Source organism: Pavona decussata, unplaced genomic scaffold (genome assembly GCF_977016875.1).
Source record: "Pavona decussata unplaced genomic scaffold, jaPavDecu1.1 SCAFFOLD_58, whole genome shotgun sequence".
NCBI lineage: Eukaryota > Metazoa > Cnidaria > Anthozoa > Scleractinia > Agariciidae > Pavona > Pavona decussata.
Window position 1 is genome coordinate 6633232 of NW_028145480.1, and position 71118 is coordinate 6704349.

The window sequence follows — 71118 nt, forward strand, 5'->3', positions numbered from 1 at the left end:
GGACGTGCTTCATTGCTTGGACGCAAGACACCTCTAAAGGTATACGGTAACCTTAATGTTTCAAAATTTTTTTGGGACTATTGGCCCCAAACTATTCAAGGAGCTCAATCTCACTAAGGAAAATAGCTAAAACATTTAAGCAGTGTAGAATGAGATATAAATGAGGCTGCTTATTAAGCCTTTATGGCTTTCTTGCTAAATATGATTTATAGAGTTGTATTTCCATTCCTGGGCCAACCAAACACAGTGCAAACCTCTCAAGTCACATTTCATTCCTGCATGCCGTCCATAAATCCTTGAAGCACAGTTTGATGCGAGTACATCGTTACGGTTACCACTGTTCAGTTCTGCAGTCGTGAGTTGGCTACCAGTAGCCTTTGATCATATCCTACTCCCTGTGCCACAGGCCCATTGGTTTTACTTTCCTTCTCAGTCAAAGCATTTCTTTACCTTGACCATGATGTTGGATATATCGAAATGTTAATTTACATTACTTTTAATATTTCTTGCTAAATGGTTCAACAAAAACAGACCATTCTATTTAAGACGTATCTGCCAACTTTTTCTGATACAATGGCGTGACATTTTTATCCAAGGAGAAGACAACACAACTATAATCTGCAGACACCCGAGGATTTCCCAAGAGGTTCTTAATAACTCTGAAGTTCTCAAGAAAAATGATTATGCTTCATGCTGGCCTTCAAAAATCAGAAATTTCGGGGAAAGGTTCATCATTTAGTCATTTTACATGGACTTTTCATTTCTCGCATAGGTTTGAGTTTACATATTTTTGGAACTGTGTCAGTTAAGCCCACATTTTTAAACCAGGAATAAGAAATTGGTGACGGCAAGCGTGAGCTGGCGTGAAAGCTGGCAGGTATAGTTTGATAACAGCTCACAGCTGACTCCGAATCAAAATTGTCGCAAGGGTGGGGTGGAGGTTACATTATAAAGTTCAAGGTACTTGTTCGTGGTTTAAATCAAACATCATAAATCCACGAATTAACAAGTCAACACCAACCCTATAAGTGCAAGCTTCATTAAAGAATAAAAGACAGTAACTTAAGCTTCACAAAAACCTCGTGTAAGCTCGTGAGCGAAAATTTCACTGCACTTGTACGGAACATGTTTCAACAGAGCCGTTCGATATTAGTCGATGTCAAAGTACATGGGCAAGATGATGTTTCTTCTGCAGTAAACAGCCACTTTGCAAAGTAAAATTACAGAAACTAAGGGTTCGTGTATTTCAAAATATGCTCCACATAACGTCTTCCGTTAAAATTTAAGCTTAAGACTTAAGCTTAAATGAATATTTTACGACGTCGACGGAACGTGTGAAGAAAGCTCAATAGGCATAAGCTAGCTCACATATTCAGAAAGCTCTGAAAATGATTGAATATGTAGCTCACCTTCAAATCCACTATGAGCCTTACTGTGTTGGAAGTACCATCACTTCACCAGATTATGCTTGCGTAAACATCAGTAAACTTTCCCATTTTCAACGAAAGAAGGCGAAGTCTCGAGGAACGAAGAGGACAAAAGCGACAACAATTTCGAACCTAGTGACTTTGTTTACCGGCACAGCCCAACGGTCAATAAGAAGCGCGAGGGACTAGAGAAGAGGGTGGCTCGCTCCGCAAAAAAGAGCGATCCAGATATGAGTCCATTTTATGCCCGCAAATGGTGGCAAGCTCGTATTTTTGGCGATGACTCCTTTTTCTGTTGTCATTTTTTTTCTCAAAATCTTTAAACATAAAGAGGAAAATAGCTAAGTTAGAATAACGAGAAAAAAAAATTATTCGTCACCGTCCGCGTTTAGGAGAAAATAAATGTTTGTTTATGATTGGCTGGGCAGATCATATTTTCGAGCTGTGAGCGCAAATTTAAACGACACAAGTAATTATGCGCAATTCAATACAATGGAATCACCTTAATTAAACGATTTTCTGATCCTGGATGCGTTACTGTTAGGTAATTATCAATTCGAACCTTCAACATCCCCCGCGCCCGGAAAGCTGAGAATTTTGCTCTGAGGGTAATTTCAACCGGAATTATCTTTTAGTTTGACATGACGGAATACGCGAGTGAGATTTTTTTCCCGGTTTGTAATTGAGGAGTTTTTCAAGGACCGGATTTCGCCTTTGTGAGAGAATGGCTCACTCAAAGGGGTTCAAAATAGTTTTTGAAGGTGTGATTAAATTTTTCTGTCTGAAAAGCATAGACAGTTATTGATTGAAGCTGAAATTTTGTCTTCAAGGAAATTATCTGAGAGGCTACTCCAGGTGGTGGCCTCTGCAGGTAGGGTCCACCAGAAAAGGGTTCGTTTTTCACCCTCACAGCATGCGACAGGATAGCGAAATCTAAAATTTTGGTATTTTGAAACGGTCACAAAAACAGACTGTGAACTAAAAGAATAGCAATTAAATCCAAGTATTAGATCGGAAGGGGAAAGAAAATTTAGGGAAAAAAAATCATGCATGGTACTATGGCCGCTTGATGGAAGAAATTAAAACGGAAGATACGCTCGTAGCCTGAAAAATAAGACGGTACAGTTCGTTTTGCATTTTTGCTGTTTCTTAGCGCCTTTCAGTATAACAATTCTTGACATAAAGTAAGGGTAAATTATTTGTACGATAAAGGGGTACCATTTCCACAACAATTCTTATATGTGAAAGGGTAAGGGTTTGAATATCCAGGGAGAGTCTCCTAGTATGAAATTTTAATGTGCATGCCCTTCGATGGTCGTTATTTTCGGAATCCTTATTTATTTATTATATTTTATTCTTTATTTTCCATAAAACAGAATAATGTAATACAAAAGGAGCAATAAAGATATGACATCCTATGCTTAAAAAAACTGAAGACGAAGAAGAAGAAAAAAATAGATTTTACAGAAATGTTGATCTTGATTATAACGGCGGGAGAAGTTGAATTATGAAATTTTAATGTGCATCCCCTTCGATAGTCGTTATTTTCGGAATCCTTATTTATTTATTATAATTTATTCTTTATTTTCCATAAAACAGAATAATGTAATACAAAAGGAGCAATAAAGAAATGACATCCTATGCTTAAAAAAACTGAAGAAGAAAAAAATAGATTTTACCGAAATATTGATCTTGATTATAAGGGCGGGAGAAGTTGAATTATGAAATTTTAATGTGCATCCCCTTCGATAGTCGTTATTTTCGGAATCCTTATTTATTCATTATATTTTATTCTGTATTTTCCATAAAACAGAATAATGTAATACAAAAGGAGCAATAAAGATATGACATCCTATGCTTAAAAAAACTGAAGAAGACGAAGAAGAAGAAAAAAATAGATTTTACCGAAATATTGATCTTGATTATAAGGGCGGGAGAAGTTGAATTATGAAATTTTAATGTGCATCCCCTTCGATAGTCGTTATTTTCGGAATCCTTATTTATTCATTATATTTTATTCTGTATTTTCCATAAAACAGAATAATGTAATACAAAAGGAGCAATAAAGATATGACATCCTATGCTTAAAAAAACTGAAGAAGACGAAGAAGAAGAAAAAATAGATTTTACAGAAATGTTGATCTTGATTATAACGGCGGGAGAAGTTGAATTATTGTTTGTAATTACTGATTGGCGTAATTGTGCCTTGAGCTACCGGGCCCAGCTAATGGTTGTGTGCTTAGTGACCTGGACGTAAAATCGATCAAGCGCGGGTTAGAGTTGACTTTTACTTGTTTTGATGAAAACGTCACTACTTTTCCTATGAAAACAATGCTATTCGAATGTTAACTAGTTGCATTTCCATATGAAAATCAACTCCAGCCTCGCTTCCACTCAAAGGCTAGGTCACTAAGCACACAAGTGTAAAATGGGCTAGTCAGCTGATCGATGAGAAACGCGTGACTCAGTGACTTTGAACACATCTTGAAGTGTATTTATTTATTTATTTATTTATTTATTTTATTTATTTACACACGGCAAATCATCAGTTACAAGCATGCTACAAACTATTATAAAGAATTTACTTATATCAGCCAAACAACAACAACAACAACTGGCTTACATGATTGCCGTGTAGGACTCCAAAGAAGAGAAATGGGTTTTGATCTTCTTTTTGAAAACCCCCAGAGAGTCACATTGCCTAAGATCTGTTCTAGGCTTAAGCAATATAAAATTAAATGCAAGGCTGATCGGACCGCTAAACAATTTTATTGCCCAATATTTCGGTTAGATAATACTAACCTTCTTCAGGGGCGGCAAAAAGCTAAGTAAAAATTAGAAAAAAAAACGGTTACAATATTTAAAGACGATACAAATGAAAAGTTGAGATGTGATTGGTTGATAAATAAAGAAAGCTGAAACGTGTACAGTAGACAGATTAATTTTCATCGCGTCTGTTCATTCCATAGCAATATAAGCAATATAAGTTTGTTAACTGAGTTTCTTAGATCATAATTAGTTTTATATTTACAAAACATGTTGTGAAAATACATTGGAGTGAGATTATGTAAAGACTTGAAAGCCACGATGACCTTGTGCTTTCTCCGGTTAGAGATCAACTTTTCGCACCCAAGTGCGTCCAGAAGAGGAGAAGAACTAACTTCATAGCTAGATTTTGTTAGTACCCTAGTGCCTAGCGGTACGATTATGTATATAACATTAGCAAAATCAGCCAAAAGTTTGCAAACAATCTGACAATCCCTCACTCGCATCAGAGTCCCCGTGGTTTCCGGAGTGGGGAATTATGGGGTCTTTCTATAATTACGGAAACTGACAAATACACGGTAAACACTCGTTTCCATCTCTCAAACTGACCTTGGAAATTCACTTGAAACTACATGAATTGAAACTTATTTCAAAGTGGAGAGAAAAAGAAAGAAAAGTAATTGACCCTAGAAAGATCGGTGCTAAGCCCCAAAATGATGTTCCTTGCCTAGCTGGACCTCTAGGCACTCAATTCTCTGCCTGGGGCTCTGTTCCTTGTACAACAGCACTATGACGATAAGGAAAACGACATTGTGTAAACCACTTAAGGTGTCCAATGTCAGTTTGAGATATGAAAACACTGAAGTGTTAACCCTAAAAAAAGCGAAATCCTCACCATTTTAAACATTATTCAGGGGTACCTAACTGAAGAAATGAAGGAAATAGTTAAAAGTTGTTTCCTGTATTCTCATAGCACTTTATGGCTTTTTAAACAGCAAATAGTATATGCCATTTGAAAGTGCTTGTTTCGCACTTTCAAATGACACATTTTAACATCTCCTGAAACAAAAGGGGTTAGTTTTTCAGCGATGCGAGAGTTCAACGGTGCTAGTTTTCCTTCACAGTTTAACAGTTTTTCCTATCCTGAGTATCAGGTCTTTCTAAGGGGAGGGGGAGAGGGCAGATAATCGGACTGTCTTTTTCGCGGTCCGAAAAACAGGCAAAATTGGCGTCTTTTCATTTTATATTTATATTTTCACAGGTATTTACATCAGCGGCAAAGCTCAATGATGCCAGGGTTAAACGGTACTAGTTGTCTTTCACTGTTTAACAGTTTTTCCTAATTGAGTATCAGGTCTTTTTAAGTGGAAGGGGAGAGGGCAGATAATCGGTGTGTCTTCTTCGTGATCCGAAAAACAGGCAAAATTGGCGTCTTTCATTTTACAATTATATTTTGACAGGTATTTACAGCAGTGTGCAAAGCTCAATGAAAGACGGGTAGACAAGCTTTGAAAATAAAAAGAAGAACCCTTCCTCTTCAGAAAGCCATCACAGTTCACTAAAATTCTAAAATTATTCACTGTTACCAAATGCGCGAGGACACAACGGGAAGCGAATTTTTTTTTTTTTACGAAAGAGTAACCGCCCGTTTGAAACGTTCATCAGATTTTGATACTGCCGGGTGTGATAAAGATGTTCATGATGGGAAATTTTGTTCCCAGAACAATTAAAACGGCATATAATCGCGCAGATTATTCAGCCCCTTGGGACACGTCTCTCGATTGCCGACGTTTATGCCAGTGAATACATCTCTTTTTCCTGAAGATTTCCTTTTAATAGTTTAGTTGGTTCTTCGACGAAAATAGAAATATATTTAACGAGATTTTTCTGCTACGTAGTGATATTTCGACCTTAAACTGCAAGAAAAAGTATAGCTCAGACAAACTTGACAAAAGTATACCCTTAAAAAGGCTGCCCGAAAAGTAAGTAAAATGCGTCTGCCATTACGCACTCAAACCAGCAACTACTTGAGCCGACAGATTTTGTGCAGCGGCTTCCCTCTCGTGACGTCATCGTATCATCTAAAGGGCATCGAAAAAGCGAGAAAAAGTAGTCGAAATGCTCAAGATCTTCCTCTAATTCTATCGAATATGACTCTGATTTCAGTTCTAACTCGAGTGGTAATTTTGAAGACAATGGGGACGATTCTCAATGAAATAAAGGGATAACAGGACGTCACATTGTACTCTCTCCATCTCGCGGACATTTTTTGATTGAAAGTTAAGGCGGTAATACGAATGTGGAAACTACGCTTGAAGTAATCGAGCTTCCCATTGGAATTACAACTTAAAATTTGGCATGGCTAGTACTTTCCTCCTATACTTTCGAATGCTGAAGACAAAAGAAAAGATAAAAACTTTGGCCAAAGGAGCACTTTAAACTCTTAATGTGTTATCGCGTGGACAAAACGAAAAGAGAATTTTGCGCATTAAAAGAACAGAATCTACTGGTATTCGTATGATGTGAAAAGGTCCTTAGAATTCGCTCCAATAGAGTGTAGTAAAGATCTTTAGGACGACCATTTTTTCTCTTCAGGTAGATACAAGTATGTAATTGTGTAGACTATTTACACGTTACAGGTTAATTATTTTGTTCAGAGTCTGGCTTGCTGCGATTAGCTCTTCGCTATTTGCAAGCCAGCCTAGTTAAAGTTGTAAGTTGTGAATTAATAAAAATAAAAGTCAAAACTAAAACTGGTGATAAATTTTTCTAACACTTATGTTGAACCAAAATGTTTTCTAACGAACCAAAACTTGCCAGAAATCGCTCGAAGACAAGCCAACTCTGAGGTCATCACATTCCCATCTCGCTCCTTTAGTACCCAGAAGCCAGTGGTATCTATCCCATACAATGGCAACGTGATGGTAAAGTCGTCCGTCGCCATTATCCCCAAAGCGGTTAGAGCTCCATTTTCTTTCGTACCACTGATTACAACCATTTGCTAAGCTCGAGTTGTCATTCTCCATTCTCACAAAAGAGCCACATGAACCAGGCAAGACATTGGTCTGACCACTGAAGTACTGGACTACAGCTTCCCCAGCACTATTAGCGGCCGTGGCCACGTGGAATGTACGTCCCACCTGTTCCTTTCTGCAGTGGAATCTCAGTTGAGTGAAGGACAAGTGCTCTCGCAGCTCCTTCATAGCGCTATTTTTTACAACCATCTTGTTGCTTTGGTAACCGCTTATTCCACGGTATGACGTCTTTTTGGACAACTGAGGGGGAGTGGCTGAACTGTCAATCACCACATTCAAAACAAGAAGCCATCCACCTGAAATGAACAGGTTACAAAAAGTTAGAGAAAGAACAAAAAAAGTTGAATTTATTTTGGACCAGTTTGCCAAAATTTACCGACAAAACCGACAAGTGACACTGATCGTGTACGAGCATTCACATTCTCTCTCAGAGTAGAAAGAAAAGAGAATAATAAAATTAGCGTTGTCTACACAAGGATCTCATCGCTGCATCGTACTTTTACTGCCACTACGCACTCGCGTAATGTTGTACAATTGAACTTTCCAGAACCTACCTCCGTCAGTTGTCATTTCACAGAAAACTTTTAAAGGGTTTCCATTCCTTTCGGGGTCAATCCAGTACCCCCCGCTTTGGTTCGAGTTTCCAAAATCCCGGATGTGTTTGCAGGAATGAGCGGGGTGGTCTGGGCGTGTGCCAATGATCACTGAAAAACAAACAAACAAACAACTTTGAAACTTAGTAGTCTGAGTTTTAACAACAGTACCAAGGCATGATATTGTTATACTTGCGAAACAGCAACGATGCTGTGTTGAACGCTTCCGGATTCTTTCTACACGTCTTTGCAAATTCCTTTCCCTCGGAATAAAAGTTGTCGTGAAAAGTTTCACAAACTTTCTGTGATAGGTCACCATGCCGATCGATCCGCGAAGGAGCTACGATCCACTCAATTTGCCCCATACTATGCAATATTCGCTTCTAAAAATGAGTTTATTTGATCAGTAATTGCCATGTCTGGTGGTAACAGAAAAAACATAGATAAATCACAACTTAGAAAAACGTTATACATAGAATGTACGAAGCATAATCTACAACGCACTAGTAAGGGTGAATTTCTTGGCAGGGAAGCAAAATATGAAGCAATAGTTAAGAAATTTGCTGAATAAAGCCTTTTGACTTTGACTTCTAATGGTATCGACTCAAAACGTTTCTTGCTTGCGTTTTCTTGCATGCAAGATAGTGCAGTATCACTATGCCCGCAAGTCGCTTGGCAAGCTCATACAGAGTTCTGGCAATAACTCTTTTTTCTGTCGTTAATGTTTTTCTTAAAAGTTTTAGGCATAAAGAGGATAATAGCTAAGTTAAAATAACGAGATAAAAAAAGGGCGCCATGCTCGTCTAGGAGGAAATAGCCATTTAGTACTTGACTAGGCTCAGCATATAGGAAAACAGCAGAAGGGCTGAGCCTGAAACGTATGGATTTTTTCTTCAACCATTGTTCGGCACTTTGATTTTCCTATCACCTAGGGATACGTCTAAGTTTGTACAAGTGCCACACAGCACATGACCTTTTCGGAAAACAGACTAGGTTTTCAACGCGCGCGCGCTAATAACGCAAGAAGTTATGCGCAGTGAGAATGCGTAATGCAACACAATGGAATCACCATAACAGAAAAATAGTGTGTTTAGAGAGATTGTAACCATCTTGTAGGGTATATCGCTTTTTACATCGAGTTTTTCATGGCAGAAGTTCATGGCAGAAGTATCATTATTTTGACAAAAATCTACCAAATTTTTTTAAAATTAGTGATGTCTTGGTCCAAGAAAGTTCGGTTCAATTAACTAAAATAACCTTATAGCATAAAACCAAACTTCTCTCCAGTCTTTATTATTATTATTATCATTATTATTATTATTATTATTATCATTATTTATTCGTTCAAATCGCAATTTTGTAACAGGTTAAGGAAGATACAGCTGGCCATGGTTGCAAACACATTGAGCCCGCGTTGTCTTATCCGTTTCGCTGGGAAAAAGTAACGCGGGCTCTGAAAGCAACACGGAAATATAACACGATTTAATAAGGGCTGTAAGGAACTAGTTCTGTGCGGTTTATGGCTATTTGTGAAAAAAAAAAAGATCTTAGCAAAGGTCATTGGAATTTGGGGGTAATAACACATTTTTCAGATTAAATACTTTAATGTTTGGACGATTCCCTCCCCCCCCCCCCCACTTCAATTTTGTTTTGGCATTCCAATAACCCTTGTTCCCTTGTTATGGTATCCTTTCCTGCATGGCCATAAGTCCAGCAAAAATTCCTTTTTTAAGTAGGCACAGCCCGAAGAATGTATGCGAAGTAACAAAAGGAAGCACTTCCCTTAATTTATCTTTCACAGAGTTTGCACTGAAAACGCGAACTTAAATCGTTTAACATGAAGTAGGTAGCTAACTCACCGGTACAATGAATTCCTGCATATCCTGGCACACAAAGACACTCATATTTATCTTCTTCATACTTTGCCACGCAAATGCCTCTGTTTTTACATGGATTTTCCGAACAGGGAGTCTAGGAAATTAAAAAAAAATACAGTACCTTCAGTTTTCGCTGGTAGTGATATATATTTTTCTTGATGTTCTGGTTATTTCAGCCTCGTGAAAATATCTGGGTTCAAGCATAGTTTCGAGTACCTAGAGCCGCCGTTACACATTGAAATTTTTAGCTGAAACCTGTGTGTAATGGCGCTGCGAAACAAGTTTCGTGAAACTTTTTCGAACTTCCGTTGCGAGACAAGTTTCACGAAAAAGTAGAACCGCTTTCTACTTCTGCAACGGCTCGCGACGGTCGCAGTGGTGAAAAAACAAGAGTAACACCACTTCGTGAAACTTGTTTCGCAGCGCCGTTGCATACAAGTTTCAGCTAAAAGTTTCAACGTGTAACGGCGGCTTAAGTCCTTATGCTTTGCTTAAAACACCGTTACAACTGGTAAAACCCGTTTCCATGGAAATCAGCAGATGATACTTCCGTTGATTCCTTCACCCCTAGCTAGTGTCAAAATGGGTTTGTCCGAATTTAGTGCGGTAAAATTTCGCTATTTTTTGGGTAAAGAAGAGAGAAACTCCAAAGTATCTCCTCATAATTCTAACATTGAGCCAATTTTCAAAAAAAATTCAACGTAGAAAGCTCGTAAAAATAGCCTTACTTTTCAAGCGAAAGAAGAGAGATTCTACAGTATCTCCTCATAAAGTACAAAAAAAAATAAGTAAATAAAACGGTACATACTTTTGACCAATTTCTACAATTTCTATTGCAGTTGTTTATGTATAATTTTCCGTAAGATTTTTTTGGAGTACAAATACCAGCTACATCATAACATTGAGCCAATTTTCTAAAAACAATTCAGCGTGGAAAAACTTGTAAAAAACCCTTACTTTTCAGGCTAAAACTGGCCTTGTTTCGCGCGCCAGCATAATGTAAATTCACGTATCAGTTTAAAACTGCGCGCGCCCGCGTCATTTTAGTACACAGGCGCGGTGCGCCAAATAACTGTATGGAGTCACTTTAAGCACCATTTACCCTGGTGTGGTTTTTTTGAGTTCCTGAGTCTGGACTCTTCGTAACTTCAAGAGCATTACAACGGTTTCCAATAACACGCGACCTACGGCATTCAAAAGAGTCGGATAAAGTTGCGTTTTGGTGGACGTCAATCACAGAAAAGCCGTTGAAATTATTTTGAATTCTGACAAGATTCCAAGGTAACCCTGCAAGAAACTAAGAATTTTACGTCGCTAAGTGAAGGTAAACTTTGTTCAAATTGATTCTCTTGCAAGATTAAGCGCAAATAAAAGGTATTTTTGAATTAAAAGTTTCGATTTTCACTGCACGTGAAAATTTGCTCACTTGCACGCATCGCTGATTTAATTATCAGGTGTAGCGATGTTTAATAAAAAAATTACGACTTCGTCTAAACAAAATGCATTTTATAGGTAACCTGTCTTCAGTGGAAATCAACTTTCATAAAGTTAACCATCCGTCAGTGGATAAAACTGTCAATTTCTTCGTTCTGTTGCCTTGAAATGTTCGCAGAATTCAAAATAATTTCAACGGCTTTTCTTTGATTAATGTCCACCAAAACGTAACTTTATCGGAGTCGTTTGAAGGCGATAGGTCGCGTGTTATTGGTAACCACTGTAAAGCTGTGACAATGAATCTTGAAAGGTATATACAACGTTCAGAACGGTTTGCTATCAGGTCTGACGGACGATGACAACATATGACGTGAAAATTACGTCATTTGTTCTGCACAGCCTCCATCTTGGATCCGCCATATTAGGTTTCTCGATTTTTGCAAAAATCTTGCAAAACCATCCAAAATTGACCCCAAATAACCAAAATCAATAAATAAATTCTCCAATAGCATAATAATGTAACATTTCCAATGATGTAATTAAACTATACGTATCCACTTAACTCTTTTAAAGCCTTCGTAATCGTTAATGAAGTGTTAATTTCAATGCTTACATTTTTGACCTATCGCCCAAATTTCGATGTTGTATCACCCCTTAAGAAGAAAGCTCATGAACGGTTACTAAGAGCAACTGAACTTTGGGTGAAAATTCAAACCGGCGTACGACGTAAACGAAGGGGCACAATGATATAAATAAGCTAAATACTATAAATAATTGAACATTTTAGAAGCAAACAGAACGACAACAGACATTTTTCGTTCAAATTGTGTTTGATGATATTTAATCATCAGCCGGAGGATTCGATAGTAAATGTCCTTCAATGTTTTCTAGTATTAAAAAGAACATCATTGCACAGAAACGAATCAAGAACTTTTCTTAATTTTGACTTTCGTTGTGACACGCAGAACATCATGGCGATGGGCGAACAAACATTTTATAGACCCCTACATTTTACATCCAAGCGTGCAGGAAAACACAAAAATCTTGTAGTAACATTTTGTAAATAAAGTAGATAATTACAAAACAGCAACGATGAATGTTTACTCGTGAGAGACTCGGGACAGGTGCACGTGGAATCGAACATTCAAGACGCGCATCATATATAACTGATAAATTTGCATAAATGTGTTTACTTTGACAGCTCACAGAAGCGCAACAACCGAGTCACGGACAATGGGTTTTCTTCTTCCCCGCTTTAAGAGTTTGAAATACTAGGTATTCGTTATGTGGTAATTGAAACCACAAGTTTTCTCTTAATAGCGCCTGGAATCACAGGTTTTGGTTCAGAAACTGAAGCCGACTGAAGCATGCGAGGTGTCCTAGGATCCCAGACATTCTATGGACTGTGTGCGTGTAAACAAGGGGTGAAAAGAAATAATCTTTGTTTTCATCCAATTCCTTTTTTTAATTTCCTACTTTTCCTAAAGGAGTTGAATGGCTCACATTTTAGTATCTGGGTAACTTACCTTGGAAGTCAGATTCTAAGAACACTGAAAATATTTTTTTTTTCGAAAATTGGAATTAGTGAGTCGCGACTCAAGTTCATAAGCTAACGACGAGCGACTCGATTATTTTCTCGCTTGGGTTAATCTTTTATTACACGGAATGCCCGCAGGGCAGGCCGTGTCTAGGTTTGGGTCGGGTATCTTTTTTTACGCGGGATGCCCTGAAGGGGCATACCGTGTCTAAAAACGGGTCGATTTCTTGTTTTTTTTTCTTCCTCGTATCCACAAATGTGTACATTAATTTATTCATTAAACTCTCCCCTCTCCTACTCGGGATGTATTGTCCTGATTGTCTTCAACAAAAGCAGGCCAATCAAAATCCATTCTTGTCGCTTATATTGCGAGGGAGGGGACCCACTCACCCCTACCTGTGTGACGTCAAAGCATCATTTAATTAACACTGGATTAAACTTGTGTCGCCATATTGTTAACATTTTCTGGACTCAAGTGTGCCGTTTTCAAACGGAAATTTCACCATTTTGAAGCCGTAAATCGAAAGAAGAACTTCTAAGAAGAACTCGACATCTAAAACGGTGGAAATTGGAGAGTTCCTGGCGAAGGAATCGTCCTTTCTTTGACAGTCTTAGACCACGATTGCAGACAGAAAAGAGGTCATTGAGAAGCTTACGTTATCGCAATGGAATTCCCGCAATTTCCATTGAAACCCTGAGTAGCGTAACACAAGGGAAACAACGTAACGCGATCTTCGTGACTCAAACTATTCCATTAGCAAGGATAGTTTTATAAATCTGCGAAATATACAGTTGGAATAAATGAATCAGCCCCAGCATCACGCGTAATGCCAGTATAGCAGGCATCTTGTTTATTCATTTAAAGGCGCCGTTACACGTTGAAACTTTTAGCTGAAACTTGTGTGCAACGGCGCTGCGAAACAAGTTTCAGCAGGCGTTGCACCGTGTAACATGGTCGGTTTCGTGAAACTTTTTCGAACTTCCGTTGCGAGACAAGTTTCACGAAAAGTAGAACCGCTTTCTACTTCTGCAACGGCTCGCAACGGTCGTAGTGGTGAAAAAACAAGAGTTTCACCGTGTAACACTACTTCGTGAAACTGGTCTCGTTCGCCGTTGCACACAAGTTTCAGCTAAAAGTTTCAACGTGTAACGGCGGCTTAACTCTCCCCTCTCCTATTTGGGATGTATTGTTCTGATTGTCTTCAACAAAAGCAGGCCAATCAAAATCCATTCTTGTCGCTTATATCGCGAGGGAGGGGACCCACTCAGCCCTACCTGTGTGACGTCAACGCATCATTTGATATATTTATTAAAAACGGATTAAATTTGGCGCCATATTGTTAACATGTTGTGGACTCAATTGTGCCGTTTTCAAACGGAAATTTCACCATTTTGAAGCGGTGAATCAAAAGAATAACTCCTAAGAAGCACTCGACATCTAAAACGGTGGAAATTGAAGAGTTCCTGGCGAAGGAATCGTGCTTTGTTTGACAGTCCCGAACCACGATAGGAGACAGAAAAGAGGTCATCGAGAAGCTTACGTTATCGTAATGGAACTCCTGAAATTTCCGGTGAGATCCTCAGTAGCGTAACACAAGGGAAACAACATAACGCGATCTTCGTGACTCAATATATGCCATTAGCAATGATAGTTTTATCAATCGGCGAGGCATACAGTTGGAAAAAATGAATAAGCCACAGCATCTTCGAGAGTTCCTGGCAAAGGAATCGTGCTTTGTTTGACAGTCTTAGACCACGATGGCAGACTGAAAAGAGGTCACTTACATTATCGTAATGGAATTTGCGCAATTTCCCTTGAAACCCCGAGTAGCGTAACACAAGGGAAACAACGTAACGCGATCTTCGTTTCTCATACTATTCCATTAGCAAGGATAGTTTTATCAATCGGCGAAGCATACAGTTGGAATAAATGAATCAGCCCCAGCATCACGCGTAATGCCAGTATAGCAGGCATCTTGTTTTTTTCTTCGTCGTAGTAAAAAATCGCCACATTAATTTATGCATTAAAATATGTCCTCCCCTGGTAGGGATGTATTGTTCTGATTGTCTTCAACAAAAGCGGCCCAATCAAAACCTATTATTCGGGAACATATCACGAGAGAGGGGACCCACTCATCTCTTTCTGTGTGACGTCAAATTATCATTTGATTTATTCATTAAACCTACATTAAATTCTACCCTCTCCCAGAAGGGATTTATTGTTCTGATTGTCTTGAACAAAAACAGCCCAATCAAAATCTATTATCGGCGCGTATATGACGAGGGAGGGTACCCACTTATCTCTACCTGTGTGACGTCAAAGCAAGTCATCATTTCGAAAAGTTGTTTTTGTTCAATGGCGGCCACATGTATGAATTTAAGACTCTGATCTGCCACTTTCAGAGAGAAAACAAACCTTTTTCGAGCGGTAAATCGAAATAATAACTTCTAGGTAGTACTCGACAGTTGAAACGGTGGAAATTGGGAGAGTTCACAGCGAAGAAACTCGGCTTTCAAAAACAGATCGAATAATCAACGTAAAGGATTAGAGCTATAGGAGGCCAGACCAGTTCAGCGGGGTCATGAAGTTATTGCAGAGTTATTTCTGGTGTGATTCATAGTAACACAACGATAAGTATCACGCAATATATCTGAATAAATCCATTCAGACAATTATTTCAATTGCCAAGGGAGGATAGTTTTTAAATATCTGCGAAACATACAATGGGGAATAATTGGGGCTACATTAAGCATTCCGTGTAATGCCATTAGAGGGGCATCTTGTTACGCGGGATGCCCTGAGGGGGCACGGTGTCTAAAAACGGGTCGATTTCCTTTTTTTTTTACGCGGGATGCCCTGAAGGGGCATACCGTGTCCAAAAACGGGTCGATTTCTTTTTCTCCGTCGTAGCCACAAATCGGTACATTAATTTATTCATTAAACTCTCCCCTCTCCTACTCGGGATGTATTGTTCTGATTGTCTTCAACAAAAGCAGGCCAAACAAAATCCATTCTTGTCGCGTATATCGCGAGAGAGGGGATCCACTCACCCCTACTTTTGTGACGTCAAAGCATCATTTGATTTATTCATTAATCTTGGATTAAATTGGTGGCGCCATATTGTTAACATGTTGTGGACTCAAATGTGCCGTTTTAAAACGGAAAATAAACAATTAATTTTGAAACGGTAAATCGAAAGAATAACTTCTAAGAAGTATTCGACCTTTAAAACGGTGGAAATTGGAGAGTTCCTGGCGAGGGAATCGTGCTTTGTTTGACAGGCTTAGACCACGATGCGAGACTGAAAAGAGGTCATTGAGAAGCTTACGTTATCGCAATGGAATTTCAAAAATTTCCGGTGAAAGCTTGAGTCGCGTAACAGAAGGAAAACAACGTAACGCGATCGTCGTGACTCAAACTATTCCATTAGCAAGGATAGTTTTATAAATCTGCGAAGCACACAGTTGGAATAAATGCATCTCGCGTAAATGCCAGTATAGGCATCTTGTTTTTTTTTTTTACGCGGGATGCCCTGAGGGGGCTACATTGAGGATTCCGTGTTAATGCCATTAGCCGGGCATCTTGTTCGGTTAAGAAAGGCCTCTTTTCAGTCTGTCGTGAATTCGACGCTTGGTTTGTGGGCAGTGTTGGGTTTAATTTGGTTTGAGTCGCTTCACTCGTTTCCTTCAATCGTTTCGTCTCGGGTTTTCGCTTCTAACTGTAAATCGTTACCGCATTGTTTTCACCATCGGATGCGCTTTTTTCGTCATAACTCAGGTGGCCGTTAAGCAAACCGTTTAAGGTTACTTATAGGGAAGAAAGGTCGAATTTTTCTCAAATAAATTTTTTCCTCGCGAAGCGAGTGCCGAAGGCCCGAGCGAGCGAGGTTAATAAATTTGTCGGGCCGAGCCGGCCCGAGCGGAGCTAAGCCGCGCTAATTCGAGCGAAAAATATATTTATATACAGCTATTTCAATTAACGTTGTCGGTTGAAAGCATAAAGCTAAAAGACAAGACCGAAAGTTTACGTGGGATTTTTATGAATAAATTTATCAAAATCAGTCATGCCTGGAGAAAACAATAGGTTGTAATTAGCAGTACAATGACCTGCACGTGCAGGGATGATTTTGATGAAATTATTCATAAAAAAAATAATCCCACAAAACATTGCGGTCTTGTCTTTTAGCTTTATTTTGATCCGACAACGTTAATTGAAATAGTGTATATGTTTATATGTTTATATCTTTGAAGGGGTCCGCACTGTTGCCTAGCAACAGTGAAAAACAAAGTATGAATGACGTCAGACTGTCTGACGTCGTCTGGAGCAAAATTTGCATACATCGAAAAGAATATGCGTGCATGATCAAATTTCAACTGCAATGTTCATTAATATTCACTGGATTCAAAACCATCTCTCCAGAATCTTTTCCCTTTTTTTTAGAAATCTTTTTTGTGAGAGATTGCATTGAAGAAATTACACGTTTTGTGGCCGCAGTAAAATAATTTTCCGTGGCAAATAAATTCATCGAACACGACAGCGCTGCACGCCCGTTGTACATTACGTCGCGTCAGAAATAGATTTTCAACCGCAAACTAGCCCGTGGAACTACAAAAAGACCATGCTCATCAAAAAAAATCCTATGCACCTTTTAATCTCCTCATTTGATGCTACAATACGAGTAAAGGGGGCTTTCCACCAAGCCCCAGCTTCGCGAGGTTTTGCGAGTCACGTATTTCTAGTTTAGATAATTGTTGAAACAAGAAAGGGATGCAAAGTTTCCCGAAAACAGCCGTTAGAAATCTTAAAAAGAACGCGAGCTATCTGAAAAACAAAGTTTTGTAGGAAAAGCGGTGAGCGAGTGAAGGTGTCATAATCCAATTTATGCGGGACTGTGTTGATATATTACGCGGCAAAATTTACCTGCGATTTTGAATTAACGGCAAATTTTGAATATTTTTGTCTGCATCGTGTTCATCGCATGTCACGGCGTTGTATGTAAAATTTTACTGTGAAACAGCATTCCATTTCGGATTCAAGCATTGCGTAAAAGGTTGTTATGAAGAAAGCGAAACTAGGAAAGTCGCCTTGGGTGACAGTTAAGAAAAGACCGGGCCCAAAGATGGTCGAAAAATCATTTGACGATGCCAAAAAACTTCAGCTGGCGGAGAGCGACAAGGGTTCTTGGTACAACCAGTCAGATTTTCTATAACTGCCTCGGCAGCAGAGAAATTCGAGGACGAGAAATCGGATGGTGGAGAGTCGAACATCAGTTCGGAGTCCGAAATCGAAGATGCCGGCGACAATCCAGCCACTTTCGCCGTTGTTGACCGGCTGAAAATAAGCAGCGGACCGCAGCGCGCAGCCTCGTGTACTGATAGCGGTGAGAAGTGCGTGTCACATGTCAACTCCGCTGGGGCTGCCAGTTTCATGTTCTGCGTCTAACTGCCGTTTTCTTCTAAAGGGGATGTTTACATGTGAAAACTCGCACCGGTGCGAGTTTGATACCGGTATGACATTGTGATTTCATACCGTGTTTACATGAAGGGATGCTTTTTGTCGACCGACGTGATTTTGGCGCCATATTGAATTGAATATCGAAGATTGCTCATGCGCTATTCGTTCTAGACTCCCAGGAGAGTGATTTCATGCTGCAGCGAACGGCCGTGCCGCGTTGACATGACATCGAAAGGAGTTTTCGTACCGGAATGAAAATCTCGCCCCGGTGCGGTTACCGGGGTGAACTCGCACCGGTATGACTCGCTTCGGTACAAGATTTTGTGCTGGTATCATGTAAACGAATACAAAGCCAACAGAGGGAACTGGAGTGAACTCGTACCGGAATGAAATTCGCGCCGGTGTCATGTAAACACCCCCTTTGTTTTGGTTTCGCCGGTGGCTTTCTCGCGCCAGGCTTAACTTTTCCCATAAAAGAAATCGCTTTAAAATATTACAGAACTCCCCAGGGAATGCTTCTTTGTGTTTGATTGGCCGGCGGCGTGAGCGCGTTGACAAGTTTTTTACAGCGGTTACCAATAACACGCGACCCAGGCGGTGTGCGTCACGAAATTCGACCAATCAGAATGCGTTATTTGATCAGTAGTCTTCGCGCCCAAGAACATCAGTCTGGAGAGTTCAGCCTGTTGAAATTTCGTCATTAACGAAGCCTGTGACATTTTTTCCCGGTTGAAAGTCGTTTCAAAATTAGAGGAACAAATTGGCTTAATGCTGGTTAGGTTACTTTTTAAGCCGAAGCATTTGTTCGCGTTTGTAGCCATTTCAAAGGTGACGACCTTGCGCCTGCCGCCATGTTGTTTTGGTCGTTGATTTACTGCATTTCTTGAGGCTAAAGCTTCTTACTCTTGCTGAGTATGGGCAATACTTTTGCATGTTAAGCTAGCTTACCCTTTCTACTTCAGAATTTTCGGGGTCTACCCGGGTCTACCCCTTATGGTTTTCCCGTTAGAAGCCGTTGAACTAATAAAGAATCTATGGAGAGATCATGTAAACAAAGTAGCTCAACTCCCGGGAAACCGACCGGGAAAAGCCAACGGGCGAATGCTTTTTCTCTCCAACAAATCCAGGAAGGAAATGTAGATCTCTTTCACCCAGAGATAAAAAAGCAAACTAAAAATGAGCGAAAGCAATGAAAAATACACTGCGAGCAGTCGTGCTTTTTCCTTAGGTCACGCTCTCAAACTGACAGTAAAATTATGCAAATTACAAAATTGTGACTCGCGGCCTCACCGCTCGCTAATTCCATCGCGTGCCGCAGAACTTAGGGGAAAGAGACCACTCGACCGCTCGCGGTCTAAATATATATAAGAAAAGCGTCTATAAGCAGACGTGACGGCACAAAATACTAGTATAAAGGATAAACCTGAATAAACATAAAAAATTCTCGCCTTGATTGTCTCCGAACCGGGAATACTAACGAAATCGCCTTGTGTGTCCAACAAGAAGCATCAACGGCTGCCACCAGACCGTTACAATTTGTCAAATTGCTGTCTTTAGTGATAGTTTTTGGAAAAGGAAGCAAAGTTTGAATGCCCAGTTTCAGTGCGAGTGTAAGTCGACCTAAGTCTTACGTTCGGGAGATGTTTACTCGATTGTGACCAGAGGCAAATGAGCCATTTCCATATTTTTACCCAGCACCCTTTGTGGGTCGTGATGCACACCGCCTGCACGCGACCTATCGCCCTCAAAAGACTCCGATAAAGTTGCGTTTTGGTGGACGTCAATCATAGAAAAGCCGTTGAAATTATTTTGAACTCTGAGTCAACAATTCAAGGCAACAGAACCAATAAATTGACAGTTTTATCTACTGGCAGATGGTAAACTTTATGAAATTTGATTTCCAAGCCAGTTTATCTGAAAGAATGGGCATTGTTCAGACGAAGCCTGTATGACCCTGTATTTTTTATGAAACATTTTAAATCGCTGGACGTAATAATTTTGCAAAATCAGCGGGGATGCGTGCAAGAGAGCAAATTATCACGTGCAGTGAACATTAAAATTTTTAATTCAAAATACCTTTTATTTTCGCTTGATCTAGCTGGGAAATCAATTTAAATAAAGTTTACCTTCTCTTAGCGAGGAAAAATTTTTCACTTTCTTGCCGGTTACCTTGGAATCTCGTCAGAGTTGAAAATAACTTCAACGGCTTTTCTTTGATTGACGTCCACCAAAACGCAACTTTATCGGAGTCTTTTGAAAAGGATAGGTCGCGTGTTATTGGTAACCGCTGTAAAAAGAACATCATTGCACAGAAACTCTGAAAAGAGAATGGGTAACGAATCAAGAACTTTTCTTAATTTTGACTTTCGTTGTGACGCGCAGAACATCATGGCGATGGGAAAACAAACATTTTATAGAACCCTACGTTTTACATCCAAGCGTGCAGGAAAACACAAAAATCTTATGTCCTAATAATGCCCGATATGTATTTACCTTTATGCTAAAATGATGGAAGTCTGGATTAGCATTAAACTTGTCAGATTTTGTTGTAGATATCAGTGGGCAGTAGTTCACACGCCAGCCTGTCTTGCACGTCAGTTGCTGAAGCCAAGTTGAACGAGAAGCATTTTGTGTTGTGGGCGCAGAGTTGAGCACATTCTTGTCGGCTTTCCAAGGTTGTCCTTGTTATTGGAGACACATCTAAGCAATGGTGTTGGTGTCTTTTAAAGTTGGCATAAAATATTCCCCTTTCGGGATTTCTTCTTAAACTTTTCGCCTTTTGAAAATAAATTATTTGCTGCGCTGATACAGCTGCTAAGATTATTGTTAAGACAAATGTACTTTCTTTCATTTTGAGAAATTAACCACCTTCGGTAAAATTCATAGAGAGGGTGACCTCTTTCGCAAAGGTAATTGATAGAGACGTGCTCAGAAAGCAAAGTTATTAATGTTATAATTACAGACTCTTAAATAATCTTATGAAAACATACCATATATGGTAACATTTACTTGGCAGCTTGTTGTGCAGGAGACATAATATGCAATATTTTTAACCCTATATTCAGCGCTTCAGTTAAAAGGCATTTGGTTTTATTCCCTTTGAATGTTCACTGAAACGTAAAATTTAATCAAGTGGCAGCATTTAGCCGCGACTGAATGAAATTAAACGTCTAAAATTTTGAGCTGTACACATACGTAGACACACAGCGTAGGTGTATTCTCATATTTAGCCAAGCATTGCAGGTAAATATGATTGACGCTCTGGCTCTGGCTCAAACAAGCAATTCTGGCGAAATAAGGACGTGTTCATTATAGCTCCATCTCATTTTTTTTTATCACTTATTCATTGTCTGTCGTGTATTTAAAGGGGAAGTATCATGAGAGATATCATGATTTTGGGCCAAAATTCAGTAAATTGAAACTTTGAACACTGTGTTAATTTCTAAATCGCCAATTTAAAGAAATATTAATAGTGATTCTACTGAGACGAAAGGTTGAATCAAAATATAGTACAACCGATTTTTAGTGTGTAACGACAGCGAAAATTGAAAACGCTGGCCCAACGTTTTCAAATTTGAACCCATTTTTATTTTGGTCAACTGCTGGAGAAAATATCCGTGGATAGTTTCTTTGCATTCTGATAGTCTTTTAATGGAATTTTGGTCATTATATCTTGGTCGCTATCAACGGAATTGCATGTTTTTGATTTTAAATGTGTTACTTAAAATAGCGTGATACTGTCCCTTTAGGCAGAGTCAAATCCTTCCTTATGACTTCTCAATAAACAACCCTTTACACCCCAATAGTGACGAGTATCTACAGCTGCTGTAATTTCTCCTTCCAAATCACTACTTCATCAAACAAACACATTTCAACTGAAGATAACAATAATGACTGAAATGATCAATTAAGATAAAAATTAATGTCTTGATATTCAAACAAATTCTCTCAACTACTACCATGTGAAAAGTACAGGGCACGGTAAAGAGAATATCACTGCCACTCGACCTTGTAAAACGTCTTCTGTCTTTCTTCTCCTCTATTTATAATTAGTTTTCCGTTTTCTTGTTTTTATCTTAACAAATATTGTATCGTAATTTTAAAGGGCATACAATTAGTTAACTATATTATTCCCTTCTCCACTCATTTCTTACACACTGTAACCTTATGTAATATGATCATGTGGAGTAAATAAAAAATAGAAATACGAAAATAGAAAATATGCATTTTAATACTAGGGCTAATAAAGGCTTATAATCATGATCATCTTGAGCATTACAATAACTATTATCACTTTCCTCTACTCAAAACACAAACATTTGGAGTTATAAAAAATTCACTTTTTTGGACCCCCACTTCCCGTATGACTACATTTTTTACAGATTAGGACAAGTAATCACAGATTGAAAAGTGCGGTCGACATGCCAATATGAAAGACTGCATGTCTTCACGTGAAAATGAGGCCAGATACTTGATCAAAACGCGATAAATTTCCACTACAGAGAAACAAAATGGCCGCCAACCTCGATTTGTTCCGCATGCATTTGCACGGGCAGCCCTGATTCGCACTTAGTGTAAGACTTGCTCATTAGTTTTTGGCGCGAAAGCAAACGCACGAAAGTTCTCAAACCTATGTTATGCAAATAAGGCTCAACTACTTAAACACTAGCGCGCCGCTTAGTCAAGCGCGTCTGCCTAAAGCCATGATGTGTCAAGAGTGTGGTTAAGCCTACAGAATTGTAAGTCATACATTTCCAGCGATCGTTTGCTAGTTCTTTATGACAAGTTTAGTTTTTCAAACAATATTGTTCTTTTCCTTTCAGTTTGACTATTGCTGTTAAATAGATGCAACTAGTGCAAGAATAAAACGCTCCACATTTCAATGACGCCCAGTAGCCTTCACATCAAGTAACGCTTCGCAACGAAAGCGCGAAACAGTCAAAAATTCTAAGAATCGAAGGTTACACAATCGACTTCAAGATCCGGAAGGACAACTTCGTAAACAAAGGGACCTTTCTCCAAGAGCAACCGACAGCAAAGCAAGCGACCGACCGATCTTGGATTCAGTTAATCCCTCGAAAGAATCATACCGTTTTCCAGAACAACCGACTGCCAGAAAGCGAGCGACTGACCGTTCTAGAAAATATTTCAATTTACACCTTCGGTAAAAGCGCAGCAACTTAATTATTCAAATTCACTTCGCAATGCCACCAAAAGTTGATGCCAAAACCCTCACGGGGAAAATGAACAATGCCGTTGGAATTCTTAACGAATTAATGGAAGAATTAGAAACAGTCTTCTCGGTAAAATCAGGACTTGAAAGACTTGAAACAGTGTTTAATTTAGTGGAATCAAAGTACAGATTTGTCAAGAAGCAGCAAGAGACTATTTTAGACAAATTAATTGAAGAAGGCGCTTCACCAGAAGACGAATTGGTGTTAACAAACCAAAAAGTCGGAGAAAAAGTTAAGGCAGATTTCCTCCAAATCGCGTTAAAACACGCCGCATATCAAAGCGAAAATAGTCTTCCGAAAGTTTCGGACCACACAGAAACCTTGAAAACGATGACCTCTGCAGTTGAGAAAATGGCTACAGTTTTAGGATCGAAACCCAGCAGCCTAGAGCGATTGACAGTTCCGAACTGGGACGGAAGCCGAAGAACGTATCAAACCTGGAAAAGGGAGTTTAGACACTGTATGTCAAAATATGCACAAGACAAAGATGAGCAACTTCAAAGGTTCCGCAAAGCGATGCCCAAAGGTTTCTTCTGGACAGATCAAGTCAAGACCTGTAAGGACATCAACCAAGCCTGGGAAATTCTTGAAAATGAATTCGCAAATGAGCGAAAACTTATGGACGAACTGTTAGCCGAAATTAACAATCTCAAACAAGTTAAAAGAGACACTAAGTCACTTGCGCGTTACGCAACAACGATTTCCGTATATGTAAATGATATGGAAAAGAACGGTTGCTCCGTGTCAGAAGCATCAGAGGCTCCGTTCTTCATGTCACAATTGTTATCCAAGCTTGATCCAAGAGACAACACAAATTTCGGAAGAGAGATGCAAAGAGCGGGGAAGGAAGAAAACGTGTCAAACCTCATAACCTGGTTACATCAAGAAGCTACCCTGCGCTCCAGAGGCAAACGAGAACCAGACAACGCTGAGGATAAAGAACGTACCCACAGAGGAACAACATCTAGAAGGACAGACAGCCACGCTGCTAACAATACAGGAATCTCGGATGACGAAGTGTGTCCACTTGGGTGTACGTCGAAGCACCTGTTAGCTGCCTGCCCATTGTATCAAAGTTCAACTGTAAGTCAAAGATGGGACGTAGTCAAACAAGGCAAGAGATGCCGAAAATGTCTCAGACAACATCACACGAACGACTGTAAGAAGCCAGACGGTACGACATGTGATAAATGCAGACGAAACCACCATCGTTCTCTTCATAACGAAACAATTACTTCGAATTTAAACCCGAACGTAACACCTTTCCGTATGCAAGATGTTCCTGTAGAAGGCAACACGAGCTGTACCGCTGACCACAAAAAAGATTTCAAGTTCATCACTGGTTTGTGTCCCGTTCAAAAGGTTAAGGTTATGGGCTCAGGTGGAACCCTTATCGAAATGCTTGCCATGTTAGATTCTGGTTCAAATACAAGTCTGCTATCTAAGAATGCAGCTCAACGACTGGGAATAACTGGGACAGCTACCCATCTTACGATGAATCTCGCAGGTGGAGAGAAGAAGTCTGAAGCATCAGAAATTATCGAGATTACAGTTGCCTCTACTTCAGAAGAGAATATCAGGAAAACGTTTGAGGTATTCACTATTAAGAAACCTTGTAGTGCCGCGAAGGAAGCTATTGAACACTTCCCTAATCTCAAATCAGTGGTGGACAAGCTGCATCTATGTGGTGGAACAATAGATCTTCTAATTGGTACAGATTTCGCCGATGCGTTCGTCGACATACATACCTTGGCTGGGGAGGCAGGAGAGCCGATTGCCAAACGTAACTGCTTTGGTTGGTACGTTTTGGGACAGTTGAACAGTTCCAGAATACAGTCCGTGGAAGTCGGAACAGTGAGCATTGAAGACGACATTAAGAAACTGCTTCATCAGGACACCCTAGGAGTTAAACCTACAGAACTGTGTACATGTAGAGAAAACGTGCTACGTGAAAACAAGTTCGTTAAGTCACTGACTGATTCAACTACACTGGTAAACGGAAGAATCCAAGTTAGAATGCCTTGGAATGAGAATGGACCCCCTAAGCGCAGTAATTATGAAATTGCACTCAAAAGAATGCAGTCTGCTGAGAGATCGTTTCAGAGAAAAGAATGTTTCAACATCGTAGATGATGAGGTCCAGAAGTTGTTGGAACAAGGCTTCGTAATTAAAGTTCCTTTGGAAGAAGTTGATCACACTCAACCCGAATGGTATATGCCTTTACAAGCAGTCTTCACACCAGAGAGAACCACTAAAGTCCGCCTGGTATTTGATTCGTCATCAAAGGGCCACGATGGTCTGTCTCTGAACGATCACCTCGAGAAAGGACCTAATGTAATCTTCCCAATGTTCTTATGGCCTGGCGTTGGAATGAAGTGGCTTACTCGGGTGATATCCGAAAAATGTTTAATCAAGTCTTAGTGGACCCTGATGACCAAGTCTTTCATAGGTTCTTGTGGAGAAGCGACAGAAGTGAAACGCCCTCAGTCTTTCAGTGGCTCAGATTAAATTTTGGGGACAAGCCAGCACCAGACATTGCCACGAACGCCATTAACTATTTAGCTAAAGTCTCACAAGTTGAATTTCCAGAGGCAGCCCAGGAATTACGAGATCACGCGTACGTGGACGATATCGCGGGCTCAAGAAACAACTCGACAGAAGCTAAGAAAATAACGAAAGAAATTGATTCCATCCTTGGAAAAGGCCAGTTTCAAATTAAGGCGTGGCATTCCAACTGCTCGGAGATTGACCAGTCTAACTGTGAACGATTTACAGACCTGCTTGGCCACAAATGGGATAAAGAAGAAGACAAGTTTTCCTTCAAGAAAGAAAACATAGTTGGCCAATTAGAGGGTTTGTCCAAGAGAAGCTGCCTGAAATTTCTCGCTCAACTCTGGGATCCTCTCGGACTTGTCTCACCTGTTACCATCAAGTTCAGAATCGACTTGCAAGAATTGTGGGGTTCAGGTTTCAGCTGGGATGAGATCCTTCCAGAGCGTATTCAGCAAACATGGTTAGAGAATATCCAGTCCTTAAATCATCTCTTGTCATTTCAATTTGACCGCAAGCTTAAACCAAGCAGCGCAGTGGGCGTGCCCCAAATACATGGATTCTCCGATGGTGGTGAACTGGGTTATGGTGCAGTCATCTTCCTCCGGTGGAAACTTGCAAGTGGAAACTACTACTGTGTTCCAGTCATGACAAAGGCTTTCGTCGCACCTCTCAAGAAGAAAAGCATCCCGAGATTAGAACTGTTAGGCTGTTTGGCACTTGCACGGATGTACGATACATGCGTAAAGGCATTGGACTTCGCAAACGCCGCGGGCTGGGAAAGATTCTTCTGGGTCGATTCAACAACCGTTTTGTCCTGGATCAGAACGCCTCCACGGGAATTCAGGCCCTTCGTGTCTGCCAGAGTGGCTGAAATTCAAGAGACAACTGGGACAGAACAAATTCGCTACATCAAGTCAAACAACAACCCTGCTGATGCCCTAACGAGGGGACTTGATCTTAATTATCTTATGAAGTGGTCTAAAGGACCATCCCTCCTGGAGTTGCCGGAAGCAGAGTGGCCCAGCTTTGAAGACCACACCCAAGATACTACCCATGAGGACGACCCTACAGCTTCAAAAGAGAAGAAAACGTTTCGGAAAGAGAAGAAAGCTGGCAAACATCACACTGCCTCTGCAGACGTTTATCCTGAACATTACCAACCTGGATGTGAAGAAAATCCTATTCTTTTGCATTTGCTGAAAACGTGTTCAACGTACTCCAAGATACGGAAAACCCTCGCGTACGTCCGACGTTTTATTCATAACGCGCGGAAACTGAACCCGAAGTCAGGGCCCATTTCAGTCCAGGAACTGAAGGCTGCTGAGACCCATCTTCTAAAGTGGAGTCAATTTCACGTCCACGAAGAAAGTTTGGACAAGAAACTGATGGTGAAGAAGGGTGAAGATGGCCTTTTTCGTGCGCATGGACGACTCGAAGATGTTAGATATCTCCCGGAAGAGCTGAGAAGGCCTATTATCTTACCACGAGATCACCCTTTTGTAAACTTGCTTCTGCGTGACCTCCACGAACGGCGTGGACATTGTGGCTATAAGAGCCTAATCCACGAGGCCAGGAAGAGATTTTGGATCATTGGACTCCGCAGAATGGCTAAGACCGTCACCTCAAAGTGTGTCACGTGCAGAAAGCTACGGAAAAGGCCCCTGAACCAGCTCATGGGACAGATCCCAAATCTAAGAGTAGCAGCAGGCTTCCCGGCATTTTCAAACACTGCTATGGACATGTTCGGGCCAGTACAGATTAAGCTCGGTCGCAAAACTCTCAAAGAGGCACAGGTAATCATCTTCGCTTGTATGACAACACGTGCAGTACATCTAGAGATGGTCACCGATAAAACCTCAGACGCGTTCTTAATGGCCTTTCGGAGATTTGCCTGCCTACGTGGATATCCCAATGTTTGTTGGTCAGACCATGGAACGAACTTCGTTGGTGCCCAAGGATATCTACAGGAAATCGTGCAGAACTGGGATTTTCCCAAGGTGAAGAGTGTCCTCTCTGATGACTTTGCCTGCGAGTTCAGTTGGGAGTGGAATACACCACATGCGAGTCACCAGAACGGAGTTGTTGAGACCCTAATTAAGTCGGTCAGACAAGCACTTAACTCCACTTGCAAGAACGACGCATACACCGAGGAGCAATGGCGAACGTTCCTGTCAGAAATTACGTACATGGTCAACAGCCGACCGCTGTACCCCAGTTCCGACGAAATCTGGGAAGCCCCGCCAATCACTCCGAACGACCTTCTTATCGGCCCTCACAATCCACCACCGCAACCAGAAGCCGAGGAAAGAACCAATCCACGACAATTACTCAGAAGCACGCAAAACAGGCTTGCAGATTTCTGGAGAAGTTGGATGAAGTATTTTGCCCCAAACTTATTACCAAGAAATAAGTGGTTTCGCGTACGTGATAATATCCAGACCGGAGATCTCGTATTGGAACTGGACCCCAAACACAAAAGATGTGCGTGGAAAATGGCGCTTATTATAGGTACCTTTCCGGGAAACGACGGCCTTGTCCGAAAAGTGAGAATCAAGACAAGAGACGGAGAGTACGACAGACCGATCCACAAACTGTGTTTAATTGCGACCAAGGAAGAGCTCAATGCAGGACTACTTTAGTTTAAGAGCAATTCAAGAACAATGAACACTTGATGACAAATCGTTGCTCAATTAGAACTAAGTTCTCAATTTCCACACTCGGGCGGAGTGATTCGCACTTAGTGTAAGACTTGCTCATTAGTTTTTGGCGCGAAAGCAAACGCACGAAAGTTCTCAAACCTATGTTATGCAAATAAGGCTCAACTACTTAAACACTAGCGCGCCGCTTAGTCAAGCGCGCCATGATGTGTCAAGAGTGTGGTTAAGCCTACAGAATTGTAAGTCATACATTTCCAGCGATCGTTTGCTAGTTCTTTATGACAAGTTTAGTTTTTCAAACAATATTGTTCTTTTCCTTTCAGTTTGACTATTGCTGTTAAATAGATGCAACTAGTGCAAGAATAAAACGCTCCACATTTCAATGACGCCCAGTAGCCTTCACATCAAGTAACGCTTCGCAACGAAAGCGCGAAACAAGCCCAATGCAATTACAAAATTAGACTTGCGGTCTCCCATTGTCGACCGCGGTAAGGGGGTTAGCTTCCAAAGAAATGAATGTTTGGTTTTATTAATGGGGAGTTGGTAAGGTAATCTGGCCTTCCTAAAGAGACTTGAGAGCTGACATTTCAAGTATTAGCCCTTTATTAGAGTGAATTCATTTGCTGAATGCGCGAGAAGAGTTTTGATCTTCTTTTTGAAAACCCCCAGAGAGTCACATTGCCTTAGATCTGTTCTAGGCTTAAGCAATATAAAATTCAATGCAAGGCTGATCGGGCAGCTAAAACAATTTTATTGTCCAATATTTCGGTTAGACAATACTAACCTTCTTCAGGGGCGGCAAAAAGCTAAGTAAAAATTGGAAATAAACGGTTACAATAAAAAAAGACGATACAAATGAAAAGTTGAGGTGTGATTGGTTGATAAATAAAGAAAGCTGAGACGTGTACAGTAGACAGATTAATTTTCATCGCGTCTGTTCATTCCATATTAATACAGTCGAACCTGTATATAACCGGCCACCCTCGGGACTTGAGGAACTGGCCGCTTAATACAGGATCACTAAAAATACTCACTGGGCGTCGTCTAATGTCAATTTTAATGACGTATCATACAAAACACTTCATGCAAGGAAACAATAGAACAATTAACACTCTTTTAAGTGATCAATACTTTAAACAAAGTTCAGTGCCAACATGTAACTTAATGGTATAATATACGTAACATTGTGTAAAAGTACTATGCAATAAATATAAATTGTCCTCTACTCTTCTACGGTATACAGTGCTCTATTTCTATGACTTATATACAGTTCACAACAAAATATCTCATTCCGTCATTTCACTGAGTTGTTACGCTCAATGTTCAATATCACATGGCTGAAGAACAAGCTAATTAAAGATGAGGTTCTTGCTAGAGAGTGAAGCATATTCAAAACAAACTTTTTTTTAGCGTTCGTGATATGGTACTGTACTTCAGCACAGTGCGGACACCCGAAATGCGTTCACGATATTAAACGGCCGAGTATCAGCTTACAGTAGCTTTGTTCTTGTTACTTATTTATAGTGATGCTGAATTGCATTTTAAACACAATAAAATACCGCATAAAATGACAAATGGCTTAGTTTTCATTCAAGGGTGGCCGCTTAATACAGGTAAAAATAACAAAGAAAGACAAACATAGGACTGCTACAGGGTGGCCGCGGCCGCTTAATAGAGGTGGCCGCCTAATACAGGTAACAAATGCAGCGTTTGTATGAGCGAAAAATCGGGACTTTAAAAACTGGCCGCTTAATAGAGGGTGGCCGCTTAATACAGGGCCGTTATATACAGGTTCGACTGTATAAGCAATATAAGTTTGTTAACTGAGTTTCTTAGACCATAATTAGTTTTATATTTACATGTTGTGAAAATACATTGGAGTGAGATTATGTAAAGTTTTGAAAACCATGATGACCTTGTGCTTTCTCCGGTTAGAGATCAACTTTTTCGCATCCAAGTGCGTCCAGAAGAGGAGAAGAACTAACTTCATAGCTAGATTTTGTTAGTACCCTAGCGCCTAGCGGTACGATTATGTATATAACATTAGCAAAAATCAGCCAAAAATTTGTAAACAATCCCACAATACCTCACTCGCATCAGAGTCCCCGTGGCTTCCGGAGTGGGGAATTATGGGATCTTTCTATAATTACGGAAACTGACAAATACACGGTAAACACTCGTTTCCATCTCTCAAACTGACTTTGGAAATTCACTTGAAACTACATGAAACTTATTCCAAAGTGGAGAGGAAAAGAAAGAAAAGTGATTGACCCTAAAAAGATCGGTGCTAAGACCCAAAATGATGTTCCTTGCCTAGCTGGAGCTTTAGGCACCCAATTCTCTGCCTTATAAATGGGGCTCTGTTCGTTGAACAACAGCGCTATGAAGATAAGGAAGACGACATTGTGTAAACCACTTAAGGTGTCCAGTGTCAGTTTGAGATATGAAAACACTGAAGTGTTAACCCTGAAACAAGCGGAATCATCACCGTTTTGAACATTATTCAGTGGCACCTAGCACCTAACTAGAAAATTGAAGGGAAATAATTAAAAGTTGTTTCCTGGATTCTCATATTATTTTATGGCCATTTAAACGGCAAATTGGTGCAAGCAAATAAGCTGTCAGTTTGATCTGTTCGATTTTCTCAGCTGGAAATTTAAATTGCCAAAATTTAGGAAATTAGGGAATCTATAAATCCTCGTTTTTACGAGCAACTAATCCCTTTTGTTTCAAGGGCTTGTTCCGCACTTTCAAATGACATTTTTACATCTCCTGAAACAAAAGGGGTTAGTTTTTCAGCGATGCGAGAGTTTAACGGTGCTAGTTTTCCTTCACAGTTTAACAGGTTTTCCTATCCTGAGTATCAGGTGTTTCTAAGGGGAGGGGGAGATGACAGATAATCGGGCTGTCTTTTTCGCGGTCCGAAAAAAAGAGGAAAATTGGCGTCTTTTCATTTTATATTTATATTTTCACAGGTATTTACAGCAGTGTGCAAAGCACAATGAAAGAGGAATAAACAAGCTTTGGAAATAAAAAGAATATTCCTCTCCAGAAAGCTATTACAGTTCACTTAAATTGTTCACTGCTACCAAATGTGCGTGGACACAGCGGGAAACTTCGATTTTATGATTTACGAAAGCGTATCCGTCTGTTTGAAACGTTCATCAGATTTTGATCCTGCCGGGTGTGATAAAGATGTTCATGATGGGAAATTTTGTTCCCAGAACAATTAAAACGGCATATAATCGCACTGATTATTCAGCACCTTGGCACACGTCTCTCGGTTTCCGACGTTTCTGAAATACTGAAAATTTCCTTTTTAATAGTTTAGTTGCAACGTCGTCGCAAACCTGACAAAAGTATACCCTTAAAAGGGCTGCCCGAAAAGTAAGTGAAATGCGTCCGCCATTACGCACTCAAACAGCAACTACTTGAGCCGACAGATTTTGTGCAGCGGCTTCCCTCTCGTGACGTCATCGTATCATCTAGAGGGCATCGAAAAGCGAGAAAAAGTAGTCGAAATGCTCAAGATCTTCCTCTAATTCTATCGAATATGACTCTGATTTCAGTTCTAACTCGATTGGTAATTTTGAAGACAATGGGAATGGTTCTCAGTGAAGTGGAGGGATAACATGACGTCACATTGTACTCGCTCCATCTTGCGGACATTTTTTAATTGAGTAGACGGTAAAACGAATGTGGAAATTACGCTTGAAATAATCGAGCTCCCCTTTGGAATTACAACTTAAAATTTGGCATGGGTAGTACTTTCCTCCTATACTTTCGAATGTTGAAGATAAAAGAAAAGATAAAAACTATGGCCAAAGGAGCACTTTAAACTCTTGGTGTGTTATCGCGTGGACAAAACGAAAAGAGAATTTTGCGCATTAAAAGAACAGAATCTACTGGTATTCGTATGATGTGAAAAGGTCCTTAGAATTCGCTCCGATAGAGTGTAGTAAAGATCTTTAGGACGACCATTTTTTCTCTTCAGGGAGACACAAGTAAGTAATTGTGTAGACTATTTACACGTTACAGGTTAATTATTTTGTTTAGAGTCTGGCTTGCCGCGATTAGCTCTTCGCTTTTTGCAAGCCAGCCTAGTTAAAGTTGTAAGTTGTGAATTAATAAAAATAAAAGTCAAAACTAAAACTGGTGATAAATTTTTTCTAACACTTATGTTGAACCAAAATGTTTTCTAACGAACCAAAACTTGCCAGAAATCGCTCGAAGACAAGCCAACTCTGAGGTCATCACATTCCCATCTCGCTTTGTATGTACCAAGAAGCCAGTGGTATTTACCCCCTACAATGGCAACGTGATGGTAAAGTCGTCCGTCGCCATTATCTCCAAAAGTTTTAGAGCTCCATTTTCTTTCGTACCACTGATTACAACTATTTGCTAACATCGAATTGTCATTCTCCATTCTCACAAAGGAGCCACATGAACCAGGCAAGACATTGGTCTGACCGCTGAAGTACTGGACGACAGCTTCTCCTGGGCTGTTAGTGGCTGTGGTCACATGGAATGTACGTCCCACCTTTTGCTTTCTGCAGTGGAATCTTAGTTGAGTGAAAGACAAGTGCTCTCGCAGCTCCCTCATAGCACTATTTTCTACAACCATCTTGTTGCTTTGGTAACCGCTTATTCCACGGTATGACACCTTTTTGGACAACTGAGGTGCGGTGGCTGAACTGTCAATAACCACATTCAAAACAAGAAGCCATCCACCTGAAATAAACAGGTTACAAAAAATTAAAGAAAAAATAAAAAAAAGTTGAATTTATATTGGACCAGTGTGTCAAAATTTACCGACAAAACTGATCCTGTACGAGCATTCATATTCTCTCTCAGAGTAGAAAGAAAATAGGACGATAAAATTGGCGTTGTCTTTACAAGGATCTCATCGCTGCATTCTACTTTTACTGGCCTCTATGCACTTACACAATGTTGTACAATTGAACTTTCCAGAACCTACCTCCGTCAGTTGTCATGTCACAGAAAACTTTTAAAGGGTTTCCATTCCTTTCGGGGTCGATCCAGTACTCCCCGCTTTGGTTCGAGTTTCCAAAATTCCGGATGTCTTTGCAGGAATGAGCTGGGTGGTCTGGGCGTGTGCCAATGATCACTGAAAAACGAACAAACAAACAGCTTTAAAACTTAGTAGTCTGAGTTGTAACAACAGTACCACGGCATGATATTGTTATACTTGCGAAACAGCAACGATGCTACACGTCTTTGCAAATTCGTTTTCCTCGAAATAAAAGTTGTCGTGAAATTTTTCACAAAATTTCTATGATAGTTTACTTCTATGAACTATTTAGAGAAATGAAATAAAAAAAGATGGATCAACTTGTCGATCGATCCGAAGAAGCTGCGATCCACTCAATTGCCCCAAAATGGCTTGCAATATTCGCTTCCAAAAATGAGTTTATTTGATCAGTACTTGCCTTCACAGTACGATTTAACGATCTTCCCAAAATGTAATTATCCTTTACAAATTTATGCTTGGTGTTTTAAGCCCGTAGAGTGCCAGACTCATAAAAGTTCGAGCTTTGAGCCACAGCAAATAACCTCAATACGCCCTTTAATAAAGAACAATTTCAAAGGGACTTGTCCGTTGCACTTCTATTGCAGTGCGTCGCTTCAATTATCTAGGACAGATCGAAGCGACTTTACACACGTCGCTGCTCAATCGAATCATCGCCTATTGCCCTTTCGAAATCCCTAGTACAAGAAAGAAACACAATTTATTTTGAAGCCCCATTTTTTAAGTTAAACTTATAACGCAAAATGTCTTCATTCATACAGATTGACGGAGGACAAGAAGGAGAGAAGCAAGACAACAAGAGGTTCAAATCATGAAAATGTTTATGCAATAAACAAACATCTTTGATGTAAGTACATTTTCTTGGGATTGTTGTTTCTTTTTGATCGGTTGTCGCTCATGAATTCTGTGATTCAGATGAAGCCAAAGCCAAGGTTTCCTCGGTGCATCACGACGCTAGGAGGCTTTCGATCACATCAAAATGAGCTTTGTCAGTTAATTATGCACAAAGATTGTTCCGTATTTTCCTGAAGTCAGGCCAAAATTCCTATTCTAAACCTTTCCTTGTGTACAATTCACTGTGCGACCGAAATCGAATGTTGAATAAGAATCCCATCAAAATGTTTTCATATTAAAATGGCCACCATATTGAAAGAAGATGGTTGCTATGTAACATGTCACGTGAGCTTTAACTTGTGGGTTGATTGGCTAATAATTTGTTTTGGTCCCGGTTATCAAATTTGATAACTGTTCCGGACTGGTGGTAATGGTAATGATAATGCATTTATATACTGCATTTTCTATTTATATTTTTACAATAACTGTCCAAATTCCCGCGCGCTGATTGGCTCGTAACTATTGTCTATAAGAGTACAGACAATAAAAATGACGTCAGATGTAACGCGCGCGCTTTCTCAACGAAAAAAAAAAAGCCAATTCCGCTCGCACTTTTTCCATGTTATTGTAAAAAACAAATCGACGGCAGTTTGCTATGGTCTATACTCTTATAGACCATAAAATGACGCCATAAAATGTCCAAAACTTGGCAGTGAAACCACTCGCCTGCGGCTCGTGGTTCCACTTGAGTTTTGAACATTTTTTGACGTCATTTTATGGTCTATAAGAGTATAGACCATAGAAAACTGCCGTCGATTTGTTAAATATTCAAATGCGGTTTACATCAGCATATGTCCATTCGCGACCTCATCCTACCCTCCCAACCCATGAAATCATAAAAACAGCACAAAGACCAGACCAGCACATCGGGAACTCCATGCCCTACTCTTTGCGATTAGTGTGTGGGTTCTTTAACGTCCCACAGGGTTATGAACATTGAAGTGTTGTGAGACGGGGCCTACGGTTTATCGTCCTTATCCGAGAAGACTAGAAAGTCTAACCATTTGCAGATGTCATTACAAAGGCAACACTTTCTCCTCAGTTATTTAAAGACCCTGAGTGTTGGTCCGGCCGGTATTTGAACCCAAGACCTCCCGCTCGGTAGTCCGATGCTAAATCAACTGAGTTAACCGGTCGGCGGCACATAGATAAATCACAACTTAGAAAAACGTTAAACATAAAAATGTTTGAAACATAACCGGCAACAATAGGTTAATTTCGCGGCAGGGAAGCAAAATATGAAGTAATAGTTAAGAAATTTGCTGAATAAAGCCTTTTGACTTTTGACTTTTGACACTATCGACCCAAAACGTTTCTTGTGTGCAAGGTCTCAGTATCAGTATGCCCGCAAGTCGCTGGGGGCAAGCTCGTACAGAGTTCAGGCAATAATTCGTTTTTCTCTCGTTAATTTTTTTTCTTAAACTTTTTAGACATAAGATAAGGTAAAATAAGCTCAGATAAAATAACGAAATAAAAAAGATAGGTCGCCATGCTCGTCTAGGAGGAAATAGCCATTTAGCAATTGACTAGGCTCAGCATATAGGAAAACAGAAGAAGGGCTGAGCCTGAAACATATGGATTTTTTCTTCAACCATTATTTGACACCTTGATTTTCCTATCACCTAGGGATATGTCATCGCAATTTTATAACAGGTTAAGGAAGACACAGCTGGCCATGGCCATGGTGGAGCCCGCGTTGTCTTATCCGTTGCGCTGGGAAAAGGTAACGCGGGCCCTGGGAGCAACACGGAAATATAACACGTTTTAATAAGGGCCGTAAGGAGCTAGTTCTGTGCGGTTTATGGCTATTTGTGAAAAAAAAAAAAAAGATCCTAGCAAAGGTCATTGTAATTTGGGGGTAACAACACATTTTTCAGATAAAAGGCTCTAATTTATGGACGGTTCCCCCCTCCCCCATCAATTTTGTTTTAGGTTTCCAATAACTCTTGTTATGGTATCCTTTCGCGCATGGCAATAAGTCGAGCAAAAATTCCTTTTTTAAGTAGGCACAGCCCGAAGAATGTATGCGAAGTAACAAAAGGAAGCACTGCCCTTAATTTATCTTTCACAGAGTTAAATCGTTTAACATGAAGTAGGTAGCTAACTCACCGGTACAGTGAATTCCCGCATATCCTGGCACACAAAGACACTCATATTTATCTTCTTCATACTTTGCCACGCAAATGCCTCTGTTTTTACATGGATTTCCGGAACAGGGAGTCTAGGAAGTTAAAAAAAAAATAAATAACAAAAAACAATACCTTAAGGTGGCTCTATACCATTTTTTCAGTTTTCGCTGGTAGTGATATATATTTTTCTTGATGTTCTGGTTCTTTCAGCCCTGTGAAAATATCTGGGTTCAAACATAGTTTCGAGTACCTAAGTCCTTATGCTTTGCTTAAAACACCGTTACAACTGGTAAAACCCGTTTCCATGGCAGCCAGCAGATGATACTTCCGTTGATTCCTTTACTCCTAGCTAGTTTCAAAACGGGTTTGTCCGAATTTGGCGCGGCATAATTTCGCTATTTTTTGGGTAAAGAAGAGAGAAACTCCAGAGTATCTCCTCATAATCCTAACATTGAGCCAATTTTCAGAACAAATTCAGCGTGGAAAACTCGTAAAAATAGCCTTACCTTTCAGGCAAAAGAAGAGAGAAACTCCAGAGTATCTCCTCATAAAGTAAAAAAAAAATTCTGTACATACTTTTGACCAATTTCTGCAATTTTCGCTTTTACCATTTATTGCAGTTGTCCATGTATAATTCTCCCTAAGATTTTTTTGAGTACAAATACCAGCTACATCGTAACATTGAGCCAATTAAAGAAAAATTCAGCGTGGAAAACTCGTAAAAAAAGCCTTACTTTTCAGGCTAAAACTGGCCTTGTTTTGCGCGCCTGCAGCATAATGTAAATTCACGTATCAGTTTAAAACTGCGCGCGCTCGCGTCATTTTAGTAACCACTCGCCTTGCGCCAAATAACTGTATGGAGTCACTTTAAGCACCATTTACCCTGGTGTGGTTTTTTTGAGTTCCTGAGTCTGGACTCTTCGTAACTTCAAGAGCATTAAAGCTGTGAGTTAATTTAAATGCTTACATTTTTTACCTTTCGTAAAAGTCTCGATGTTTTATCACCCCTTTAAAAGACAGCTCATAAACAGTTACTAAGAGCAACTGAACTTTGGGTGAAAATTCAAACGTACGACGTAAACGAAGGGGCACAATGATATGAATAAGTTAAATGCTATAAATAATTTAGCATTTTAGAACCAGACAGAGCGACAACAGACATTTTTCGTTCAAATTGTGTTCGATGATATTAAATCAACAGCCAGAGGCTTTGAAAGTAAATGTCCTTCAATGTTTCCTAGTATTAAAAAGAACATCATTGCACAGAAACTCTGAAAAGAGAATGGGTAACGAATCAAGAACTTTTCTTAATTTTGACTTTCGTTGTGACACGCAGAACATCATGGCGATGGGCGAACAAACATTTTATAGAACCCTACGTTTTACATCCAAGCGTGCAGGAAAACACAAGAATCTTATACTGGTTACCTTTATGTCCTAATAATGCCCGATATGTATTTACCTTTATGCTAAAATGATGGAAGTCTGGATTAGCATTAAACTTGTCAGATTTGTTGTAGATATCAGTGGGCAGTAGTTCACACGCCAGCCTGTCTTGCACGACAGTTGCTGAAGCCAAGTTGAACGAGAAGCATTTTGTGTTGTGGGCGCAGAGTTGAGCACATTCTTGTCGGCTTTCCAAGGTTGTCCTTGTTATTGGAGACACATCTAAGCAATGGTGTTGGTGTCTTTTAAAGTTGGCATAAAATATTCCCCTTTCGGGATTTCTTCTTAAACTTTTCGCCTTTTGAAAATAAATTATTTGCTGCGCTGATACAGCTGCTAAGATTATTGTTAAGACAAATGTACTTTCTTTCATTTCGAGAAATTACCCACCTTCGGTAAAATTCATAGAGAGGGTGACCTCTTTCGCAAAGGTAATTGATAGAGACGTGCTCAGAAAGCAAAGTTATTAATGTTATAATTACAGACTCTTAAATAATCTTATGAAAACATACCATATATGGTAACATTTACTTGGCAGCTTGTTGTGCAGGATACATAACAAGCAATTTTTTTACTTCCATCACGTAACGTGGTTTTCAGAACGGTCCAATAAAGACTAAATATACAAAAGGTTAAAAAATACAATATATAAGACAGAATTACAAACTGATAAAAACAACAATTTAAACTAGAAGCTGAAACTACAAAGATATCATCGATGAGGCTAAAAACTTTAGATAGATAAAAAATGATCAAAGCAAAGAAGCTAAAACTTCAAAAATTCTTACCAAAAGAGTTAATTAAAAAATCTGGCAAACACGTTTCGCTTAAAAGTAGCAATATTCGGTGCATTTCTGGTCTCTCTCTCTAATTCATACATTATAAATGCCACTATTCGTTAGTAAATTCATAGAGTGGTCAATAAGTCCATTAATGCACTTGTAAATATATATACAACGATGGTAAGATCTACGTTGTTTTAGGTTCAGTTACTTTAAAGTTACCAGGGCATCAGCGCTTCAGTTAGAAGGCATTTGGTTTTATTCCCTTTGAATGTTCACTGAAACGTAAAACTGAATCGAGTGGCAGCATTTAGCCGCGACTGAATGAAATTAAACGTCTAAAATTTGAGTTCATCTTCACCCACGCAAAGAACAATTCTCAAACATTAATTATACATGGCAAAGCATTGTCAAGTGGTCACCTATAATCAAAACAACAAGAATGCTTCATGGCTCATCACGGCGCTTTTAAATCCCTTCTTTGCGGTATGTGGGTGGAGAAATTAACCTGCGCTGACTTTCAAATTTTAATTTTAAGCCAAACTTTGTGACTTTTCCTGAACGTTTTCTGACAACCATTTGGTATGAGATTAGACTGTTCACGTGACTTGATGTTTCCATGTCAACAAAAATTTTGACAGGAAGGGTTTTTCGAAGTTTTGATTTTTTTAAATTTTACGTAGATTTTGGTATCTCTTTGTAGAGTTTGACTTTTTGAAACAATTTGAATGGTCAGGGCCCAGTGTTTCAAAGCTCGATTAAGCTATTTCTGGGTTAACATGAACTTTGATTCAAATTCAATTGCTAACCAGTAAAAGATTCTCCCAAAAGAGTTAGTCCTTTAAATTTGACTTCTCCTTACCATAAACTTAAAATTAGCGTTTGAAAAACATTTTAAACAAGCGAGTTGAAAACCCCGGTTACGTTTTAATCAGGGATTAGGGTTAATCGGCGTTTTAACAACCGGGCCCAGGGTTTTAGAGGAATCGAGAAAAGGAATATAGCGGTTCCAAAACTGATTCAAACCATAATGGGTATTGTAAGTTTCATTTCGTATTTGCTACATGAAGTTGTCGTTACCGCTGACTAAAAATGTGTAGGCGCATTTCTTCTCGTCATCAATCTCATACCCAGAGTCCTCAGCCTTTTTGGTCACCGGATGGGCGCCAGGAGAGACTCTGGGGACATCGAAAAAAAATAAAATTTTTTGATTGGCTGTTCGGTAACGGTTTCCATTGTTTTAGCGCGGAAATCCTGCGTTAATAAAATTCGATGTCCCCAGAGTCTCTCCTGGCGACTAACCGCCAAAGAGCCAGAGGATTCAGGGTACGAGACTGTCTCGCCACGTAAGCGTACGGATTTCTAGGTTTGTACCGCGATCGTCGGAGTGTAGGCACAATAACTTGCAAGTATGGCTTTCGCTCGGTTGTTTTGCTTGTATTTCTGTATTGTGCGCAAAGTTTGTAAGCTAGCATGTCGCTCAGACGTACCGATGCTCTGATGTTTCAGTTTCCAGCGTAAATTAAATGTGAGTTTACCTGAATGAATACGAGTTATTGGCCTGGCCCAGCGCAGTTAGCCGCTACAGACATCCTTTTCTTGTAAAGAAGTCTGTCCTTAGCGCTCATGGATTTGTGACTATTGAAATACAGCGAGATGAGTGTGAAAAGGACAGGGGATGTTGTTTTGACCACACAGTTGAAGGGGTGGCTTGGTGCTTCCATGGTCGTCCGAGGGATAATTTAACGCAAAGTCTTCACATCCATTAAGTTATCGTTATCTATTGCAGGATGTAGTCCGGCCTTGCCAAACCCTAAGTTACCCTGCCCTACTCATACCCTTGTTGGTAGTGTGCATCTTTCCTTATTGAAAGCTGGATGATTGGATAATGGCATTCCAGAGTTTTGATAAGCTTGGCGGCCATTGGATTTTGGCCATTAGACCATGCCCGGCCAAAGTGACCATTAAAACAACTTCTAATTTTTCTGACACCCAATGAAATAAGCAAGATCTAGTAACATTTCTTGTTTGTTTGTATATCTAGATTAAGTTTGCTTTGAAATTATTAAAACTCAATTATGTGATATAATTCAAGTAGAATACGAGGACTATAAAACAATATATAACAAATGATTTTTTTTCGCTCGGCAGTGTTTATAGCACAAGTGCTAGTAAGGCCGAACATTAAACTTCACAAACCACAATAACATGAATAGACCCATTTGGCTAAAAAGTCACGTGATTTGAATTGGGTGTTTACATCATATTCAAGATGGCGGCCGCATGCGTTTGTTGTCGCAGCCATGTTCAGTGTTGTTCGTGTTTTTATTATGAGACTAGAAATTGGTCAAAAACTTTGACAAATTTCCCGAAAATTAGTCTTTTGACTTGTTCTGACTGGCTTGGTCAGGGAGGAAAGAAAAACGCAGGAGAAAAAAGCTACAAGTTCTTTCGTGAAGGATATGTCTATGATATCTACACGTGTGAGGGATCTGGTGTATTTTACGTAAAAGCTCGCTGCTATCGATCGCTTCGAAAGAGTGAAGACCCGCACTATTTAGTATTGATGTTAAAGGAGCAAGATAATAGGGCTGCAGTTTGCCGAGCTCATTGTTCTTGTAAGGGAGGGAGCGGTGGACACTGTAACCACATATTGGCATTGTTGTATCAGTTGAATGATTATTGTTGCTTAGAAGTTAAAGATATATCAAGCGATGTTAGTTGCACCAGTCGACCTCAGTCTTGGCATATCCCAAGAGCTACTTCCATCTGTCCTTTACCTGTGATGGCGACTCACTATGCACGTGCTGAAACCGATCGGGAAGAAGAACGGAAAAGAGCCCCTGTCAGATGTAAGTTGTATGATGCAAGAGGTCCCGCTCTAAGAAAAGGACTTCCAATGCACCATTTGATGGACCAAGTTAGCTTTTTAAAAGGAAAGGAAACACCTCCTCCGTTTTCTTATCTATTAAGCGATCAAGAACCAGGTTTATTAATGAATACAATATTTGGGAATGTTCCCCTTGGTGCTTGTCTGACATACCAATTACAAGACTTTGGTCGACCAAACACAACCTTTGTTTGTAACCACACAAGGGAAAATTGTATCACAGACAGTACTTCAGTACAGTGTTCTGAATTTCCTGCTCTTCCCCCTGGCATTGATCACAATAATGTGTTTGATTTGTCTGACCTGGATGTGCTGAATCAACCTGAACTGTCTGCTTTTTTTGTTGACAATTTAATCATAAATGAAAGGGAATCTCATGCCTTAGAGAGGGGAACAGTCCTTCAAGGAGAATCATCTGAATGGCTGAATCAGCATAAGACCAGGCTCACTGCATCGAATTTTGGGAAAGTATATTCAAGAATCCACAGGCCCTCAGATTCAATGTTGAAAAGTATTTTTTGTGCGAAAGATTTGTCAAATGTGAGGGCTATTGCACATGGCAAGGGAAAGGAGAGGATTGCACGAACAATATATTCCAAAAACATGCAACAAAAAGTGCCAGGTTTTGCAGTATTTGATGCTGGGATTTCTGTACATCCAAAATTTCCTTTCCTTGGTGCCACCCCAGATGGGAAAGTGTTTGATCCATCATCAAACAGTAAATATGGATTGCTGGAGGTCAAGTGTCCTTTTTCCAAACGAGGAGATACTATTGATCAAGCAGCAGAAGACCCAGCCTTTTATATTGAAAAAATTGGGGCTAATTTTTACCTTAAGAAAAGTCATTCATATTTTGCCCAAGTACAAGGACAGTTGGCCCTTACTGGTTTACCTTGGTGTGACTTTTGTGTTTACTTGTCTGACTCGAATGAAATGTGTGTAGACAGAATCCAGTTTGATCCTGACTACTGGGAAAACAAGCTTCTTCCTAAATTGAAGAATTTCTTTTTCAATTATGCCCTTCCTTTTATTGTTGTGCAAGCAAAGACTGTTGAAAGCTGTTCACGAAACAATGAACCATTAGTTTTTGTAGTTAACCACACCTGACACTTAAGTACACTTTGATTTTAATGTAAGAAGTAAATAGTAACAGTCATTTGCTGAAAGTGGTTATAACTCACAAAACTAGTAATTATTACAAGAACGGTTTCTCTGTTGGTAAGGAACTGGTCATTACTTTTGAACAGGGGAAAGGAGGTTCCCTTTTTTGGAAGGTAAAAAACTGCAAGCCCAAGTCCCATGGCAGAGCCGAAAAAAGATGACCCCCCATTTCTTTATTAGAATAATAGGGTCCCTACTCTAACCATTCTTCTAAAAATACTTTTGCCCACTTGTCTTTTTTCCCTCCCTCCTCTACATGAATAATGACTAGTGTCTAAAAAAAGGTAGTCAATTACACACTAGTGAAAATGTGTTAAATAGAAAAGGAGTGCTGTCTTTATTTTCTGCACCTTAAGAAAAAGGAGTTTTAAAATTGAACTGCAATTGTTGTGTTATCAAGCAAGAACCGGGTTCTGAAAATTTGAAAGTAAGCAAGCCACAGTCCATATTTGGTTAATGCATCCAAACATAGAGACAGGAATGACTGAGTGAAATATTCGAAATCTACGGACCTTACATATCGCCCTCTCCACATGTATGCGATGCCTTGCAATTGTTTGAGTCTTGACAACATCATCTTCTTCAAATCCAACTTTATCTTTAAGAAAGGGGGGAATGTTCAACTGCAAGTCAAGCTTTTTTAATTCATCCTGGATATCAAAACCTTTGTCAGCCATTAAAGAATCCCCCTTCTTTATTTCACTAACTGTTAGTTTCTTACGAAGAATATCTAAGAAACCAGACCTCTCGACTATTTGTTTATCACTGATGGATCCCTCATAAAGTTGAGATACAAACATGATTCCACCTTTGGGATCAACACCAAGAAGGCATTTCAATGTTGTGTGAGATTTGTATGTACTGTAACTTTCACTGTGCTTCTGAAGTGCACTCGGAACTTCAATCTTAAGTTCAGTTGCATCAATAATGCAAATGTTATTCGGATACTTTTCCAAGAATTCCACAGGTGCGTTTTGCAAAATAATATCCCTGTGTGGCCATATTTTGAGGCTTCCAAGTGTCACATATAGGTAGTTAATCCAGGTAAGGAATATATTATTAACCGTACTATCACTGATACCAAATCTTTCTCCTAGATCAATGATGGTCAAACCCATTCGAAGTCTCATTAAAACAAGAAGGTACTCATCCTCGACTGTCAGTTTATGTGCTGTAGGACGCGTGAAAGTAGACTCATTTTGTTCTTCTTGATCGTTCATATCATCTGGGTCATCAAGATCACCATCAAACAATCTTTCTGTATCAATGACACTGTTTTTTCTAGCCTCACTATCCCAGTAGATTAACAGTTTTCTATCTAGGTTCGGTAGTACAAACCGCAGCGTGTTCATAAACTCACCATGAGAACAGAATCCAGTAAAGTGAGTAAACAATTTTTCCTCTATCTTAGGTGTGATGCACTTTGAAAGCAAATGAGCTGCAGAAAACTTATGTGAGCAGGGAATTCGCTCATAGTCGTCAGAGGTAGTGCAGATGTCATCCTCAAACGTCTGTGTTTTTCTGGAAACTAAAATTATGTCACTGTTTGTGTTTGTGACAACGTCTCCTTCTCCTTCGGATGCAGTGTCGGTTTCTTCCTCTTCCTCGGCCCTGATTGCCTCCAGCTTTTCCGTAACAGAACGCCGTTTTTGAACAACCTTATCTTTGTTCCATGCAAAGATAGAAGGCACTACACCATCTTTAAGTCGCTTTTTTACAGAGTATGGATTCACGAAGTCTTCAGTCACAAAGTGTTCGCCACATATCTTAGTATGCCGATTTACCTTGAAATATCGAGGATCGCGTCTCATTTTCGTAATCCAAACAGATAGCATGGTCGGTGAATCAAGTGGTAAATTATGCCAGGAAATATCCTTTCGATCGGAACTATTATAGCACCCTCCAGCGCAACAGTAGTGAGGCATGGCGATTAATTTCTTCATCAACACGTGGAGGTTGTTTACATGTTATACCCAATTCAGGTCACGTGACAAATTACCGCGCGTTAGCCGAATTTGTCTATTACAGGTTCAAACTATTTAAAACGACTGTTAGTGAGAAAGATAAGGAAATCTATGCTAAATATAAGGGAATCAGAAATGAAATCACAAGCAAGTTAAGGATCCTAAAGACTCGTTACTTCGGTAAGGTTCGCGGCGGCTTACTGGAATCCTATCACGGAAGCTACTAACCTAATAGACGAAACCGAATTGGTCTTTTAAAGCGTGAAGACGGTGGCCTTGCAGTCTCCGACAAAGAAAAAGCAAATCTAATGAGCGAGCGTTTTGCAACTATTGGAGACAGGCTCGAGGAACGGACCTCACAACAACATCCAGGGAAACGATAATGAAGAAAGGTTAGTCCCCCCAGTCTCGGAAATCAATGTGTGCGAAGACTTTATTTGCAAGACATTAAAGACACTCAAGCCAAGTAAAGCCACTGGTCCTGATGACAAACTATTGAAGTTAGCTGAACCATACATAACCGCACCTCTTACTTGCCTATTTACATTCAGTGCTCACCTCGGAGAACCTTTTCCGAATGGAAAAAAGCTCGGCTGGTTCCAGTTCGCAAGTAAGACGGTGAAACAGACATTAATAAGTACAGGCCTATTTCGCTCCTAAGTGTCTCAGGCAAAATAATGTCATCATGTGTAGCGGAAAACTATTGTGAAGCACGTTGTTGAAAATAATTTGGGTATTAATTACTATTGTGACTAGAGGGAGGGGTACTCCGCTGAACTATTACTGGTTCACCTCAAAGAAACCTGGTGAAAAGCCATCGATATCATAATAATCAAGTGGTTGCTGTGGCCTTATTTGACATCAGACTTCGTTGACGTTCGACTTTATCTCTGACGAGATCGTATTAGATAAGCTTAAGTCTCAGTTTAAAATTAAAGGAACGGTATAAAGAGGATATTACATGGCCGCGCGAAGATACGAAATTTCTCTTCAAGTGTTGAAAAATATTTCACGAGTGAGCGCAGCGAACGAGTAAAATATTTTTCAACATGAGAAGAGAAATTTCGTATCTCCAAGCGACCATGCAATTTTCTTTTTATTACATAAAATCCTCACAATACAACAACATATGCTTTGTTCTTTATTTCAAAAACTAAGGTTTGAAATTGAGTACATAAGCTTACAGTCAGTTGTTTATTTGTATCAATCGCAAACCAGGCCGAGTTATGTCAATACAAAGTAAGACAAGCGAAAAGGCCACAAATAAAATCTATATAAATAGAAAACGTATAAACAGATAGGTCCCTGGTATAAACTAATCGCATATTAAATATGGTTAGAAATTTGGCTCACAATAACTAGTAAATCTGAACATACTGTTCTATTAAGCTTACTACTTTCATCGTTGCTTTCAACTACCCTCACACAACTCGACGTCGTGCGCAGTTTTCCTCTTTGTATTAGGATTTTCTTGTTCTTCTACGAATTCGATCAGTTTCTTATCGGCTGTGATCTCGAAAAATCTGCTTGTGCTTGTCTCCATTTTAGAATTAACTTAACTTCGACTCGCGAAAAGACCAACTCAAAAACTCCCAAAAGACCAAACGACAGCCAAACGGCGGAAAACCCTTCGGAAAACCACAAGTGCTTGACAGCGCGCGAAAATACTGCAAGCTGATTGGTCAAAACTGATATCACACATGTGTGGATAAAAATGATCTCGCCACTGGCGGGATAGCGTTTTTATCGATTTTCTACCACTCGGTATACCACTACATTTTATATAATAAACTGTCTTAGATGAACGACTCTCTAAGGGATAGATCTCAATATTCCGTCTGTTCATGTCCAGCGCCGTCACCAGTGTTAAATGTCACTAGAGGGGTTCCTGAAGGTTCAGTATTACGCCCCACACTATTCGCCATGTATACTAATGATTTGCCGACTTCCATTTTTCCGGCACCGTATTTATGTACGGAGACGATACTCCCGTTTATTGTATCTGCAACACGGTTGATAACGTAAGCACCTCTCTAAATGACGCGCTCTCTGAATTTAATAACTAGTGCTTGGAGAACTCTTTAACACCTAACTTGGCAAAGTGCGAAGCAATGTTACTTCAGAGAAAACAATTCATCGGATTACGTAATTCTGTAGTTGGCGAGGAACGGATCGAGTGGGTTAATTACATTCGCCTTCTAGAGGTAACTATTGACTATTGACAACAGACTCTCCTGGTCAAAACTGACACCGTATCAGTGTAAAGAAGAGTTTTATTAACAAGTTGAACCAACTCATTCTTGAACAGAGCAGCCCTGTTAGATTTGTATTTTAAAGTCATCCTCCCTTCAGTCTTATATGGCCTCGTCGTATGGGGAGGTTGTAATAATTTAGAACATCTAAATTATTTAGAGCTACTCCATCATAGAGCCGCCAGAGTGATCTACAACCTACCCCAACACACGCCAACTGATGACGTATACCGACACTGCAACTGGAATACAATCAGTTACGAATACAAATTACGTTTAATTAAACTAATCTATAAAGTGCTCAATGGCGAAGCCCCACGATATATATAATACGATTACTGTAAAAAGATTTAAAAAAAAATTCTATTAGCCATAAAGGCGCTATTTTATGGAACGCCATCTTAAAGTACAATGGATTTACTTTTAAGGTTTTTTACAATAAGGTGAAAGAGGATAAAGTATTTAAAGAACTTGATTTTAACGTCCAGTCTGTGCAATCACTCCCCAGACATTGCACCGTAATGTTATTATGTTTTAATATTCAATACACAACCTTGTTTATTTTCTCTTATTATTCTCTTACTCCTAAAAACCACTATTACTGTACCATTTCAAATTCATTTTAAATTCTTTTATCTTGTAGGTTTTACCTTTCACGACCCCACAAGCATTTTTATGCTTAAAACTTAATTGTGTTTAAATAAAGAATGTGTTGTTGATGTTGTTGCCATCATTGTCTAATTGAGTTGTGCTTTGTTTTCTTGATCCACAGTCTAACTGGGCTTCGTGGTGCTGACGCATGACATATCCTACAAACGAAGGGGATCGTGAATGGTCACACTTTTGGGATTTCATCCTTCGACTCAAATGCTAGAATCCTGATCTTTTACAGCACAATATATAAAACAGTGACAGGAAAGTACTGCTTATTAGATTTCATCCACAGACTGAAAACTTAGAACCACGCCATACAGTACTTGCATAAGAAGCAACATCGCAGAATCGGGCTACTTTACATATGACATTTTCATCTGAATGGTCACACTTTAGGATTTCATGTAGAGACTAAAACGTTAGAATCACTTTTTACAGTATAATAAACAGCACCACAGGAAAGTACTGCGCAGTAGCTTTCCCCAGTTTGAATCAGTCACACTTTAGGATTTCATCCCGAGACTCAAGCGTTACAATCACCTTGTACACGGCATAATAGAAAGCACCACAGGAAAGTACTCCGCAGTAGCTTTCATTTGAATGGTCACAGTTTAGGATTTCATCCCGAGACTCAAACGTTACAATCACCTTGTACACGGCATAATAGAAATCACCACAGTGAAGCACTGCTCAGCAGCTTTCATTTGAATGGTCACAGTTTAGGATTTCATCCTGAGACCCAAACGTTACAATCACCTTGTACAACATAATAGAAAGTAGCACAGGAAAGCACTGCTTAAGAGCTAAGAAATCTCCCGAACATATGGTACAATGGAACACAGACCTCGTTAAAACAACAGTCAAAGCAAACGAGCCCCTGTCTTCTATGTTCTATTTGTACATGAGCAATAAAATAAATGAGTTGCAAAAAGGCCTTAAAGAGGCATTGGTAGAAATTTAAACTTTTAGTATGTGGTTTATGATTTCTTTATGGAAAAAATCAAAGCAGAAATCAGCCTTAGTGACTGCGCCGGATAAGGATTCCTTCTTTTCACCGATCAGATGAGAATTCGCAGGAGCTGCATGTTTGACCGCCGCAAGAGGCCTGTGTAAGTGTAATGTCAAAGGTCAAATGTGAAAACAAAAATCATGATTGTTAAGGTTTATTTACAAGTACCGATTTATCGGCCCGATCAGTTCCTAACAAACAAAGACTTTCCAGAAATCGCCAGGCGACAGGCCAACTGTGAAGTCATCACATTCCGCACGGTCTGTACTAAGAAGCCAGTGGTATTTATACCATACAATGGCGACGTGATCGTAGAGTCGTCCGTCGCCATGGTGTTTATAGCTCCATTTTTTATCTTCCCACTGATTACAACCATTTGCTAACTTTGAGTTGTCATTCTCCATTCTCACAAACGAGCCACATGAACCAGGCAAGACATTGGTCTGACCGCTGAAGTACTGGACTACAGCCTCCCCAGAGCTGTTAGTGGCTGTGGTAACATGGAATGTACGTCCCACCTGTTGCTTTCTGCAGTGGAATCTCAGTTGAGTGAAGGACAAGTGCGCTCGCAGCTCCTTCATAGCGCTATTTTTGACAACCATCTTGTTGCTTTGGTAATCACTTATACCACGGTATGACGTCTGTTTGGACAACTGAGGGTGGGTGGCTGGACTGCCAATCACTACGTTAAAAACAAGAAGCCATCCACCTGAAATGAGCAAGTTTCAAAGGATGGTCAGGTGATGAAATGTTGGTTGCGGTCACATCTACCCCTTAACTATATTTGGTGGTTTCAGTTTAAGACAGTGGTAACTTTAGTGAGTTATTTTGGTAATGTGGCCGCTCCTCTGTTTGTTCTAGAAATTTACGCTTTGATGATCCAAAAATAAAAGAACGAAAATGGTGCTGGGGTCACACAAAAGCAATAAATTATGGTCAAGACAATGCTCACTATAAAGTAACTATTTTGGTAAAGTAACGAACGTAACTTTAGTTAAACCCAAGCAGGGTGCATGCATTAAACCTTAGTAAAGAAACGGAGAACCAATCAAAATGTGTCCATTTCGAATACGTGCGCATTATTTTATGCATAAACACATGCTTCATTTGGGCAAAATTTTTGGAGGCTTTTTTACCCCGGCGAAGTTGGCGGCCTGGTGCCCTTCCGTTTGTGGTGAACCCACACCATTGGCATTGTACTTCCCCGCCTTAAAGGATGGATCATTTTATTTTTGAGAGGAAGGGCGGGGGGGGGGGGGGGGGGAGGGGGGTGTTGGGCAATTTTATTCTGTTAAGAATTTTTTTTTCGCCTTTGGGCTTTGCAAGAATTTTTTTAGCACCTTAAGTTTGTCCACGAATTTTTTTCCCGTCAGTTTTCAGTTTTCGTATTTATTAAAGTATCACCAAAAATGAGCATCATGAGGTATGCGTTTACAAGTATGTAACAGAAAATGATACATGTTCCTCAAGCACTGCTTTCTCTTCAGATTGATACAAGCTGCATTTAGTCTATTCAGTGTTACATGTTGGGTTACAAAAATAAATGAGAAATTCTATTCAGCTGAATTTCAATAAAAATGCCTGGATGTTTTTATCCAATGCCAGGAAATCAGTATTGAATGTCTTATTTAAAACGCAAATGTGAAATGGAAAGTGATATTTTATGAAATGAATTTTATTTTATGCCAGATTCAGTGAAATCATTGAAATTTATGTTTTAATACAAGAGATAGATGGAAATGATGTGTTTATGATTTTTATGATATGAAGCACAAAGAGGTGAATTATTATACAAATAATTACACAGCATTTTTGTCTGTTGAAATTAAATTATGACAAAAATTTCAGATTAGTTTTTCATTTGCTCTAACAGGATCCTACAAGTAGAAAGGCTCGCTCGATTTTAAAGATAGTGTTTAATGGGTTTAAGTACAATCGCTCTACTAATAATGGGTAGAGTGGTTGTACTTAAATCCATTAAACGCTAAAGGACAATTAAGTCCTATAAAGGACATCTTAATATCGTCCTTTACAGTTGTATACATTAAAGACTGTAAACACTATTTAACAACAGTTATTGTTTATTTAATTAAAAGATATCAGATATGTTTAAGTTATATTTTATTTATTTTTATTATATTTATATTTTTATATTTTTATATTTTTTCTCAAAAGAGTAGTAAAATTTGGAGAATAACAAATAGTTAAGATTTGATGTAGTTTAAAAATTAGAATTTGAAGTTAAAATTTGATATACGGACACCCAAAGAGTCCCCTACCAACCTGGTGTGTTCTTGCGTTCTTTAAAACACCTAATTCCAATCAAATTCATGTTTACCCCCACCTTAAGTAGGATTAGATGTTAAGTCCAGAAGCCATTGCATTCACCCTACTGGGGGCCTGCAGTGGGGGAGGGGGACTTCAGCGTCTCTTAAGGGAAGCGCAATCCCAGACCTACCTCCATCAGTTGTTAAATCACAGTAGACTTTTAAAGGGTTTCCATTCCTCTCGGGGTCGATCCAGTACTCCCCGTTTTTGTTAGAGATTCCGATATCCCGGATGTGTTTGCATGACTGAGCGGGATGGTCTGGATGGGAACCGATCGCTACTGCAAGGCATTAGTCAAGAAAGAAAATGATATCAGTGGGTGTTCAATAAATCCATATTTTCATCTGGCATCAAATTTCTATTTGAATAGCGATTGTTATTTGCGCATATCTCGGCTGAACTAGTAGACGTTTGATGATTGATCATCGCTTCATCTTTTATAAGAAAGAGAATGTTAAGGAGGCTTGCAGCAGTTTTTCTGGACTTAGGGTGGAAGTTTTGAAATTACTATCTCGCATACAAAATAAACTTCCTTCATACTACATCATCATTTCAACATATAATCAAAGCTAATTAACTCATTGGTTTCCAAGAAACAACTATTACCACAGCAAGGTAGCGCATAGCCTCTCATTTTAAACATTGTCGATTATCTCGAAATCTAGTCAGACACTTTATGACGAAACTTTAGGGATTTAAACTACTCAATCTAGAGAACTTGTAGGCGAAATTAGAAAAAAATCTGTATGAGGGTTTGAAAGCAAATAATGAATCATTTTTTACGGGGTGATTTTGTTTATTCCCGCATTTTTCACCAATATCTCTGGCAAAATAAAACTTGACACTTTGTCTTTTGTGTGAAAAGGTCTTTCCACATACTTTAAAACGCTCTTGAAGAGATATTGCCAGAGATAATGATAACCGTTCCTATGGCAATAGGTGTTACTTAAAAACCGATGAGAAAATTAACTTTGATCGTATGTTGAAATGATGATGTAGTATGAAGGAGATCGAAGTCTATCTTGTATGAGAGATTTTAATTTCAAAACTTCCACCCTAAGTCCAGAAAAACTGCTGCAAGCCTCCTCAAGACGAAGAAATATAAAAACGTTTAGGCTAACATCATGCCAACTGTACAGTTAAAGGACAATTTTGAAAATGGTTTTTGTACTGTTTTATATTTCTTACATCGAAGCTGAAGATATACCACTTATTGCCAACATGTAGCAGGTCTTCGCCTTTTGCTAGAAGCTAACTACAACGAACAGGTACCAATGTTAAAGGCGCCCCGAGTACAAGCTGTCTACAGCTTCTTGTTGCTTTGTGTTTTCCTGAAGCTTTCAATTTTCAATCTTACACTTTACTTAGGACTGCCTAATCTGGTACCGAAATCTTCTCACTCTTCGGATGCGAAGACAAACAACTGGGTACGAGATTAAGGTTGCCAGGCGAGGATTTCTTTTTTAAACCTAAACAGCCAAAAAGGTAAAGATTACCCGTCGTATGAATGTAAAAGTGTCACTCACCAGCGCATTTTTTCCCTGCGTATCCTGGGTAACAGTGTCCGCCACTCCTCGTGGCCGACATCTGTCCTTTGCGCTGTCTGCCATTGTCAATACAGGACACCTGTGTTATTAGTGAATTGCAATATGTGAGATTTTCCTGCAAATTTGCATCACGTTTCAAATATTTCACCGTAAAGCTAAATGAATAATCTGAAATAGTAAGTTTTGAAGCCTTTTTTTTTACATAGAAGCGCGCAACCCTTTAGACTGAAAACTGAGTAATTGACTGTTTACTGGAGTGTCACGTTCCTGACAAGAACAATGCACTTAAGAAACACTTAGGGACTATTTGTTCTTTTATGTTTGTAGCTTTGTTTTATTGATTGCATGATTACCGAATATCCGTTTTTTGGCTAAGTAAGTAAGTAAGTAAGTAAGTAAGTAAGTAAGTAAGTAAGTAAGTAAGTAAGTAAGTAAGTAAGTAAGTAAGTAAGTAAGTAAGTAAGTAAGTAAGTTTATTAACGTGACTGAACACTTAGCTAACCAGCTACTTTACAGGAATAGTCACAAAATAAAATAGTAATAATAATAATAAAAGGAAAAAGTAATGAAAATGATAAATGAAAATACTGAAAAAGATGAAAAAGATACTATTTACAATGTTTCTAAGATTATTGAATATATAGTATAAAATTGTATGAAATGTTTTAAAATATATCAGCATTTGATTACAACATGTAGCGGCCGGCCAAATCCGTATCTAATATCTGTTTCTTGAACAGTTTGTAAGAGTCCGCACAAAGCTTTTTACATGATTATTTCCTTTACGTCAAAGACATGTATTAAGATCCTTTTTCTGTAAGCCATTTCTCGGTTGCGAGGAGTTTTCAAACTGTAAGGAGTTCACGGAGCTATTTCTAACGGAGTCTCTAAGAGAACGTGGAGTAACTTGTTCTCAACCCCGGAGTCAAGATCAGACGTAAGTTACGCTTGTAAAATTCCATGTATTCTTTCCTTTCGTTTTTTACGGCGTTGAATTCGTAGTTTTTCCGTTTCTTTAGACTTAGACAATTGTATTCTTTTTAGTTTTCACCGCAAGTGTTGTAAATAGACGGCTCAGCCTGATCCTAATAAACGCATTAGTCTTGCTGCCCTTGCCGTGTACTTCACTGTGGTTGACCTGGCGAACTCCAGGACACAACACCCCGTGTCTGCGGTACTGGGAACGCGACACGGAGTGAATTACGAGCCTTTGCGTTTTTGCTAATATCCAAACATACTAGACTTTATCAATCACAAGATAATAAGCTAAGAAAGTGTGTGAGGCTTTCTTGATATTTCCATTGGTTCCTGAGAAAATGGATTGTAAACTTTTTCGATGGCTGTCATCCGCTGAGACGCCAAATGAAAAATATTGGGAATTTTAAAATTTTTTAACATAGAAGGCAAAATTAGGGCATTCTTTCTTAATTTGCCTTTAACCGAGGGCAAAATTATCCACCCTGGATTGGTCTAGCAGCAAAAATACTTGCTCCTCATTGGCTGAGCCCGTCATTTCTACCTTTATGTGGTTTCTTCGTTTTGTGCTGCTGCAGCAACAACGAAACCTTTCAGATTCTTTGGAGGTGGACTTTGTAAGCCGGATTGTTTGTGCCAAAAATACTTGGAAATCGAGTGCTACAGCTATAAAGGAAATTCCTAAAGGTGAATTTTCGTTTCTTGCAAGAAACAGTAAAAGATTATTTGTGTCAAAAGCTAATAACTTGATCAGATTTCTTTGGTTGAAAAACTGAAATCACCCATGGCCGCGACTAAGTGCTTTCACATCGCTACGGCTTCTTCCAGCGAGCGATAACCGAACAATAATAACAGCGCCCTTTTGATGGGAGGAGGGAGCAGGTCAAATTCAGTAGAAGAAATTGCTCTCCAAGTTCCTTCTTTGAACCCACCGTTAGCTATTTTTTATCGATCTGTGTTCGTGTGATTGTCAAGCGGTGGAAACCTTATTCACAGTGCACGTGAAGCCATTAACTGATGCCTAGCATTTGGTTTAATTGTTGTTAGTTTTTTCATGAATTAAACTGGCATTTTCTCTTACAAATACACGTATATAATAATCACCTTTTCTCGTTTTGTCTGTGTTGTACGCTAAGAAACAGGTGAATAGTTTGTTTGTTTTGCTTACGCGGGTGGGCGTTTTTACGCCGGGCCAGGGCTGAGTGTTTTACGAAGTGCCTTGATAGTTTTAAGGAATTTTTGCCTTCTATGTTATAAACACGTAATCGCAATGAGTCCTCATAGAGTCAAGGATTAATTTCCACTTGTATTTTCAAAGGTTTGGCAAATTTGCAAAAACTTTGAAAATTCAAGTGGAAATTAATCCTTAATTCTACTCGGCCTCGTGCGATTACATATACTTAGCCCGACACACTTCGGAGCCACCAGCAAATAAACCTTTATTAATTTTTATTATTACTTATTTGTTTCATTGATGTGCGACGAACATGAGGGCCAAATTTGGTTTAAATCCGATAAATAGATGGATAAATAGATGACCTATTAATTCGTTTGGAGGAAAGGAATAGAGGGATTATTCGGAGAAAAAAAATTAAATTAAATAAAATAATAAACAACTAGTAAAATGCTCCTAAGTTTTGGGCACTGAAAGACCTCGAGAATTTTTGCACTTTATCAAACATCGGCTTTGCCGCCGACCGGTGGAAAACCCCTAAAGAGCGTCGCGAACAAAAGCAGTCCATAAAATAGTCGCGTTAAGCAACGACTGGTCAGTACCAGAAGAAACAATTCAGTCAGTAAAGTCTTATTAGCGTAAAAGGAAAAAGAATTTACTTTTTCTTAAAGGGGAAGTATCACGAGAATTTGATGTCATTTGAAAACCCAAACGTTTGCCTGTCAACAGAAACAAGAAAACAATTGTCTAGTTTTGTTATAAATTATCACCTCAGTGAAACAAAACTGTCAATTAGTGCCTCTATTCAGAGACAGAGTAGGCCGGTATGGATTGAAACTTGAAAAAAATTAGGCTAATTTTTTTGAAGTTCTTGCATTTTTGATTCCAAAATGCGCTAGAATAGATCAAGAAATGTTCCTTTCAAGAATTGAGTTGATTTCTTTTCTCTCGGTGTTCTAGAATTATTTTGTAGCTAAGTTAAGGTCTTTTTTCACCATTTCTAAGAAAAGAGGTCAAAAACACCATGGCACTTCCCCGTTAAGTTTCATGGCGTACAATATAATTTTAGATTGCTGTTTTCTTCGTGTGCTGAATTCTTAGTTGCGCCAAACTACGCAAATTTTAATACCATTATCTACGATCGTGGATGAATTTTTACCAGCGAAAAAATGTAAAAAGGCCGCTGAATGCCTTATAGGAATTATTGGATTATTACACCTATGTGTATTCGTTGACTAGGCTTCTAAAGCAATTGGTGTATCTTGCCTTATTTCAATGTTTTTAAAAACTTACTTTCAGCAGTTCTAACATCAGAACCGGTTTTGTCGTTTACACTAAACTAAACGGTGACGACACCTAGTTCGCGTGCTTTAGATAATCACTTGTTACGCCAATCTAGTTTCTATAGTTCCCTTACTTGCTGGTAATCATCAGAAAAGAGAGAGTTCTGCGGACGTTCTCAGTAGTTTGATAATTGGATGTTGTATCCTTAATCTTGTAGGCGTATTGTAATTTTAAGATAACAAGGTTCAACCAATGGTAGGTATATTGACATAGTCGTACCTTTACAGAGCCATAGTATGTCGATCCTTTCTTCGGTTTGAAATCTTTTGGTTTCATCTGCCGGGTTTTGTTGTTTAGATCACAAATGCGGCGGTTTGCTTTGGAACTGCTCGGGTGCACGTTAAAAGACTTGCAACTGTCATTGGTTATGCATTTTAGCTGGCATTCGAACTCGTCATAAACAGTAGCCGTTTTAATGGCGTGGCCAACTAGAGCATGGTCTGTTAAGAAAAGGAAATAGAATGATTTTATCGTCTGGACAAATTAGAAGAAAGGACATAAAAGGTCGATTATCTTTAGTCTACTTACCAGATTGAGATTCAAAAACAGTCCCACAGAAGTCAGAGTTTGCCACCACAAATGCAGACAAGAGTAAGCTCAGACTAGCCAGAAAGGCCAGAGTGTTTAGCCACGAATTTGCCATAACGGACGATAACAGACTGAGGGTGTAGCTGCGAATTGGTCAAATATCTTCCGTAGAAAAGAACTTCCTTGCACCTGCTAAATGATGTCAGCTTCGGGGGTGAACAAACTGTTTGTGCTTCCTCTTTAACAAGTCGCAATTAACTCCTCAGCATAATTAATACAGCATCTCATTCACCTTTTCTACTTCCAAGAAGAAACGAAGAAAGCTAACTCCCAGAATTTATAGTTCCCAATGAAATGTTATTTTGTAACGTTCGTCTTTAGTCATGGAAATCATGATGTTAATTGCGGTACGAGAATTGAATGTCGTGCCAGCATCGTTACTTTGAGAAAACAGTTGAAATAATTAAGAGAGACTTTCCACAAATATCGACCAAGTGGTGGCACAAGTCAAGAAATCGATTTCGTTCATATTTTGTTCATAGGTAGTCCCTAGTGAGAAACAAACTGAGCTGTAGTTAGTTTTTCCAAATACCGCTTCCTTTCGCGTAATTATGCGAAAAACGATTTTGTCTCAGTTGAGCTCAAAGTCCGCTTTCGGCGGGATGGAATTTTCCTTAACTTTCGATGGCTCGCGTATCAATCAACAGACTGTTACTAACCTTCAAATGGCATTTATTGCTCTATTAGGTCTTCTTCTTCTGTTTTACGGAAAAACATTTAAAACCTAAGTTACTTTTACGTCCGAAATAGGTTTAGAAAAGCATGCTATAAATGCAAACTTTCAGCAACCACATTTTAGCACTAAAATATTGCCAATTTTACCCATGGGCGATTTCCCTATAATGACTTTCTATGGCTTCACTGTATACCTATTGATCATCATATAAAAACAAAACTCTGGGTAAATGAAAATAAATGACCCGCTGGGCTTCAGATTTATCAGCATTTTCTTGAGATTTGGCGATCGAAGCGTAAAAAAGATGGCGTGACACACTGTCACGGGTACAAATATTTTTTCCTTTTAGAAAAAAATGAAGCGACGTTTAAAAGGAAGCATTTTTCATTCGCAGTAGAAAAATCTTTGGATCGAAAGTTCGGTAGGGTTACGGACAAATATATATTTCGGCTGCGTTTCATAGATGGATATTTCAGAGTATCCGGCGTTCACTCTGATGCGCAGTCTAGTTCGTTATTGTGTAATATTATTTTGTAAAAACAAATAATTGGAAAATTTATTTTCATCTTTCTTTATCACTGCCAAGAATAAATTAAACTAGAAATAGGTAAAACGCAGCAGATTTGAACTACATTAACCTGATTAAAAGTTTCGACTGTTATGTTAAACTGCATCGTTTGCGTGAAATATACGTTCGAAGTACTGTTTGTTTTACTCGTCCGTTGATCATGAGCGAGTTTTTTAGATCTCTGTAAATAAAGAAAGGAGAGAGAAATAGCATAAAGGGTCCATCTCCGTTTTTAAAAACATCGTCTATAGAGTTTTCCAATCTTCAAACATCTAAAAATGAGAGCTCGTGATTATGCAAAAACTGCCTGATTTAGTTTATTAATTTTAAAAATTTGCGAAACAAAGCACACGCGCACTCAACGACAACAACAACAACAACCAGAAAAACAAGACAGAATTCTGAACGTTTCTAAGAGAAAAAGTAATAACAATAAAGGCCGTAACAAATTTAATGAAACCAAGATAGTAGTCAATACTCGTGTTATTAATAATGTTATTTTGCTGCGCTTTTTGATCCCAAAATATTCTTTATGTGAAGATGAACGTAGTTAACTAATTAGATTTTTGAACGTCCTAATTGCATTTTCGGACCTATGAATAAATTGAATTATTATTACACCAGAGAAACAGTAAGGAACTGTAAACAAAACGGCGAGCATAGGAGTTTGCTGTTCGTTTACGTCGATAGTTGGTGGGCCATGTTCGTTTGATCGCAGACAGAACAAGGTCCAGAGAGATAGTACCTCTGCTGTCCTGTACAAAGAATATTGACCAGCACAAGTCCTGTTATGGTTTTCAAGATGCAGGGAACGAGGTTCAGCTTATTCTTGCCCATTCGGCCACGTTTTTAACGCCAGGAAACATCAAGACGATGACGATTTGGGCTTATCTGTTGAGAAACATTTATCACAAAAGACACTTATCGGGCCCATATGATCGCGGATCGCAGATCGCAGATCGCAATAAGGTCTGCGATCGTCTGCGATCATATGGAAACTACTTCTGCGATCGTCTGCGATCCTGCGATCGCGATCGCCGGCGATCGCAGAAGATAGAACCATGTTCTATCTAAAGGCTGGTTTCCATATGATCGCAGACGATCGCAGACCTTATTGCGATCTGCGATCCGCGATCATATGGAAACCAGCCTTTACTGGGACTTTCGAGAAACGGGCCCCAGGGCTTATAAGAGGCAGTTTACGGTATTCCTGGATAAATAGGAGAGAAGGTAGACACAGCGGGCGTTTTCCATTTACCAAAAGATTCTGTAAAATTCCGAGAATTTCGGTGGGAAATGTTTATCGGTGAAGAACGTGTTCCATCCATTTCCTTCTCCGTCCGATGTATTCCGCACCAAAAATGCACAATTGTTGTGGTTAAACGAAATTGCAGAGTCGGTCTTTGGAAGAAGAGAGTCTCGTGAATTCAAAAAATGATGATGACATTCCTATCCTGGCGACGATTGCAACCTATATGAGACGCGCCGATCTTCACCAAAATCAAGGTTTTTTTCGGAACACTCAAAGATTCCAAGGGTGAGATGTAATGTTTTCTTCGATAATACCACTTACCACTTACATACATGGCACAGTTGTGATAAATTAACGTTTGAAAATCTGGAGCGAGGCCATGACACACCGAGCGTTCGTATAAAGTACTACTCGAGGATAGGAAAGTCACTGAGGGAGTAGAAGAAGCCGCCATATTTCCTTACCGAAGATATGGTCGTGAACGGCCTGGAACTGGTCAAACCTTGTGAAACTCATAAATGGGACACGCAGTTCCATCGGAAAGGTTTCCAACAGGAAAACGGGACTACCTTTTCACAAGTTCCATTCTTTCGGAAAATTTTTCAGTGGAACGAACCAAAAAAAGCATGTTCCGGAATTTCCCGAGTATCTTGGTAAATGGAAAACGCCCAGAAATACCAAATGTATAGGAGCCGTAGCATGTCCTTATTGCTACTTCGTGACTTAAAATTGTTGACGCAATGTTCTGTTTTAGTTATTTTTCGTTTCTCTCCAGAAAGAAGTCGTTTCCTCTTTATCAGGTGTGGATGAATTAAGGGGGACAATTAACATACCGACAAAATTGACGGCATTCAAAATGCTTTGTTGGACTTCCAATATAATTTGCTCGTTTCTGGGTATATTTATTTTGTGTGCGAAAGTATGGAAGCAAACGGATATTAGTTACGAAAACTAGTCACTTAAAATCGTCTTTATCCCCAATTTCAAATCATCATGGGAGAAGAAGACATTGAAACGTATAAATCTTTATGGTGACACTTCCGGTTCATGGTTGTCACGCAACCGTGTAGCTTGCGAGTTGTTTATTAGAAAAGTATAGAAATGTTTATTAATTCGAAAACTGGATTGTTTTGTCAAAGTTCTTTTGATTCAGAGGGTAAGAGTACAGAAATAACCCCAGTGCGGGTTAATGAAGAATTCGATGTTAAATTCTTGTTAAAACGTGCATGAAATGATCATGAAATACTAAAAATGAACTCGTCGTCGACACATCGAGCGCGAATAGATGAAGAAAATGCCCAAATCTTATGTTGGATTGTTAATTAAGATATCGGCTTAGTTTCCGTACCTTAAATTCTCAAAATGATGCACGTTTTTTAATCTCTTTTGGCTTTCGTAGTTCGCGGTCACCGGCTACGTCACGCCATTGTTTACGATGCAAATGCCAGGGTAGGTGATAAATTCGAAGCCCTGCGAGTCACTTAAAATAATTTACCCAAACCTTTGTTTTGATATTATGATTGATAAGTACACAGTGAAGCCATAGAAAGTCATTTTATGATAATCTAAGTTATCGCCCATGGGTAAAATTGCCGGTATTTAAGTTCGAAAATTTGGTTGTTAAAAATTTGCATTTATAGCATGTTATTCTAGATCAGTTTCGGGCATAAAAGTAACCTAAGTTTTGAATGTTTTTCTGTGGAACAGAAGAAGAAGACCTAGAAAAACAATAGATGTTATTTCAAGATCCGTGACAGACTGTGGATTGGTACGCGGCCGGCCAAAGTTAAGGAAAATTCCGTCCGGCGGGAAGCGGATTTTGGCTCAACTGAACTGAAACTCGTTTTTCGCATGTTTACGCGTAAGGAAGCCGTATTTTGAAAAACTAACTACAGCCCGTTTTGTTTCTTACTAGGGCCTACCTATGAGCAAAATATGAGCGAAATCGACTTTTTGACTTGTGCCACCAAAAGTTGATTTCGGTCGATATTTGTGGGAAGTCGCTCTTAAGATTTACTCCACTGGCACGCGTTTGCTATGAGATTGTACTATTGTCGGCAAGGCGCCGAGTTGGCTATAAAAATCCCATATCAAACAAGCGCTAGTGAAATTATTGTTATTTTTAAACTGACCAAGAAATTGTTTTTCGATTCAATGATCCATTTTTTACCAGCAAAGCATATTCCTTGACTATGACAAGCCAAGATATTAAGTTCTGTTCTGTTTTGTTTTGTAATGAGAACATCTGCCATGAAATTTTTCATTATTCACATTTAATGTAGCATTCACGTGTTACAGTTTGTTTTGTATCATTTTAGCGTGTGGTATGTCGTAATGTGCTTGTGTTTTAAATTATTTTTAGAGTTAGCACGGCATGTTACAAGACTTAGTTAATGCAATATTGCCTAATTAAGAACTATTATCTCAAATTGGTTTACGTGTTTACGTGTTTGCTAATTGTAGAGGCCGTTGTTATGCGTGTATGAAATCGAGTACCCTGGTGTGAGAAAGCGTGAGTGAAGGAAAAACATGAAGGCAAAGGAGAGGAGCAAAATGGACCGTGGATAGCTTTGAAAAAAGAAGAAAAAAGAGCGAAAGTATCACACTGTTAGAAGACATTAGCGGAGAGTTAGCCATATCCTCGGCAAAACACTTATGGGACAGTCCGCGTTAGATTCGACCGCTCAATTTGGGCCAGTCGTTCGATTTCCTTCAAATTTTCAGCAACAGACAAAGTTGATATAACATTAATGAAAACACATTTCTTTTGATTCTAAACTTAACAAGACCCGAAATTTTGAGGCGAATGTTCAACCCTCCCGAATCCCCGAAAATCGACCTTTCACCGAGTCGAAATTAGCCCGTTTTCGGATGTTTGCCGCTGAAAGAATATTTATCCGAAAAACTTTACATTTATACCACGAACACATACACTATACTACTTTACAAATATGGTATATAGAACTTATATTATTGAGAACTTTTAAAAGGAGGGCATCTCAAACATACCGATGTTAACGATTCGTGCACGGAGCGTGTCAAGTGCTGCAACAAAAACCAACAATTCTCAAAATTCTGACTTACTCTGGAAGTCTCGTGTATTTTTTCAAAAAGTACTAGGATAGTGTCCTTAAACTACGGAATAATATTTAGTGACTCTCTATACTGCGAAAAGATACGGCTGCAACAATTTTGGGCAAATCTCTTATTTTCCGACACGTGTTGTGTGCAGCGATGGCATCCCAAGGCAACAAATTTCGACTTTTTCTGTCTTGACCGCAACTTAAAGTAGACAAATATGTTTTAAAAGGGTAAACAATTAAAAACATACCTTAAAAGTTCCACTCTTTTGCTTCCAAGACTTCATGTTTCACCATTAACTGTCAGCAAATTTGATGGCTGTGTCACGGATACCGTGACACGGGATCCGTGTTCTTGATTTGTTGGCTTGCAGGCGACGATCATGCTAGCTAAAAACCTGAACATCTCCACAGAGTTCCGTGAAATTAGTTCTGTTATTCAATCAGGCACTCTGCCGACCAAACAGTCATCAGTTGCAGAATTTATATCGAGGAAAGACTTGAAGTTGTCGTCCATCTTTGTTTTGAAATAACAACCGCTGACCGCAACAACACTTCCGGTCTGATCGAACCGGAAACAAAACATCGTCTACAGTAAGAAGTCGTGCACTAAGTTCAATTTCTAGGGTTTTATTGTTATTAACTTGCTGTTAATTACTTGATTATTTCTAGCTTATTTTCTACTTCAAATGCATACATGCTTATGCCGGACAACTCATTATTTAACCCTTTTACGTTATCTAGGATGTATTTTACTAAAATAACAACAAAAACTGTAAAAAACAAATATCGCAAAACCGAGAAATGTATAGAAATGAGACTTCAGAAAGGTCTCAACAGCAACTACGAATTTACAAAACTTGAAATAAATGAGATGTCAGAATGGTCTCAGCGAGAACTGCGAATTCTAATGTAAAAAGAAGAAAATGCAGGAAACTGCGAAAATTCGCAACTTTCAGTTGAAAATCGTAAACTTTGTAGCTACAATTTCGTCCTGGTCCAGCATACCGCTACAAGAGGCTAAGGCTAGCAGAGCTTTTCTTTATCTTGTTTGTATCCCGTGGGTTTTATTGAGGCTAGACTTTTCAGCGGCTCTCCTGTTTGCTATCTCCGAGAGCGACAGGTAGCTGTATGGAAGGTAATCATTAAAAACTGAGTGTACCTAAATATTATTCTGTCTCTTAGCTAGATAATTTTATAGAAAACACGAACATTTTTCAACAAAGATAGCCAAATGCTGAACCAAATCCTTCTTTCTGTCCTTTGCTGTAAATGGGACTTCGTAGTTCTTTAGAATGTTCTTTAGCATTGAAACATTAAACTGTGAAAGTTTGTTGGTTTTCCGTACTGGTAAAGGTCATAGACGTCGTAGTAAATGGGATGTAGAAGGCCGATCTCGTCAACAATGCTGTTCACCACTTCTTGTCTGTTGCTTTCTTCTTCCTCTTCCAGTATTTCTTCAATTTCTGTTTGGTCATCAGCTGCATCTTGCCCTTTCCTCTTGGATGACGCTAGCCGAGAGAAAAAGTTCTTTATCTGAACAACTGTTAGCCATTCTTCTCTGGAAAAGCGACGCTTATTTTGTTCATCTCGGGCGTTTCGCATGTCTGCAGAGACTTGTTTTGGGTTAGCCTAACCCCGTTCGTTCTCCTTGGTTAAACTTTGCTTTCAAGTAATCCTTTACAGTTTCAGAAAAACGAGTTGGGGCACGCGGCTTTGAAAGGGCCCATCCTCGCGTGAGATTTGAGGGTCTGGCTGCCTGTTCTGAACCGCGGGCGCTCTCTCTCGAATTATTAGAAGCTTCTTGACCGTCTTCATCTACTGTAGAGAAACGCGCGGCCCACTCTCTCCTTAGTCGATCATAAATACTTTCATTCATTGGCTTCTTTCCATGATCTCCGATTTAAATGTGTATTTCAAGTTCACGGAAGGTCTTGAGTATTCGCTGGCATTCAGGTTCTGGACATTCAAACAGCTGACATTCATCAGGGGTGTCTCCGCTTATGGCACTGTCAGATTTTTTCACGTTCATTTGGCGCGCGCTAGCTATCGGAAAAAATCGCGATTGTCCTGAACAGCTATTCCTGTTGGACCTTGGTGATTGATCACTATGTCATCGTAGGGTAACGCCTTCCCTGACCCTATACCATATGCTCTGCGAACGCGAATGCCTTCCTTTTCATACGTAAAGTTATGGAGCTTGCTGAAGCCATCAATGTTGTTGAACTCTAGGGACTTCTTCTTCTCATCAATGGCACAAACAGAGGCAGTTACTCCTCTTACGGGTCGCTCAAGAAGGGCAGTGCGCATATCTGTGGCAGTGGCAATGTCGTGGCCTTCATTGCAATAGGAACAAATTGAGGTTTTCATTGGACATAGAATTCTGTCGCACACATCTTTTCCATAAGCGGGGTCTGAGTATTCATAGCTCTTCACATCGATACCCAGTCGTTTCCCGACGTCTTTAAGGGATGCAATCAGGGCATTGTTGTGGTAACAACCAGCTTCATCTGAGCGAATGAAAACGCAGTTGACGGAAGGTTTCGACGATAAAACATTCTTTATCAGATTCTCGAAAATGGAACAGACAGCAAACCAGTCCTGCTGGCAGAAATCAAAGATGTGTGCGTACGTTTCCACTTCGACTGTATCATCTTCGTCGTGTTTGGAAATCACCGTAGATACATGCCAGCTAAGGCCTCTCTTCCCGAACCAGTCCGACTGCTTCTCTCTGTACTTCATTTGCAAAAATTTCATGACCCAGTCCATCACCACTAAGACAGAACCACTGTTCAGATTTCTGATCACGTCATGCTTTGCTCTGTCTTGGTTTATCGATCGCAGCACGTGAGATTTCTACTCCAAAATGGCGGCCTTGCCTTGTTCAAAGTCATACAAAAGGTCATCCTGAAATTCTTTACTGTAGTTAACAGGTGATTCAGTGATCTTTCGACTGACATCGTTTAGCACATCCTTAAGCTCTTCGCACATGTTACATCCTAAATCATGCTCGTGATTACATTCACCCTGAACTCTTCGTCTGCAGGGTCACTTAACGCAAATGTTCGACAGTGGTCTTTACAAGGTGAACTTTCCTCCTGACAGTGTACACGATAATCGGTCTTCAGGTAACGCTTGCCCTCCTGAAGTCTTCGCGTTGTGTCTGCACACCACGCCATATCCTTTCCTTTTGCTTCGAGATCATCAACAATTCTCTTCATTGTTTGGAACCCTGTTGCACCATCAGCAGCGGTATTATCTAATCCCTGGAGGGACCTAGCGTAAAACAAATATCCAATAAGATAAGACGATCATCACGATCCTACTGATAAAACATTCCATTGGTCTGGTGTGCGCAAATTAGTGGTTAAGGGTTGGTGAGAAGCACACTGCCACTTGACCTCGTGGTGCGATGACATACGCTGGGTATTTTTTTAACCACTATTTTCTCAAAGCAGTGTTGACTTTCGTTTAACAGATATATAGAGGAAAAGGCATTGTCAATTTAATTATAGAGTAGCCTTTATATGCAAAGCTGGCCGAGAAAAAAAAGGCACAAGACGGATTTCGCGCTAATCACCGAGACTCATAAAATGACAGCGCCAGCCGCGCAAGCTAGTGTCAGTTGTAGTGGTGAACGTTAATTGAGTCTAGATAATCATCAAGAGTGTTTTTTTTAGAGAAAGGCGAGCATTAGAAGTGAATGTTTTATACCTGCGTTGTAATGCCTCTCTCACATCCAGGATTCTGTAGAGAGTGGATCGGCTTAAAGGCTGGAAGCCTTTCTCCCCGCAAAAGCTCTGATACTGTTTCACCATTGTTGATCTGGTGACCGTGCGTACAACATTTGGCATGGATATCTTTTGACCGCTGTCAAGTTTAAGAATTCGACTGCCATAAGACACGTCCTGGTAGAAATACGGTCTACTGGCGAAGTCGAGGAAGTGGTCGAGTTTTCCCATATCAAGGCGCACACGGTACTTTGGGACCTTTTCTGGTGCAGCTCCCGATCCATACAGCTTAGCATGTACTCTAGCTCGCTTCACTTGATAACGTGTTAGCTTTTCGTATGGTTCGTGTAGCTTCATCAGTTGATCAATTGGATACCTGAATGCGTAGAGACTGAGGATCTGTGTCCTAAGGCCTGAGCTATTGGCATTTCGGTAAGCTGTCATCAGTGCTTTCAGATCTTCGGACAACTCATTTGGAGGGGAAGATGTAAGAGATTCATATAAATCTGCCCCGCTTTCTGGTGCTATCACACTACACACAAGAAGACAGTCCTCTTTTGCTTTTTCAAGGCGGTTCGCCTTTACCTCTGGCGTTGCACTTTCCCAAGTTACTTCCAACTGGAATGTTAGTGGGTTGTGATGCGCTTCAAGTTCGTCAGCCACTAGCCCCATTGCAGTGTTGTAGGTACACATTACCTTGTTGTCAATAACTCGTGCCTCGTTTCTGGCAACTGAACAAGTAGATATGGTTAATTAGATATGTTAGATTTATTATTCTTTTAATTTTTCAGGTTTTTTTGTACATATTTTTTTACTAACCACAGGAAGCCCAATTTTTCACATTTCGCCCTAAGAGATGCCTGTTGAGGAGACTACTGAAATAGACTCAAACAAGAAGCACTCTGGACTTTACAAGTGGCCTTTTAAGACGTCAGCGTTGACGTCACTCTCTTCTTCACCATCCAATAAAAATTAAGTGCAAATATGCCTTGACCTGCCGCTTGGGCGTATAGTGACTTCATCGTCTGGGCTTCCTGTGCCCCTGTATCGCCATCATTGACGTCATACTCCACTCCACCTTTCAATATATATTGAATAAAAATTAAGTGAAAATATGCCTTGACCTGCCGCTTGGGTGTCCTGTGACTCCATCTTTGGGCTTCCTGTACTCTTGTGACGTCATCACTGACGTCACACTCCACTCCACCATCCAATATATATTGAATAAAAATAAGTAAAAAATATGTCTAGACGTGCCGCCTGGTCTTCTTGTGACTTCACCGCCTGGGTGTCCTGTGCACCTGTGACGTCACACTTCACTCGTCCATACAATATCTATTAAACAAATATGCCTTAGCCTGCCACTTGGCTTTATGTGACTCCATAAACACGCCTTGGCTTGCCGACAAAAAACTGACAAAGACCACGACACGACCATTTACCATGAAATCCGGGTATTGCATGAAGTGGCACGTCACGCTTTCGTGACGGGCCACTTAAAAATGCCTCCGTTCCTGGCATTGTAGTCTTGAAAAAAATCTTTTAATAAATACTCACTTCCTAGCTATTAAAATATCAAAGAAAAAAATGTTGCAGGTACCTCCAGGGGTCCAACATAGGTCGGATTCGTTGGCACATTTGTGCGGCGTGGGAACATCTCTATATGGTGTCGAAGATAGGACAGTGGTTATCGCTAACATGGCTTCTTGTCTGGCACTTCTAGTGAAAAAAATAATATTCTACCATGAATATAATGGTGATACCAAAGGAAATGTGTATAGAGGCTGTCATTACTCATAACGACCGAACAACACAGTGCATTCGGAATGTAAACTATGCGTATTATACACGTGCTCTTGACTATAAAAAAAGATGTCATTGATTATTATTTGAGTTTTATCATCTTAGCATCCAAATAGGGGTATGAACGATGCTGTGGAAGACAGTGTATATATAGGGAAGATAGAAATATACCCACCAGAATCAGTCAACAAAGTTTGCGAGCCATGGACACATTGTGCCCAACCCATGGCGCATACCAGGGCAATATTCATCACCATGCATTACGGTCAGCACTGAATTTTCTTCAATTGTGATCCGTTTAAATAGGCCTTATCACGGTTTTCGACGCCATTTTGACGGGTAGGCAAACAGGCTCGAAATAAAAGTGTTTGTATGGAAATCCATTTCCCTGTATTTTTTCCCGCGAGCTATTTTTAGAGCAGTTCACGGCTGACAAATGTATGGAAAGTTCAAAACACGACTGGACGCTTTCTGGCACAGCTACATCCCTCCAATTTTTTTTCTTAAAATCCTTTTCCTAGTGCTAAAAGTTTCCAAATTATGAATTTTTCAGAAGCGATGTTTTAAGAAAATTATTTGACATCGGATTTCCATACAAACACTGTTATTTCACGCTTGTTTACCTACTCGTCAAAATGGCGTCGAAAACCGTGATAAGGCCTATTACAATCAGCTTCCGCTAGCCCCTCAAGAGAAAGACTCCCCCATCTTTCAATTTCAAACTAAGAACGCGTGACAAATGGCAACTTCGCAGGTGACTAGAAATATCACTGCAACATTCGCGAAGGAACACTGTGTCATGGTCACCTCTATTAGGACCACACTTGGTGTTCAACACAACGGAAAACGAGCAAATTTCGGTTTTCGACATTGTTCTCTTAGCGAATCACATGATCATCGAGCGGTCACTATGTTGCTCTGATTAGTCATACACACGAAAAGATTCAGTTGTATATGTTTGATAGAGACACATCAGTGTGTTACAACTATACTCAATAAAACGCATCTCTTTTTAAAACCCAGTTTGATTTTATGCTGTTTATTTATTTATTTTTTTTAAATCAAGGAGAAAATTGTACAGTTATTCCTCATTCGTTGTTCGCAGACGGAAGTGATTTTGCGGTCAGCGGTTATATCTAAACAAAGATGGACGACAACTTTCAAAAGCCTATCACGTTCAAAAATCTTTCTCTGCAACTGATGATTGTTTGGTCGGCAGAGTGCCCGGTTGAATAACAGAATTAATTTCGCGGAACTCTCTGAACTCTGTAGAGATGTTCAGGTTTTTAGCTAGCATGATCGTCGCCTGCAAGCCAACAAATCAAGAACACGGATCCCGTGTCACGGTATCCGTGACACAGCCATCAAATTTGCTGACAGTTAATGGTGAAACATGAAGTCTTGGAAGCAAAAGAGTGGAACTTTTAAGATATGTTTTTAATTGTTTACCATTTCAAAACGTATTTGTCTACTTTAAGTTGCGGTCAAGACAGAAATAGTCGAAATTTGTTGCCTTGGGATGCCATCACTGTCACACAACACGTGTCGGAAAATAAGAGATTTGCCCAAAATTGTTGCAGCCGTATCTTTTCGCAGTATAGAGAGTCACTAAATATTATTCCGTAGTTTAAGGACACTATCCTAGTACTTTTTGAAAAAATACACGAGACTTCCAGAGTAAGTCAGAATTTTGAGAATTGTTGGTTTTTGTTGCAGCACTTGACACGCTCCGTGCACGAATCGTTAACATCGGTATGTTTGAGATGCCCTCCTTTTAAAAGTTCTCAATAATATAAGTTCTATATCCCATATTTGTAAAGTAGTATAGTGTATGTGTTCGTGGTATAAATGTAAAGTTTTTCGGATAAATATTCTTTCAGCGGCAAACATCCGAAAACGGGCTAATTTCGACTCGGTGAAAGGTCGATTTTCGGGGATTCGGGAGGGTTGAACATTCGCCTCAAAATTTCGGGTCTTGTTAAGTTTAGAATCAAAAGAAATGTGTTTTCATTAATGTTATATCAACTTTGTCTGTTACTGAAAATTTGAAGGAAATCGAACGACTGGCCCAAATTGAGCGGTCGAATCTAACGCGGACTTTCTCTTATGTCCACTAATGCAAGCAATGGCGAATTTTGCAAATTTGACCGGAAATCTTGCCACAGTCATAACGGTAACGAATTTGGTAAGATTTCGTCAAATTTCCAAATGAATGCAAATAAGCTAAACACATGGAGCCCAGCCATGTTGGCGGATTTGATGATTTTGGCAAATGTCACTAATTTGGCAACTATCTTCAAATTCCCAAACGAATGCAAATAAGTTAAACACATGGAAGCCTGCCATGTTGGGGGATTAGTCGATTTTGGTACTGAAATTTGCCAGGGTTTTGGACAGCAAAAGCATACATGCATTTCTACCTTAAGTGCGACGTGCATGCTTAAGCGACTAATGTTTCCTTCACAATCAACCTCGATTCTTCGCTTTCATTTTCAAGCAGCCGATCTCAGCTACTTTCCTCATCACTAGACATGTCTCCAGGATCATAGCTTTTCGCTCCTAAAATCTTCCCCAAAATCTGTCAGGAACATTCCGCGAATCCATAGCTTTCCTTCTCGACCATGCCATTTTCGATTTTCAAAAAAAAAAAAATATAATAATCACCCTTTTCCTAATTTCGTATGTAGGGTGCATTAAGTATTCCCTCTTAAATGCGCTAGTTTATTTGCTACGTTTGTGCGCGCTTCCAAATAAGGGGTACGTTTTGACCCAAAAGAGGCTCATAAAGGTCCCATTTTGTGCCTTAAGACACTTTGTGTCCCTTAAATAAAAAAAAAAGTTTATGTATTCGTTTTACTTTCGTCAGATTCAGTCAGGAGATTAGACCAAACTTTTTGCTATTGGTGTTTGCGAGGGCTTTAGAAATGGCAAGATTCAGCGAATAATCTTTCAAGCACCGGATAGCGGCCGGCGGCAATTCGTGGTCAAATTAGTCCGATTATCCAGTTGAAGATTCAGGCAACGCCACGTACCTCTACCGATCCATCACGTCAAGTATCAGGTGGATGACGTCACTAACAACAAACAGTTGCCTCGCAAAACCCCTTTGTCCAATGGAGTGTGATTAATGAAAGGTTTGGGAACATAGGCCAACGTTTGACTTTGAGATGGATTCTTGGTTTAAACCTTACTAGATATGTCTAAGCATCTTGACATTAGGGTCAAATATAAGAAGACAGAAGATAATATATAA

General features: G+C 39.5%; 6 protein-coding genes, 1 long non-coding RNA gene and 1 pseudogene across 11 annotated transcripts in view; 2 read left to right on the forward strand and 6 right to left on the reverse strand.

Annotated features, from left to right (window-relative positions):
* The window catches only part of LOC146479955 (CD63 antigen-like), a 14934-nt gene extending 13366 nt beyond the window's left edge, over positions 1-1568 (reverse strand). For both annotated transcript variants that reach the window (XM_085110814.1, XM_085110815.1), the window contains exon 1: positions 1410-1568. The gene's annotated coding sequence lies outside the window, so the exon portion shown is untranslated. The remainder of the gene's footprint in view (positions 1-1409) is intronic.
* A 2836-nt stretch (positions 1569-4404) lies between these two features.
* Positions 4405-38530, reverse strand: LOC146479956 (uncharacterized). Of its 4 annotated transcripts, none has more exons than XR_014864923.1 (5): positions 38104-38530; positions 36622-36733; positions 33547-33696; positions 31082-33299; positions 4405-5113 (listed from the first exon to the last, which is right to left on the reverse strand). XR_014864923.1 is itself a non-coding variant. In XM_085110806.1 (5 exons), exons 1-5 carry the CDS (start codon positions 38458-38460, stop codon positions 32767-32769), a joined length of 1011 nt encoding a protein of 336 aa, XP_084966932.1. In that variant the 5' UTR covers positions 38461-38518; the 3' UTR covers positions 30980-32766. The 4 variants fall into 4 exon arrangements, 2 of the variants coding, with proteins under 2 accessions (XP_084966932.1, XP_084966931.1); XR_014864924.1 differs by lacking the exon at positions 4405-5113 and adding an exon at positions 5172-6216 and having other exon boundaries at positions 31997-33299; XM_085110806.1 differs by lacking the exon at positions 4405-5113 and having other exon boundaries at positions 30980-33299; positions 38104-38309; positions 38451-38518.
* On the reverse strand, positions 6205-20782 carry LOC146479957 (uncharacterized). Its single transcript, XM_085110821.1, has 4 exons — positions 20618-20782; positions 9681-9792; positions 7783-7932; positions 6205-7524 (listed from the first exon to the last, which is right to left on the reverse strand). Exons 3-4 carry the CDS (start codon positions 7796-7798, stop codon positions 6992-6994), a joined length of 549 nt encoding a protein of 182 aa, XP_084966947.1. The 5' UTR covers positions 7799-7932; positions 9681-9792; positions 20618-20782; the 3' UTR covers positions 6205-6991.
* Positions 29211-30830, forward strand: LOC146479958 (uncharacterized). Its single transcript, XR_014864929.1, has 2 exons — positions 29211-29259; positions 30360-30830. It is a non-coding gene; the product is annotated as an uncharacterized LOC146479958 (long non-coding RNA).
* Positions 38531-41083: 2553 nt separating the features above from the next.
* LOC146479959 (uncharacterized) lies at positions 41084-42866 on the forward strand. Its single transcript, XM_085110802.1, has one exon. The coding sequence runs from the start codon at positions 41142-41144 to the stop codon at positions 42864-42866; it is 1725 nt and encodes a 574-aa protein (XP_084966928.1). The 5' UTR covers positions 41084-41141.
* A 3-nt stretch (positions 42867-42869) lies between these two features.
* LOC146479960 (uncharacterized) lies at positions 42870-44941 on the reverse strand. The gene has a single exon (XM_085110803.1). The coding sequence runs from the start codon at positions 44861-44863 to the stop codon at positions 43316-43318; it is 1548 nt and encodes a 515-aa protein (XP_084966929.1). The 5' UTR covers positions 44864-44941; the 3' UTR covers positions 42870-43315.
* A 3492-nt stretch (positions 44942-48433) lies between these two features.
* LOC146479961 (uncharacterized) lies at positions 48434-56925 on the reverse strand. Its single transcript, XM_085110808.1, has 5 exons — positions 56696-56925; positions 56387-56607; positions 52654-52753; positions 51258-51407; positions 48434-49508 (listed from the first exon to the last, which is right to left on the reverse strand). Exons 1-5 carry the CDS (start codon positions 56808-56810, stop codon positions 48991-48993), a joined length of 1104 nt encoding a protein of 367 aa, XP_084966934.1. The 5' UTR covers positions 56811-56925; the 3' UTR covers positions 48434-48990.
* A 7452-nt stretch (positions 56926-64377) lies between these two features.
* LOC146479962 (uncharacterized) lies at positions 64378-67762 on the reverse strand (annotated as a pseudogene).
* Between the last annotated feature and the right edge of the window lie 3356 nt (positions 67763-71118).

Excerpts from the sequence above, each read along its gene's own strand:
- LOC146479956 (XM_085110805.1), bottom strand. The coding sequence starts at position 38,460 with ATGAAAGAAAGTACATTTGTCTTAACAATAATCTTAGCAGCTGTATCA. Across the intron at positions 36,734-38,103 it reads TCCATCATTTTAGCATAAAG|ACTCCCTGTTCCGGAAATCC; the intron begins GTAAATACATAT and ends TTAACTTCCTAG. Across the intron at positions 33,697-36,621 it reads TGCGGGAATTCACTGTACCG|TGATCATTGGCACACGCCCA; the intron begins GTGAGTTAGCTA and ends TTCGTTTTTCAG.
- LOC146479959 (XM_085110802.1), top strand. The coding sequence starts at position 41,142 with ATGGCGGCCGCATGCGTTTGTTGTCGCAGCCATGTTCAGTGTTGTTCG.
- LOC146479960 (XM_085110803.1), bottom strand. The coding sequence starts at position 44,863 with ATGAAGAAATTAATCGCCATGCCTCACTACTGTTGCGCTGGAGGGTGC.
- LOC146479961 (XM_085110808.1), bottom strand. The coding sequence starts at position 56,810 with ATGGCAAATTCGTGGCTAAACACTCTGGCCTTTCTGGCTAGTCTGAGC. Across the intron at positions 56,608-56,695 it reads TGTTTTTGAATCTCAATCTG|ACCATGCTCTAGTTGGCCAC; the intron begins GTAAGTAGACTA and ends TTTTCTTAACAG. Across the intron at positions 52,754-56,386 it reads CATACTATGGCTCTGTAAAG|GTGTCCTGTATTGACAATGG; the intron begins GTACGACTATGT and ends CTAATAACACAG.